Consider the following 72,089-nt stretch of genomic DNA (forward strand, 5'->3'; position numbering starts at 1 on the left):
GTGTGTGCTTTACAAATCTCTATGTCATCTCCTAGATGCAGCTACCACGCTCTATTTGGAGCTATTCCAAACAACTGTTCTACTTGGAGCTATTCTAAATTATTGCTCCATTATATGTATCCGGTCTCTCTACTCAGAGCTATCCGGATAGGTGTCAAGCTTGCATCGTCGTAACCTTTACGACGAACTCTTTTACCACCTCCATAATCGAGAAAATTCCTTAGTCCACTAGTTACTAAGGATAACTTTGACCGCTGTCCTGTGAGCCATTCTTGGATCACTCTTGTACCCCTTGACTGACTCATGGCAAGGCACACTTCAGGTGCGGTACACAGCATAGCATACTGAAGAGCCTACGTCTTAAGCATAGGGGACGACCTTCGTCCTTTCTCTCTATTCTTCCGTGGTCGAGCTTTAAGTCTTAACTTCGTACCTTACAACTCAGGCAAGAACTCCTTCTTTGACTGGTCCATCTTGAACACCTTCAAGATCATGTCAAGGTATGTGCTCATTTGAAAGTATTATTAAGCATTTTGATCTATCCTTATAGATCTTGATGCTCAATGTTCAAGTAGCTTAATCCAGGCTTTCCATTGAAAAACACTTTAAAAATAACCCTATATGCTTTCCAGAAATTCTACGTCATTTCTGATCAACAATATGTCAACAACATATACTCATCAGAAATTCTATAGTGCTCCCACTCACTTCTTTGGAAATACAAGTTTCTCATAAACTCTGTACAAACCCAAAATTTTTGATCATCATCAAAGCATACATTCCAACTCCGAGATGCTCACTCCAGTCCTTAGAAGGATTGCTGGAGCTTTGCATACTTATTAGCATCTTTCGGGATTGACAAAACCTTCCGGTTGTATCACATACAACCTTTCCTCATTAAAATCGTCGAGGAAACAATGTTTTGACATCCTATCTGCAAGATTTCATAAATAATGCAGTAATCGCTAATATAATTCCAACAGACTCTTAGCATCGCTACGAGTGAGAAAATCTCATCGTAGTCAACTCCTTGAACTTGTCGGAAAACATCTTAACGACAAGTCGAGCTTTCTTAATGGTGACATTTACCATCATTGTCTGTCTTCCTTTTGAAATCCATCTGTACTCATTAGCCTTACGACCATCGAGCCGTTCTGCCAAAGTCTACACTTTGTTTTCATACATGGATCCTCTCTCGGATTTTATGGCCTCAAGCCATTTATCGGAATCCGGGCCCACCATCGCTTCTCCATAGCTCGTAGGTTCATTGTTGTCTAGCAACATGACCTTCAAGACAGGATTACGTACCACTCTGAAGTAGTACGCATCCTTGTCATCCTACGAGGTTTGGGAGTGACTTGATCCGAAGTTTCATGATCAATATCATAAGCTTCCACTTCAATTGGTGTAGGTGCCACAGGAACAACTCCCTGTGCCCTGTCACACACTAGTTGAAGAGACGGTTCAATAACCTCATCAAGTCTCCACCATCCTCCCACTCAATTCTTTCGAGAGAAACTTTTCCTCGAGAAAGGACTAGAAACAATCCATATTGCTTTCGGATCTGAATTAGGAGGTATACCCAACTGTTTTGGGTTTCCTATGAAGATGCATTTTATCCGCTTTGGGTTCGAGCTTATCAACCTGAAACTTTTTCATATAAGCGTCGCAGCCCCAAACTTTTAAGAAACGACAACTTAGGTTTCTCTAAACCATAATTCATACGGTGTCATCTCATCGGAATTACGTGGTGCCCTATTTAAAGTGAATGTGGTTGTCTCTAATGCCTAACCCATGAACGATAGTGGTAATTCGATAAGAGACATCATGGTACGCACCATATCCAATAGGGTGCAACTATGATGTTCGGACACACCATCACATTATGGTGTTCCAGGCGGTATTAATTGCGAAACAATTTCCACAATGTCTTAATTGTGTGCCAAAACTCGTAACTCAGATATTCATCTCTATGATCATATCATAGACATTTTATCCTCTTGTCACAATGATCTGCTACTTCACTCTGAAATTACTTGAATCATTCAATAATTCAGACTTGTGTTTCATCAAGTAAATATACTCAACATTTACTCGAATCATCTGTGAAGTAAGAACATAATGATATTCACTGCATGCCTCAGCACTCATTCGACTGCACACATCAAAATGTGTTACTTCCAACAAGTTGCTATCTTGTTCCATCTTACTGAAAATGAGGCTTTTCAGTCATCTTGCCCATGTGGTATGATTTGCATATCTCAAGTGATTCAAAATCAAGTGAGTCCGAACGATCCATTTGCATGGAGTTTCTTCATGCATATACACCAATAGACATGGTTCGCATGTCTCAAACTTTTCAAAAACGAGTGAGTCCAAAGATCCATCAACATGGAGCTTCTTCATGCGTTTTATACCATTATGACTTACATGGCAGTGCCACAAGTAAGTGGTACTATCATTACTATCTTATATCTTTTGGCATGAAAATGTGTATCACTACGACGGAGATTCAATAAACCATTCCTTTAGGTGCAAGACCATTGAAGGTATTATTCAAAAATAGAGTAACCATTATTCTCCTTAAATGAATAACCATATTGCGATAGACATGATCCAATCATGTCTATGCTCAACGCAAACACCAATCTCGGTGGTAGAGGGAGCGTGCGATGCTTGATCATATCAACCTTGGAAACACTTCCAACATATATCGTCAGCTCACCTTTAGCTAGTCTCCGTTTATTCCGTAGCTTTTATTTCGAGTTACTAACACTTAGCAACCGAACCGGTATCCAATACCCTGGTGCTACTAGGAGTACTAGTAAAGTACACATTAACATAATGTATATCCAATATACTTCTATCGACCTTGCCAGCCTTCTCATCTACCAAGTATCTAGGGTAATGCTGCTCCAGTGGTTGTTCCCCTTATTACAGAAGCACTTAGTCTCGGGTTTGGGTTCAACCTTGGGTTTCTTCACTAGAGCAGCAGCTGAATTGCCGTTTCATGAAGTATCCCTTTGTTCCCTTGCCCTTCTTGAAACTAGTGGTTTCACCAACCATCAACAATTGATGCTCCTTCTTGATTTCTACTTTCGCGGTGTCAAACATCATGAATATTTCAAGGATCATCATATCTATCCCTGATATATTATAGTTAATCACGAAGCTCTAGCAGCTTGGTGGCAATGACTTTGGGGAAACATCACTATCTCATCTGGAGGATCAACTCCCACTCGATTCAAGTGATTGTTGTGCTCAGACAATCTGAGCACAAGCTCAACGATTGAGCTTTTCTCCCTTAGTTTGCAGGCTAAGAAAATCGTCGGAGGTCTTATACCTCTTGACGTGGGCACGAGCCTGAAATCCCAATTTCAGCCCTCGAAACATCTCATATGTTCCGCGACGTTTCGAAAACGTCTTTGGTGCCTCTACTTAAACCATTTAATTGAACTATCACGTAGTTATCAAAATGTGTATGTCCGATGTTCGCAACATCGACAAACGACGTTGGGGTTCAGCACACTGAGCGGTGCATTAAGGACATAAGCTTTCTACTAATCGCATAATCGCTACTATCAACTTTCAACTATATTTTCTCTAGGAACATATCTAAACAGTGGAACTAAAGCGCGAGCTTACGACATAATTTGCAAAAGGTCTTTTGACTATGTTCAGGATAATTAAGTTCATCTTATGAACTCCCACTTAGATAGACATCCCTCTGGTCATCTAAGTGATCATATGATCCGAGTCAACTAGGCCGTGTCCGATCATCACGTGAGATGGACTAGTCATCATCGGTGAACATCTTCATGTTGATCGTATCTACCATACGACTCATGCTCGACCTTTCGGTCTCCGTGTTCCGAGGCCATGTCTGCACATGCTAGGCTCGTCAAGTTAACCCTAAGTGTTTTCGCTGTGTAAAACTGTCTTACACCCGTTGTATGTGAACGTAAGAATCCATCACACCCGATCATCACGTGGTGCTTAGAAGCGACGAACTGTAGCAACGGTGCACAGTTAGGGGAGAACACTTCTTGAAATTTTGTAAGGGATCATCTTATTTACTACCGTCGTCCTAAGCAAACAAGATGCATAAACATGATAAACATCACATGCAATCAAATAGTGACATGATATGGCCAATATCATTTTGCTCCTTTTGATCTTCATCTTCGGGGCTCCATGATCATCATCGTCACCGGCATGACACCATGATCTCCATCATCGTGTCTTCATGAAGTTGTCACGCCAACGACTACTTCTACTTCTATGACTAACGCGTTTAGCAATAAAGTAAAGTAGTTTACATGGCGTTCTTCAATGACACGCATGTCATACAATAAATAAAGACAACTCCTATGGCTCCTGCCGGTTGTCATACTCATCGACATGCAAGTTGTGAATCCTATTACAAGAACATGATCAATCTCATACATCACATATCATTCATCACATTCTTCTTGGCCATATCACATCACATAGCATACCCTGCAAAAACAAGTTAGACGTCCTCTAATTGTTGTTGCATGTTTTACGTGGCTGCTATGGGTTTCTAGCAAGAACGTTTCTTACCTACGCAAGACCACAACGTGATATGCCAATTGCTATTTACCCTTCATAAGGACCCTTTCCATCGAATCCGTTCCGACTAAAGTGGGAGAGACTGGCACCCGCTAGCCACCTTATGCACCAAGTGCATGTCAATCGGTGGAACCTGTCTCACGTAAGAGTACGTGTAAGGTCGGTCCGGGCCGCTTCATCCCACAATACCGTCGAAACAAGAATGGACTAGTAACGGTAAGCATATTGAACAACATCAACGCCCACAACTACTTTGTGTTCTACTCGTGCAAAGAATCTACGCAATAGACCTAGCTCATGATGCCACTATTGGGGAACGTAGCAGAAATTCCAAATTTTCCTACGTGTCACCAAGATCTATCTATGGAGAGACCAGCAACGAGTAGAAAGAGAGTGCATCTACATACCCTTGTAGATCGCTAAGCGGAAGCGTTCAAGTGAACGGGGTTGATGGAGTCGTACTCGTCGTGATTCAAATCACCGATGATCCTAGTGCCGAACGGACGGCACCTCCGCGTTCAACACACGTACAGCCCGGTGACGTCTCCCACGCCTTGATCCAGCAAGGAGAGAGGGAGAGGTTGAGGAAGACTCCATCCAACAGCAGCACAACGGCGTGGTGGTGGTGGAGGAGCGTGGCAATCCAGCAGGGCTTCGCCAAGCACCATGGGAGAGGAGGAGTACTTGTGAGAGGGGGAGGGCTGCACCAGAACTTCGTCTATAGCTCCCATGCGCCTCCCCACTATATATAGGGGTGGAGGGGCTGGTTTCTTGCCCTCCAAGTCCATTGGGGCGTTGGCCAAGGTGGGAGGAAAGAAATCTCATTATTTCCTTCCCCACCGATTGTTATCCCCCCTTTTTAGGGATCTTGATCTTATCCCTTCGGGATATGATCTTATTCCTTCTAAGGGGGGATCTTGGTGCGCCTTGACCAGGGGTGTGGGGCCTTGCCCCCACTACCCACGTCCATGTGGGTCCCCCCATGCAGGTGGGCCCCACTCCGGAACCTTCTAGAACCTTCCCGGTACAATACCGAAAAATCCCGAACATTTTCCGGTGGCCAAAATAGGACTTCCCATATATAAATCTTTACCTCCGGACCATTCCGGAACTCCTCGTGACGTCCGGGATCTCATCCGGGACTCCGAACAACATTCGGTAACCACATACAAACTTCCTTTATAACCCTAGCGTCATCGAACCTTAAGTGTGTAGACCCTACGGGTTCAGGAGACATGTAGACATGACCGAGATGTTCTCCGGTCAATAACCAACAGCGGGATCTGGATACCCATGATGGCTCCCACATGTTCCACGATGATCTCATCGGATGAACCACGATGTCAAGGACTTAATCAATCCCGTATTCAATTCCCTTTGTCTATCAGTATGTTACTTGCCCGAGATTCGATGGTCGGTATCCAATACCTTGTTCAATCTCGTTACCGGCAAGTCACTTTACTCGTTCCGTAACACATCATCCCGTGATCAACTCCTTGGTCACATTGCGCATATGATGATGTCCTACCGAGTGGGCCCAGAGATACCTCTCCGTTTACACGGAGTGACAAATCCCAGTCTCGATCCGCATAAAACAATAGATACTTTCGGAGATACCTGTAGTGCACCTTTATAGTCACCCAGTTACGTTGTGACGTTTGATACACCCAAAGCACTCCTACGGTATCCAGGAGTTACACGCTCTCATGGTCGAAGGAAGAGATACTTGACATTGGCAAAGCTCTAGCAAATGAACTACACGATCTTTTGTGCTAGTCTTAGGATTGGGTCTTGTCCATCACATCATTCTCCTAATGATGTGATCCCGTTATCAACGACATCCAATGCCCATAGCCAGGAAACCATGACTATCTGTTGATCACAACGAGCTAGTCAACTAGAGGCTCACTAGGGACATATTGTGGTCTATGTATTCACACGTGTATTACGATTTCCGGATAATACAGTTATAGCATGAATAAAAGACAATTATCATGAACAAGGAAATATAATAATAATACTTTTATTATTGCCTCTAGGGCATATTTCCAACAATTAAGTCCGCCCGGATTACCATTAAATCCTGAACCGGAACTTCCTCCACCGTAACCCGGCCCGGATCCTGAGCCACCGCCAGATTCATGATCATACCGGAAATTATTAGAATTCTTGAACTCCTGCATAATAAAGCAATCTTTCCAAAGGTGGTTTGCTGGCGCCTCCTTCGTCCCATGTCTTGGACAGGGCTGGCTTAGCAGATAGTTTAGGCGGTCTTGGTTAGGGTTGGGCGCCCCATTACGATTTTTCGGTTTACCCTTGCGTCGCTGGTCATTGCCCTGTGCGTTTGTATTAGCCACAAAGTCCATCTTACCATCCGCTTTACGCTTGCCTCCACCACCATTGCCTGCCCAGTGATGCTGCTGACCTTTGGATTTGCTGTTCCTCCTTCCCTTCCCTGTCTTGTCATCATCAGATTCGGGATCCTTGGTACTATCAGAATCAGCATATTTCATCAAAGCGGCCATGAGGGTCCCCATGTCAGTGCAATGACGCTTCATCCGTCCCAACTTCAGCTTCAGGGGCCCAAACCGGCAGTTGCCTTGTAGGGTTAATACTGCGGTGTCAGCGTTGATGCGGTCTGATGAGTGCAACACTTGTGAAACCCGGCGCACCCAATGAGTCATTGATTCTCCTTCCTCCTGGACGCATGCAGCTAAGTCCACTATCGACATAGGCTGTTTACATGTATCCTTGAAATTGTTGATAAACCGGGTTCGTAATTGGGCCCATGAACTGATGGAATTAGCCGGCAAGCTTTTTACCCAAGTACGGGCCGTTCCTTCAAGCATCATGGTGAAGTATTTCGCACACGCCGTGTCATCCACATCAAGCATCTCCATGGCCATCTCATAGCTCTCCACCCATGTCTCTGGAGGCTGATCCTCCGTGTAATTTGGTACCTTGCGCGGGCCCTTGAAATCCTTGGGCAGGCGCACATTGCGTAAAGCGGGGATAAGGCAAGGCACCCCCAAAGAACTAGAAGTAACACCAGGTTCGATCGAGATGGTTGGACGAACCGGTGTGAGCTGCCGAGCCTGATGCTGTGTGGCTAACTCGGCCTCCCTGCGCGCTCGGGCCCGGTTCACCACTTCCTGAGCGTTATCAGCACCACCCGTCGGGTTGTTGCCAAGGGGTGCTCCACGTCGTTCGTTACTCGACACTGCCTGTTCATCCATATGTCTGCTATAGCTCCGGCTTGGACGGGGGGTCGAGTGGATCCGGTCGCGGCTGTACGAGTATGCTTCCTGTTGGACCAAAGCTGTCCTCAGAAGCTCCTTAACCCGTCGCGTCTCTACTGCCTGCGGTGAATCACCTTCAATTGGGATGGCCTCCAGCCGTGCAGCAGCGGCAACGAGATTGTCCATCGGGTTGGAGTAGTGACCCGGAGGTGTTAAAACAGCCTGAGGGATAATGGTGTTTTGACGAGGCGGGTCCATCTGATGAGGCTGAACCGGTGCACCGGTCCCGGGAGCTTCCGCCCGATTTCCCTCCAGCGGATTGCCGGTTCCTACTCCTGGAGTGTTGAAAAGGTCTCTGGCCTCAAAAATCGGAGGCAAACGGGATCGGTACTTCCTCCTCATGACTTCATGCGACTCACTCTGGTCCAACATGAGCCTGTAGGCTTGTGCGTCTAAAGCGGCTCGCTCCGTGGCCATCCTGGTGTCCTCAGCTGCCAGATCTGCCTTGGCCTGGGTGATCTGTTCCTTCACTTTTGCAATCTCGGTGTTGTGAACACCCGGATCCGCCGGATTAGCCTCCGCCATAAGCACAGCCAATGCATCAAATAGCTCTGATAGAACTTGAGCCGGCGGGCGCACAGGGCCTCCTGCCCCGGCAGCCGTCACTGCTGCTGAACCGGAGGTTGTTGCCGCAGCGGTCGAAGAATGAAGCGCTGCTTGTGTGCCAGTCATGAATATTCCAACCCGGTTGGGCAGATCAGAGGGGTCCGGAATACTGTCGCCATTGGAACAGCCCCCAATCCGGCCGTCTTGTAGCTGATAAAGAGATTCGGTTTCTCCAGTCGATGACTCGTCATCGGAACAAATGACAGTATCACCGCGAGATTCCGATCCATCCTCATAACTTCCTCCATGGATGACTCCCACGAAGGCACGCTTCATGGCCGGTTTAACCCGGGCGGATCGCGCATGCTGAGCCGTCTCGACGAGTTCGGTGCAGATGTCCGGCTCAGGGCCCGGTTCACCGATCTTGCCAATGAAAACATGAATGCCACCAAAGGGGCCCGGTACCCGTACTCAATTGAGCCGGCCTCGGGGCCCCAGCCTGCATCGTCGATGTAGAACTTGCCGCGATGACTCTTAGTCATCCGGCCTACAACGTAGCCCTCAAGTCCTTCAAAGCGGCCCCTCCAAGAACCGGAAACCATCGTGCGATAGCCCCATGGTGGGCGCCAACTGTCTTGGCTTTGTCACGGCAGATGTCCTAGAGAAAGGACTTAGTCGTGGAGCCATCGCGACGGGTTAGCTTGAAGGGGTTAAAGCGGACACAGGGACGCAAGAGAGTTTATACTAGTTCGGCCCCTTCAATGAAGGTAAAAGCCTACGTCTAGTTGTGATGGAATTGATGGGGTTTCGATGACTAGGGAGCAAACAAGCTTCGCCTATGTCTCGAGTTGTTGTCTGTTGTCCTTGAACCGCCGCCGGGTCGTCCCCTTATATACACGGGTGACTCCCGTCGGTTTACAGAGTCCCAATACCGGCTCAGATATGTGTCCGGTTTGGTCTCTACTTATTCCTAACTCACAATACAAGTTAACTACTAACGCCGGTTTACGGCTACAGGCCTTAAACCGACCATGGGCCTTGAGCCCTCATCTGCCTTCTTGGGCTTTAATATACTTAACTACTGACGAAGTTAACCCGGCCCAGATAGGCCGGTTTACGCCCAGTAGTAATATCCCCAACATTAGGCCCCAGATTGATTTGAACGGGTTCATGTCAATCCTTTAACAAAAGCTTCATCTTTAACATCTTCTCATAAATTGGTAAATCACCATGATGTCATCTTCTCTGATTGCTGTAAACCGGAGTGACGTCACCTGCCATAACGAAGCTATCCATTATGCTTCTTTGTTTAATAGATCTGCGGAAATTGAGGCGACAACTCCGTTTCGTGGCCCCTTGATTGTCGCGCCCGACACCTGTTCTTTCGCCTTAAATAGGACCGAAGGGTCATTTCTTTTCTCCCCTTCGTGCCTTTCTTCTTCGTCTTCCTCGCGTCGCCAGCCTCGGAGCTCTGCCACCGCCGTCGACCTCTGCCTCGACCTTGGCCATTGCATCAACCTGGGCGCACTAGAGCATCGCGGCAACCTTCCGCATCTTCCTCAGCTCCGGTAAATCTTCTATCCTTTCCCGTACAGATCTGACCTAGGGTTTCACAGTTCTTCAGTGTTCATCGTCCGCCTCTTGCTCATACGATAGATTTTTTAGATGACTTCGCAAATCTTTATTCTGTGCAATGGTAGCTGTTTACCCTTCGCCTTCACTTACACATCTCAAAACCATAGATCTGTATGTACGTCTTGCTCATTGATTCGGTACTGCTCCTTTTGGACCTCTGAATATTTATCTTTTTTCTGAACTTGCTTTAGATCCATCGCTGTAGAGAAATCTTACGAAATCTGTTTCTATAAACTTACTCATCTGCTTCAATGTTTAAACCAGGCGGTTTAACCTTGTAGGAAAAAATTGCTAAACCTGTATACACCATTAGTCCCCTTGTTGAACCGCCAGATATTGTTGCTTCATAAAACTCCGGTTCAGATAGTTCTGTCTCCGGTTTAACATTGCACATACCAATGTACCTTGATCAAATGCATTTTTGAACCGGGATCTTCTACCTTGTAGATTCCATCATGGCCAAGCAAATATATGAGTGCAATTGGGTTCCTTCTCGCGTCACAGAGGCTCAGCTGGACGATCTAGTCCTGATTGGCGCTTTAGGCAGCAAAGATACCATCCATTGGAGGGCTCCTGGCAAAGAATGCCCTCCCACTCCTCAAGAAGGAGAGGTTGTTGTTTTCGTAGACCACTTAGCTCGGGGCTTTAAGCCGCCCGGTTCTAAATTTTACCGGGATGTTTTGGCCTATTTCCAACTCCATCCACAAGACACTGGCCCTAATTTTGTTACAAATATGTGTCACTTCCAAGTGCTCTGTGAGGCGTTCTTTCAAGAGGAGCCCACAGTGGAATTGTTCAGAGACCTTTTCCATCTAAACCGCCGTACTGAATTTACTGACGGCTCCAATACGGAGTTGGGTGGCGTGGCGATCCAGAAAAGGAAAGAGGTCACATACCCTCACGCCAAACTGCACAGCCACCCCAAAGAGTGGAATCAGACATGGTTCTATTGCAAAGATACCTCCCCTGCTGGTGAGAATCCCTTGCCTGGCTTTCGTCCGGAGCGGCACAGCAATACACACCCTTTTCCGCAAAGATTGACTGCCCAGGAGAGAAGCAAATATGCTCCTCAACTGTCGAAGCTCAGAGCCTTTATGGCCAACGGTTTGACAGGGGTTGATCTCGCTCGCTGTTGGATATCATGGAGCATACTGCCCCTTAGTCAGCGCTCCAGTTTGATGTGCGAGTATACCGGCAGTGTTGATGACCCACTGCGACATTCCAAAATCCAGCTCACCGATGAAGAAATTACAGAGGCTGTGAACAAGATGCTGAATGAACCGGAACATGTCTGTGCTAAAAACGGCCTGCTTCCCTTCTGTGCCATCAACAAACCGCCAGCTGTAAGACCTTGATTTTTCCTTTTGCTGAATCTGTTATTGACATATCTGGTCATTGTTTAATATCAGTGTCTGTGTAATCAGGGCAATGATCCGTTTTGGAGCAAGAAATTGCCGCAGGAGAAACCAGAAAAACCAGACAAACCGGAAAGAGCAACCCGGCAAAAGACTAAAGCTGTAAAGAAGACTGCCCATAGGAAAAGAACTACTGCATCTTCTAATCCGGCCCCTGATGATGATGCGGATAATCCGGACCTTGAGGTAGAGCTTGACTCACTTGGCTTATTTTTCATGTGTCTTATTGATGATGATATTTGTCAGGATGATGCCGAAGCCAGCCACGCTGATGCTGCAGAGGTAATTATTCTCTCTTCCGATTCAGAACCTTTGCCTTCGCTAAAAATCCGTTAGGCAAACCGGAAAGTTAAATTTTCTCATCCTCTTGCTTATTTGGATCCCAAATTTCTTATGAAGACCCAACAGCACGAAGCTCGTCGCACAACCCGGCACAGCGGCCAGGTAGTTACCTCCGCCGGTTTACCGAACAGTCTGGTTCGGAAACGCCGTTCAGAGGTCTCTAATTTGCTTGTCAGTGATTGTCCTAAAGCGGGCTGCTTTCGTCAACCTCTTAATCCATCTGACTCCGATTACCAGGTTACTTCCCACTCATCTTCTGGCGAGTCATCGGCTACTCAGCTGCCACCGCTCAAAATGGTGCTTGGGTAAGCTATACTTATTATGATATTTGCAGCACATCACCTTGGAACATATGCTGTATTTGATTTTGTTATTCTTTTCAGGGCCAAACCTAGGCAAAGCAAGAAGGCCCGCCTGGACAAAGCGGCTGAAGAAGATGCCGTTCTTGAGCCAGGCAAGACACCCGATCTTAAAGCGGCTATTCCTGAGGATATGCCCAACGATCCACCGCAGCAAGACGACGATCTTATTGCTGAAGAGAGACCTACTGATGCCTCAGGTCCTGTCAATCAGCCCACGGGCTCCATACGGATTGAGAGATCCACCGGTCCAGCAAAACCTACTAACAAGCCAACAGCCCCAGTGCATACCGACGATACTCAGGAGGATGAGGTTGTCATTACTGGCACTGGCCATACCGAGCCAAGCAATCCTGTTGCTTTGTCCAAACATTCTGCCAAGGAAGAATTTGTTGCTTTTGGTAAAGGCAAGTGGAATGCTGATCTGGCAACCTACGCTGCTCTGAACGCACAAGATATCCATTCCGGCTACCTGAACCGGCTGTATACCAGCCGTGACTATGAAGCCGGTCTGGTTAATATGATGAAGGATAAATACGAGGTAACTTCCATATGCTCTTTCCTGCTTGTATGCTTCAATGCTTGCTGACTCTCCTAGCCCCCAAGGGTCGGTTTGTAATTCTCTTTCAAACCGGGACTTACTAATATAAATCTTAATATTTTGAAATTCGCCGATGTAGCCCCCAAGGGCCGGTTCAACTTAGCATAGTTAAACCGGTACTTTAAGTAATTGAGATTGCCGCATCAAAATATATATACGAGCAAATAGCCATTAGCCCCCAAGTGCCAAGTTGAATACTTGTATTGATCTTGGGACTTTGCAAGCAATTGAAAGACGAAGATCAAATATGCATTAGCCCCCAAGTGCTAAGTGCATAACTTGTTATGTGGTTGGTACTTCAATCCTTGTCCCGTTTTGTTGAAGCATATAACTGTCTGCATGCAGGCGGAGCTGAAGACGAAAGAAAGCCAAGTCGCTGATCTCCAAGAAAACCTGAAAACCCAACAAGCCGAAACCTCCAAAGCAAAAGAGGAATTAACCAACGCTTTAAGCGCCATGGAACAGCTTAAGGAGAGCTTCAAGAAGAAGTGGGCGGATTGGGGCACTGAAAAGTCCGCTTTAATCAAACGAGCAGAGGATGCCGAGGCTGCACTAAAACCAGTGGCGGATGAACTGACCAGCATAAAGCGGCATGTGCATGCCATGACTACTGCTATCTTTGGTTAGTCAGTTTGACTTCTGAATTGGCTCTGCCTTCTTACAGAATTGCCGGTTTATTAACCCTTTATGGTATTCCAGGGACACGTATTGGTCACTTGGTGTCAGATGTGCGGAAGAAACTGAAAGCCGCCTATACATTGGTTGAACAATTGTATACTGGTGCCCAACGGATCATCTATACCGCATCCCATAACAAACCGACGCCCACTTTGATTCAAGACACTCTGATGAAACTGTCGGTGCTTCCTGCCCGGGTTGAAGAGCTGAAGAAATCTGCTGCTCGAACCGGTGCGATCAATGCCTTAATCCGGGCAAAAGCCTGGGTTCCGGATTTTGATCCTATTGAAGCGGCTCAGGGCTATCCCAGCTTGAAGGAAGACGGGTCAGAGTTTGGTGAAGCGGATCCGCGAGCAATAAATTGGGAGGTACGTCCGCTAGCTTGTCAATTGGCTGAAGAAGCAGACTTGTCTCATTATCAAGCCCAATATGACAATCAGAACAAGCGAATAGCTGCACCAATCCATGAATCGGAAAATCTGATCCCTCCAATCCGTAAGCATACTTACGCTCCCGATATTGACCCGTCATTGCTGATCCATGATGAAGCTGTTTTTCAAGCATTAATGGGAATCGACTGGACAACTGTTGATTTCCAGCCACTGGGTAGAGAAACGGAGGCCGAAGCGGCGCAGGATGACCCACAACCATCAGGCCAGGCTGGTGACCAAGCTTGAACCGGAAGCCGGTTTTAAAACTGCCTCTCCTTTGTGAAAAACAATGATATTATTATGGGCACCGTGTTGCTTTGTAATAAGCTAGCTGATACTTTTGATGTTGATATGCCTTCGTGCATAATTTGTTCTTCCTATGGTGATGAACTTTCCAAAGCACTTTCTGCAATAAGAAACTCTTCAAGTGCCACCGCGGTTGTACCGTCAGGCGGAATATGATGTCTGCATATATGAAGTCAAAACATCCAATTTTTTTAAGTATATGACCAAAATTTTGAGATACATAATACCTGCCATCGTTGAGCGTGAAGTTGGCTTGGCCAATCTTGAAGCGGAGTTTTGCAAACCCACACTGTTGGAGGAGATAACAGCTCCTGTATATATATGACGCTGGTTTACCATGTAAACCGTGCCGGGTTATAATAAACACCGTGTTACTCCATAAGAGGATGTTAACAACAAGGATCAAACCGGGCAAATAGTCTCCGGATTGATGTGAACTGTGTTCCATCAATTGATTGGTTGAAAACTTTGTCGGTTTAAAAAAGAAACACAATAAAAAAGAAAAAAGTATCTTGCAAAGAAAAGTTCAAAGCAAAAGCAATGACAAAACCGTTTGCAAAAAAGGTTTATTTGAGCTGATCAAATGGCGTTACCATGGCCGAACACGACCAAGCTCCCGTTAGGTGTAACTATGGTTCTAGTCAGCCAGGTCCCCAAATGAAACCGTGGCATTTATGCCGACCAAGTGGCATGGCGATGGTTCGGGTTCGACCAAGCCCCCAAGTGATTCTGTGGCCTTAGGCCGATCAAGAGGCATGACTGGTTCAGACGTGACCAAGTCCCCAAGTGATCTGGTGTCTCTCACCTATCAAGAGGTATGGTATTGGTTTGGACACGACCAAACCTCCAAGTGATATAACATGATGCTTTTAAAAAGCAAACTCAAGGGGTAAACCGGAGGCCGCTTTAGAACAACTCCGTGTAACCACACATGATGTGAAAGAACAGATACCCCGCTTTAGCTGAGGTTCCGGTTTATTATATTTAATCATAATATATACATTGTTGTAATGTGTACATAAGTAGAACCAATGGCTCAGGTATAATAAGGCCGAAGATGAGCTATGTTCCATGGCCTGTTGGTCTCCTCCTCTGATGTACGTGAGTCCTTATGCTCTCGAATATCGATCAGATAGTATGACCCGTTGTGCAGATTCTTGCTGACCACAAAAGGCCCCTCCCAAGGTGGGGATAACTTATGCATATCAGTCTGATCTTGGATGAGCCGAAGCACCAAATCTCCTTCCGGGAAGGTTCTGGTTCTGACTCGGCGACTGTGATAACGACGAAGATCCTGTTGGTAAATCGCCGATCGGGCGAGCTATGTCACGCTCTTCATCCAACCGGTCCAAGGCATCTTGCCGTGCTGTCTCGTTGTCCGCTTCAATATAAGCCGTCACACGAGGTGAATCATGACGGATATCACTGGGGAGAACCGTCTCCGCTGCATAAACCATGAAGAATGGTGTGTATCCTGTTGACCTGTTGGGTGTTGTATTAATGCGCCATAACACAGATGGTAATTCTTCTACCCAGCAACCCGGCGTTCTCTGCAAAGGAACCATGAGTCGGGGCTTGATGCCTCTCAATATCTCTTGGTTAGCTCTTTCTGCTTGACCATTGGACTGTGGGTGTGCCACTGATGAAATGTCGAGCCAGATGTGCTCCCGTTCGCAGAACTCCTTCATGGCACCTTTGGACAAATTGGTACCATTATCTGTGATGATACTGTGTGCAAAGCCAAACCTGAAAATCACTTTTTTAATGAACTGAACCGCCGTGGCCGCATCACACTTGCTAACAGGTTCTGCCTCCACCCGCTTTGTAAACTTGTCAACCGCCACCAGGAGGTGGGTCTTCTAATCTTTGGACCTTTTGAAAGGCCCAACCATATCCAGCCCCCAAGTCACAAACGGCCAAGTAATTGGAATCATTCTCAACTCCTGAGCTGGTACATGAGCACGTCTTGAGAACTTTTGGCAACCATCACATCGTCTGACCAGATCCTCTGCATCAGCATGAGCAGTTAACCAATAGAAGCCATGGCGAAACGCTTTAGCCACCAGAGATTTTGAGCCGGCGTGGTGACCACAATCTCCTGTGTGGATCTCACACAAAATTTCATGGCCTTCTTCAGGAGACACACAGCGTTGAAATACTCCTGACACGCTACAATGATGCAACTCGCCATTGATAATAGTCATGGACTTGGATCGCCGGATTATCTGTCTGGCCAGAGTCTCATCCTTTGGTAACTCGCCCCGGTTCTTGTACGCCAGGTAGGGAAGCGTCTAATTCGGAATAACATGAAGAGCTGCTACCAATTGAGCCTCCAGATCAGGAATAGCCAAATCCACTTCACCAGGGATCTTGACCGACGGGTTGTGCAGCACATCCAGAAAAACATTGGGCGGAACCGGTTTACGCTGAGAGCCCAGCCGGCTTAAAGCATCCGCCGCTTCATTTTTCCGCCGGTCCACGTGGTCCACCTGATAGCCTTTGAAATTACCTGCAACAATATCCACCTCACAATGATATGCTTCCATGAGTGGATCCTTGAAGTCCCAAGTGCCAGAAACTTGCTGAGCCACGAGGTCCGATTCACCGAAGCACTTAACCCGACTTAGATTCATATCCTTAGCCATCCAAAGACCATGGAGCAAGGCTTCATACTCAGCTGCATTGTTAGTACAAGGGAACATTAAGCGGAGAACATAAAAAAACTTATCACCTCGTGGGGAAGTTAATACGACTCCAGCCCCCGAACCTTCCAATTGCCTGGATCCGTCAAAATGGATGGTCCAATATGTGTGATCCGGCTTTTCTTCAGGTGCCTGCATTTCCGTCCAATCATTGATAAAATCAACCAGTGCTTGAGACTTAATCGCCGTCTGAGGCACATACTTCAAATCGTGCGGCCCAAGCTCTATAGCCCACTTGGCAATCCGGCCAGTTGCTTCTTGGTTCTGGATGATATCCCCCAAAGGAGCAGAACTGACCACCGTAATTGGATGCCCTTGGAAGTATTGTTTAAGCTTCTGGCTTGCCATAAAAACTCCATATACCAGCTTCTGCCAATGCGGATACCTTTGCTTGGACTCAATGAGCACCTCGCTGATATAATAGACCGAACGTTGAACCGGATGCTCCTTACCTGCCTCCTTTCGCTCCACCACAATAGCCACGCTGACCGCCCGAGCATTAGCAGCAACATATAGCAGTAATGGCTCCTTGTCAATGGGAGCGGCGAGCACAGGCGGATTGGCCAATTGCCGCTTTAAGTCCTCAAATGCTTCATCAGCAGCAGAACTCCAGACAAACTGATCCGTCTTCTTCAACATCTGATACAAAGGGTTTGCCTTCTCACCAAGACAAATCTGTTGCTCGCTCCATTGTTCCGGAGAACGGAGTCTTAGTCATCTTGCCCATGAGGCATGGTTCGCAAGCATCAACTGATTCATAATCAAGTGATTCCAAAAGCCCATCAACATGGATTTTTTTCATGCGCTTTACACCAATATAACCTAAACGGCAGTGCCACAAATAAGTTGCACTATCATTATTAACTTTGCATCTTTTGGCTTCAATATTATGAAAATGTGTATCACCACGATCGAGATCCAACAAACCATTTTCATTGGGTGTATGACCATAGAAGGTTTTATTCATGTAAACAGAACAACAATTATTCCCTAACTTACATGAATAATTGTATTGCAATAAACATGATCCAATCATATTCATGCTCAATGCAAACACTAAATAACATTTATTTTAGGTTTAACACTAATCCCGAAAGTATAGGGAGTGTGCGATGATGATCATATCAATCTTGGAACCATTTCCAATACACATCGTCACTTCACCCTTAACTAGTCTCTGTTCATTCTGCAACTCCCGTTTTGAGTTACTATCCTTAGCAACTGAACTAGTATCAAATATTGAGGGGTTGCTATAAACACTAGTAAAGTACACATCAATAACATGTATATCAGATATACCTATGTTCACTTTGCCATCCTTCTTATCCGCCAATTACTTGGGGTAGTTCCGCTTCCAGTGACCAGTTCCTTTGCAGTAGAAGCACTCAGTTTCAGGCTTAGGTCCAGACTTGGTTTTTTTTCACTTGAGCAGAAACTTGCTTGTTGTTCTTCTTGAAGTTCCCCTTTCTTCCCTTTGTCCCTTTACTTGAAACTAGTGGTTTTGTTTACCATCAACACTTGATGCTTTTCTTGATTTCTACCTTCGTCGATTTCAGCATCACGAAGAGCTTGGGAATCGTTTCCGTTATCCCTTGCATATTATAGTTCATCACGAAGTTCTACTAACTTGGTGATGGTGACTAGAGAATTCTATCAATCACTATTTTATCTGGAAGATTAAATCCCACTTGATTCAAGCGATTGTAGTACCCAGACAACCTGAGCACATGCTCACTGCTTGAGCTATTCTCCTCCATCTTTTAGCTATAGAACTTCTTGGAGACTTCATATCTCTCAACTCAGGTATTTTCTTGAAATATTAACTTCAACTCCTGGAACATCTCATATGGTCCATGACGTTCAAAACGTCTTTGAAGTCCCGATTCTAAGCCGTTTAAGCATGGTGCACTAAACTATCAAGTAGTCATCATATTGAGCTAGCCAATCATTCATAACATCTGCATCTGCTCCTGCAATAGGTTTGTCACCTAGTGGTGCCTCAAGGACATAATTCTTCTGTGTAGCAATGAGGATAAACCTCAGATCACGGACCCAATCCGCATTATTGCTACTAACATTTTTCAACTTAGTTTTCTCTAAGACCATATAAAATTAAACGAGGAGCAACATCGCGAGCTATTGATCTACAACATAGATATATGCTAATACTATCAGGACTAAGTTCATGATAAATTAAAGTTCAATTAATCATATTACTTAAGAACTCCCACTTAGATAGACATCCCTCTAATCATCTAAGTGATCACGTGATCCAAATCAACTAAACCATAACCGATCATCACGTGAAATGGAGTAGCTTTCAATGGTGAACATCATTATGTTGATCATATCTACTATATGATTCACACTCGAACTTTCGGTCTCAGTGTTCCGAGGCCATATCTGCATATGCTAGGCTCGTCAAGTTTAACCCGAGTATTCTGCGTGTGCAAAACTGGCTTGCACCCATTGTAGATGGACGTAGAGCTTATCACACCCGATAATCACGTGGTGTCTGGGCACGACGAACTTTGACAACGGTGCATACTCAGGAGAACACTTTTATCTTGAAATTTAGTGAGAGATCATCTTATAATGCTACCGCCAAACTAAGCAAAATAAGATGTATAAAAGATAAACATCACATGCAATCAAAATATGTGATATGATATGGCCATCATCATCTTGTGCGTTTGATCTCCATCTCCAAAGCATCGTCATTATTTCCGTCGTCACCGGCATGACACCATGATCTCCATCATCTTGATCTGTATCAATGTGTCGTCACATGGTCGTCTCACCAACTATTGCTCTTGCAACTATTGCTATCACATAGCGATAAAGTAAAGCAATTATTTGGCTCTTGCATCTTATGCAATAAAGAAACAACCATAAGGCTTTTGCCAGTTGCCGATAACTTCAACAAAACATGATCATCTGATACAACAACTTATATCTCATCATGTCTTGACCATATCACATCACAACATGCCCTGCAAAAACAAGTTAGACGTCCTCTACTTTGTTGTTGCAAGTTTTACATGGCTGCTATGGGCTGAGCAAGAACCGTTCTTACCTACGCATCAAAACCACAACGATAGTTTGTCAAGTTGGTGATGTTTTAACCTTTGCAAGGACCGGGCGTAGCCACACTCGGTTCAACTAAAGTTGGAGAAACTGACACCCGCCAACCACCTGTGTGCAAAGCATGTTGGTAGAACCAGTCTCGCGTAAGCGTACGCGTAATGTCGGTCCGGGTCGCTTCATCCAACAATACTGCCAAACCAAAGTATGACATGCTGGTAAGCAGTATGACTTGTATCGCCCACAACTCACTTGTGTTCTACTCGTGCATATTACATCAACGCATAAAACCTGGCTCGGATGCCACTGTTGGGGAACGTAGTAATTTCAAAATTTTCCTACGCACACGCAAGATCATGGTGATGCATAGCAACGAGAGGGGAGAGTGTTGTCCATGTACCCTCGTAGACCGAAAGCGGAAGCGTTAGCACAACACAGTTGATGTAGTCGTACGTCTTCACGATCCGATCGATCAAGTACCAAACTCACGGCACCTCCGAGTCCTGGACACGTTCAACTTGATGACATCCCTCGAACTCCGATCCAGCCGAGTGTTGAGGGAGAGTTTCGTCAGCATGACAGCATGGTGACGATGATGATGTTCTACCAACGCAGGGCTTCGCCTAAGCACCGGTACGATATGATCGAGGTGGATTATGGTGGAGGGGGGCACCGCACACGGCTAAGAGATCAAGAGATCAATTGTTGTGTCTATGGGATGCCTCCTAGCCACGTATATAAAGGAGTGGAGGAGGGGAGGGGCCGGCCCTCTCTATGGCGCGCCCTAGGGGAGTCCTACTCCCACCGGGAGTAGGATTCCCCCTTTCCTAGTAGAACTAGGAGCCCTTCCAAGTAGTAGGAGTAGGAGGGAAGGAAAGTGAAAGGAAAAGGAGAAGGAAGGAAGGGGGCGCCCCCCTCCCTAGTCCAATTCGGACCAGACCATGGGGAGGGGTGTGGCCACCCTTTGAGGCCTTTCTCTCCTTTCCCGTATGGCCCATTAAGGCCCAATACGAATTCCCGTAACTCCCCGGTACTCCCGAAAATACCCGAATCACTCGGAACCTTTCCGATGTCCGAATATAGTCGTCCAATATATCGATCTTTACGTCTCGACCATTTCGAGACTCCTCGTCATGTCCCCGATATCATCCGGGACTCCGAACTCCTTAAGTACATAAAAACACATAAACTCATAATATATCTGTCATCAAACTTTAAGCGTGAAGACCCTACGGGTTCGAGAACTATGTAGACATGACCGAGACACGTCTCCGGTCAATAACCAATAGCGGAACCTGGATGCTCATATTGGCTCCTACATATTCTACGAAGATCTTTATCGGTCAAACCGCATAACAACATATGTTGTTCCCTTTGTCATCGGTATGTTACTTGCCCGAGATTCGATCGTCGGTATCTCAATACCTAGTTCAATATCGTTACCGATAAGTCTCTTTACTCGTTCCATAATACATCATCCCGCGACTAACTCATTAGTTGCAATGCTTGCAAGGCTTATAGTGATGTGCATTACCGAGTGGGCCCAGAGATACCTCTCCGACAATCGGAGTGACAAATCCTAATCTCGAAATACGCCAACCCAACAAGTACCTTCGGAGACACCTGTAGAGCACCTTTATAATCACCCAGTTACATTGTGATGTTTGGTAGCACACAAAGTGTTCCTCCGGTAAACGGGAGTTGCATAATCTCATAGTCATAGGAACATGTATAAGTCATGAAGAAAGCAATAGCAACAAACTAAACGATCAAGTGCTAAGCTAACGGAATGGGTCAAGTCAATCACATCATTCTCCTAATGATGTGATCCCGTTAATCAAATGACAACTCATGTCTATAGTTAGGAAACATAACCATCTTTGATCAACGAGCTAGTCTAGTAGAGGCATACTAGTGACACTCTGTTTGTCTATATATTCACACATGTATTATGTTTCCGGTTAATACAATTCTAGCATGAAAGATAAACATTTATCATGATATAGGGAAATAAATAATAACTTTATTATTGCCTCTAGGGAATATTTCCTTCACTGATACAGCTGAACTTATAGATATAGCTGAACTTCAGAGACTGTCTACCCGCACTGCCATCATAGTGGAGAGAGAAGGGAGGTGGTGCTCGGTAGATGCATCGACGGAGCAGAGTGCGGGCGAGCTAGAGGAGGGCTCGTTGTAGCAGAGGGCAGGTCGCATTAGAGGGAAGGGCAGGCCGCACCGAAGCAAAGGGAAGGTCGCGCTGAATCGGTGAACTCTCTCACATAGTGGCGGAGGGGAGCGAAGACCACGAACGGTGGACTGCCCTCTGCTACGGCGGGCGGAGGTGGTTTGTGTCGCCAGAGAGTGGACGGGGAGGTGCCCATGGCCGGGGCAGAGCAGCGAGGAGGCGCGCGTGGCCGGGGGGTCATCGCCGGAGGAGGAGTTGGGCGACGTCGGGGAGCCTAGGTGGCAAGGGAGGCGCGATGATGTACCAGACGAGGTGCAAGAAGGCTCGGGAGAGCAGAGGTTGTGGTTGGGGAAGGAGCCGGCCCCGGCAGCGGTTGGGGGAGGAGGCGGCCCCGGCGACGGTTTGGGGAGGAGGCGGCGGTGAGATCTGGCATTCGGGGGGAGTGGATTGAGGGAGGAGGTGGGGATCAGGGCAGCAGCGGGTGAGGTGTGGTGTTTTTTTAATCGGTCCGGTGGGTTTCAGGATCTCAGGAACGTCTGATCGCCCTATATAGGGGGCGCCGTGATCCAAATAGTTATTTTGATCCTGGGATCATAATAGTGCTATTCTCTCTATATATATATTGTCATATGATCTCTTATGCTAAAGTAACAATTCAATCACAATTTCAAGTATGAATCATAAACTTCATTGAGAACCAACAAACTCTAATCTTAGTCATTGAGGCAATTGCAATTTATCATAACATAGGAAAGAGTCAATATAAGAGCTTTTCAGCAAATCCACATACTCAACCATCTTTTAGTCTTTCATAATTGCTAACACTCACGCGATATTTATGGTTATGAAGTTTTAACCGGACACAGAGAAAGATAGGGGCTTATAGTTTTGCGTCCCAACGTTTTACCTCAAGGGTAATGTCAACAATAATAGTTCATGAAAACTCACATCCAATTAGCTATATATATCAAGATCTTTCCAACACATTGTGCTTGCTAAAGGATAAAATGTAAAAAGGAAAGGTGAATATCACCATGACTCTTTGCATGAAGTATAAGACAAGAATAAAAGATAGGCCCTTCGCAGAGGGAAGCAGAGGTTGCCATGCGCTTTTATGGTTGGATGCATGAAATCTTAATGCGAAAGAATGTCACTTTATATTGCCACTTGTGATATGTACCTTTATTATGCAGTCCGTTGCTTTTATTTCTTCCACATTACAAGATCGTATAAAGCTTATTTTCTCCACATTAATAAGTCATACATATTTAGAAGGCAATTTTTATTGCATGCACCGATGACAACTTACTTGAAGGATCTTACTCAATCCATAGGTAGATATGGTGGACGCTCACGGCAAAACTGGGTTTAGGGATATTTGGAAGCACAAGTAGTATCTCTACTTGGTGCCAAGAAATTAGCTAGCATGAGAGGGAAAGGGAAGCTCAACATGTTGGATGATCCATGACAATATAATTTATCTTAGATGTAATGGAACATAACCCATTACGTTGTCTTCCTTGTCCAACATCAACTCTTTAGCATGTCATATTTTAAGAAGTGCTCACAATCATAAAAGATGTCCAAGATAGTATATTTATATGTGAACCTATCTTTCTTTATTACTTCCTATTAATTGCAACAATGACCAAAACTATGTTTGTCAACTCTCAACAACTTTTATTCATCATACTCTTTATATGTGAGCTCATTACTCTCCATAAGATCCATATGATCTCTTTATTTCTTTTTCTTTCTTCTCTTTTATTTTATTCCCTCAAGATCATAGCAAGGTAATCAAGCCCTTGACTCAACACTAATCTTTATTATATATAGCTCACAGACTCGATTACATAGAAGGATCATAAAGCAAAACTCACAACTAGATCATACTAAAACTTTATTCTACTAGATCAAGATATTATCAAAAGGATCGAACTAAGAAAAAGGGTAAAGATAAAGGTGATGGTGATACGATACCGGGGCACTCCCCCAAGCTTGGCAGTTGCCAAGGGGAGTGCCCATACCCATGTGTTTATGTTTCCTTCCTCGGAGGTGGTGATGAAGGAGTTGTTGATGATGTAGGCTTGTCGTCCATCTTCCAAGGCATAGGCCCACCATCATAGAAGGATGATCGAGTCTCCGAGATCCTCAAATCTGCAGCCAAACTCATCCTCTTGAATCTATATTCATACTCACAGTTTTAGTTTTGCAGGTCATAGATCTGGGCTTGGAGGCGCTCGATTTTCTCGTGAAGCTTGAAGATGGCCTCCCCAATGTCCTTGGCGTCCAGCTTGTGGTTGTTGGTGAACTCCATGATCATTATGTGATTGGAGTCGAGTCCACACTCCACCATCTCCTGACACTTGAAAACTTGTTGCTCCAATGCCTCGAGCCTTGTCTTCGTGCTTCCGGTCCTCCTTGGTCCGTCAACATCGCGGATGTGCAACAACCCCTCACGCATCTCAATGGTTTGAGGGTGTTGCAGCACCTCCGCGAGGTAGGGATTGCTGACCTTCTCGAAGAACTTGTCCTTGGGGGCACTTGAAGACGACATGACGACCTAGATCTGTCAGAAAAAAAGCTCGAAACAAAGACATGAGATATTTGCGTGATACGGTGGTCAAAACCTTCGGGAGATTATATAATGCATTTTTATCGACCAAAAGAATTATAGTGCAAGAAAACGGAGTCCGGAGAGCACACGAGGTGCCCACGAGGCAGGGGGAGCGCGCCCAGGGGGGTAGGGTGCGCCCTCCACCCTCGTGGAAGCCTCTTGTCCTTTCCGGTCTGCTTCTTATTTTCCTATTTTCTTACATATTCCAAAACGGAGAAAAATTTCCATTAGAACTGTTTTGGAGTCGGTTTACTTATCGCACCACGTACCTATTCCTTTTCGGAGTCTAAAACGTTCCGGAAAGTGTCCCTTATGTATTCCTCCGGGGTTACAGTATCAATAACATTAGTTTCAACATTTATAGGATTACCTAAGATATAACGTTTGATTCTTTGACCGTTCACCACCTTCGGATTTGTGGCTTTGAAGTTGTTGATTTTTATGGCACCGGAACGATAGACCTCCTCGATAACGTAAGGACCTTCCCATTTAGAGAGAAATTTTCCTGCAAAAAATCTTTAACGAGAGTTGTATAACAATACATAATCACCTACATTAAACTCATGCTTTTGTATCCTTTTATTATGCCATCTTTTAACTTTTTCTTTAAATAGTTTGGCATTCTCGTAGGCCTAGGTTCTCCATTCATCAAGTGAGCTAATGTCAAATAGCCTCTTTTCACCGGCAAGTTTGAAGTTATAGTTGAGCTCTTTGATAGCCCAGTATGCCTTATGTTCTAGTTCGAGAGGTAAGTGACATGCTTTACCACAAACCATTTTATACGGAGACATACCCATAGGGTTTTTATATGCAGTTGTATAGGCCCATAATGCATCATCAAGTTTCTTGGACCAATTCTTTCTAGATCTATTAGCAGTATTTTGCAAAATTAATTTGAGCTCTCTGTTACTCAATTCTACTTGACCACTAGACTGTGGGTAATATGGAGATGCAATTCTATGATTAACATCATACTTAGCAAGCATTTTACGAAAGGCACCATGAATAAAATGTGAACCACCATCAGTCATTAAATATCTAGGGACTCCAAACCTCGGAAAAATAACTTCTTTAAGCATCTTAATAGAGGTGTTATGATCAGCACTACTAGTTGGAATAGCTTCTACCCACTTAGTAACGTAATCAACAGCAACTAAAATGTGTGTATACCCATTAGAGGAAGGGAAAGGTCCCATATAATCAAAGCCCCAAACATCAAATGGTTCAATAACAAGTGAATAATTCATAGGCATTTCTTGACGTCTACTAATATTACCGATTCTTTGACATTCATCACAGGATAAGACAAACTTACAGGCATCCTTGAAGAGAGTAGGCCAATAAAAACTGGATTGCAATACCTTGTGTGCAGTTCTATCTCCAGCATGGTGTCCTCCATAAGCCTCAGAGTGACACTTACATAGGATCTGTTCCTATTCATGCTCAGGTACACAACGTCTAATAATACCATCCACTCCTTTATAAAGATGTGGGTCATCCCAAAAGTAATGTCTTAAATCATAAAAGAACTTTTTGTTTTGCTGGTATGTGAAACTAGGTGGTATAAATTTAGCAACAATGTAATTAGCATAATCATCATACCATGGAGCAGTACGAGAAGCATTTATGACATTTAATTGTTCATCAGGAAAGCTATCATCAATAGGTAGTGGGTCATCAAGCACATTCTCTAACCTAGACAAGTTGTCTGCAACGGGGTTCTCAGCTTCCTTTCTATCAATAATATGCAAATCAAATTCTTGTAGCAAGAGAGCCCATCTAATAAGTCTAGGTTTAGCATCTTTCTTTTCCATAAGATATTTAATAGCAGCATGATCAGTGTGAATAGTTACTTTAGAATCAACAATATAAGGTCTGAACTTATCACAAGCAAATACAACCACTAAGAATTCCTTTTCAGTAGTAGCATAATTTCTCTAGGAACTATCTAGAGTTTTACTAGCATATTGGATAACATTCAGCTTCTTATCAACTCTTTGTCCTAGAACATCACCTACAGCATAATAGCTAGCATCACACATAATTTCAACGGGTAAATTCCAATCAGGTGGCTGAACAATAGGTGCAGATATCAAAGCTTTTTTAAGTATTTCAAATGCTTCTACACAATCATCATCAAAGACAAAAGGAATATCTTTTTGTAATAGGTTAGTCAAAGGCCGGGAAATTTTTTAGAAGTCCTTAATGAACCTCCTATAAAAACCGGCATGACCAAGGAAACTTCTTATACCTTTGATGTCCTTGGGACATGGCATCTTTTCAATAGCATCAACTTTAGCTTTATCAAATTCAATGCCTCTTTCAGAAATTCTATGCTCCAAGACAATACCTTCATTAACCATAAAGTGGCACTTCTCCCAATTCAAGACAAGGTTAGTTTCTTCACATCTCGGCAAAACTCGATCAAGGTTGCTCAAGCAATCATCAAAAGAGGATCCATAAACGAAGAAATCGTCCATGAAAACCTCACAAATCTTTTCACAAAAGTCAGAGAATATAGCCATCATGCATCTTTGAAAGGTAGCAGGTGCATTACATAAACCAAAAGGCATACGTCTATAAGCAAAAGTACTGAAAGGGCAAGTAAAACTAGTATTTGCTTGATCATCAGCTGACACAAGTATTTGAGAGAAGCCAGAGTAACCATCTAGAAAGCAAAAATGTGTATGTTTGGATAATCTTTCAAGCATTTGATCAATGAAAGGCAAAGGGTAATGATCTTTTTAGTAGCTTTATTTAATTTGTGAAAATCAATTACCATCCTATAACCTGTAATAATTCTTTATGGAATCAATTCATCTTTATCATTAGGAACGACAGTAGTGCCTCCCTTCTTAGGGACACAATGGACAGGACTTAACCACTTACTATCAGCAACGGGATAAATTATACCTGCCTCAAGGAGCTTTTATATTTCCTTTCTTGCCACTTCTTTCATCTTAGGATTTAGCCGTCGTTGGTGACCAATAACTAGTTTGGCGTATTTCTCCAAATTTATTTTGTGTTGACATAGAGTGGGACTAATGCCCTTAAGATCATCAAGAGTATATCCAATAGCAGCACGGTGCTTCTTCAGAGTTTTCAATAATCTCTCTTCTTCATGCTCTGAAAGGTTAGCACTAATAATAACAAGATATATCTTCTTTTCATCAAGATAAGCATATTTAAGAGTATCAGGCAATGGTCTAAGCTCAAACACGGGATCACCCTTGGGTGGAGGAGGATCCCCTAGGATTTCAACAGGCAAGTTGTGTTCCAGAATAGGTCCCTGTTTAAAGAATACCTCATCTATTTCCCTTCTTTCATTCATGAACAGATCATTTTCATGGTCTAGTAAATATTGTTCTAAAGGATCAGTAGGAGGCACGACAATAGAAGCAAGACCAATAATTTCATCTTTACTAAGCAATTCCTCATCACGGGGTTGTCTATGAAACTTAGCAAAATTAAACTCATGAGACATATCCCCTAAACCAACATAAAAAATACCTTATTGCAGTCTATCTTAGCATTAACAGTATTCAAGAAGGGTCTACCAAATATAATGGGACAAAAGCTATCTTGTGTGGAACCAAGAACAAGAAAATCAGCAGAATATTTAACCTTCCCACACAAGATTTCAACATGTCTAACAATCCCAATTGGTGAAATAGTATCTCTATTGGCAAGCTTAATGGTAACATCGATATCTTCTATCTCAGCAGGTGCAATATCATGCATAATTTCTTTGTATAAGGAATGAGGTATTGCACTTGCACTAGCACCCATATCACATAAGCCATGATAGCAATGATCTCCTATTTTAACAGAAATAACAGGCATGCCTACAATAGGTCTATGTTTATTTTTAGTATCAGGTCTAGCAATTCTAGCAGTCTCATCACAGAAGTAAATAACATGCCCATCAATATTATCGGCCAAGAGATCTTTAACCATAGAAATATTAGGTTCAACTTTAACTTGCTCAGGGGGTTTGTGTGTCCTAATATTACTTTTGTTGACTACAGTTGAAACTTTAGCATGATCCTTTATTCTAACAGGGAAAGGTGGTTTCTCAACATAAGCAGTAGGAACAACAGGATCATTATAAGTGATAGTCTTTTCTTCAATTTTAATAGGTGCAACTACTTTTACTTCAATGGGAGGATTATATTTAAACCACTTCTCCTTAGGGGGATCAACATGAGTAGCAAAGGATTCACAAAAGGAAGCTACTATCTCAGAGTCAAGTCCATATTTAGTGCTAAATTCACGGAAAGCATCGGTATCCATAAAATATTTAACACAATCAAACTTAAGTGTTATACCTGACTCCTTACCTTCATCGAGGTCCCAATCTTCAGAGTTGCGTTTAATTCTCTCCAATAAATCCCATTTGAATTCAGTAGTCTTCATCATAAAAGATCCAGTACAAGAAGTATCGAGCATGGAACGATTACTGAGAGAAAGCCGAGCATAAATTTTTTGAATAATCATTTCTCTTGAGAGCTCATGATTGGTGCATGAATATAACATTGAATTAAGCCTCCCCAAGCTTGAGCGATGCTTTCTGCTTCACGAGGCCATAAATTATATATATAATTACGATCATGATGAACAAGATGCATAGGATAAAACTTCTGGTGAAATTCCAATTTCAATCGCTTATAGTCCCATGATCCCATATCATCACATAGCCTATACCATGTCAATGCATCTCCCTTTAAAGATAAATGGAAAACCTTCTTCTTGATAACATCCTCGGGCATACCCGCAAGCTTAAATAATCCACAAACTTCATCCACATAGATTAAGTGTAAATCGGGATGCAATGTTCCATCTCCTGCAAAAGGATTAGCTAGCAGTTTCTCTATCATACCCGAAGGAATTTCAAAGTAAACATTTTCAGTAGGTTCAGTAGGTTGAGGGGTAGCTAATTGTGGTTCCGGATGAGGTGAAGATACCCCGAACATGCCCCTCAAAGGATTATGTTCCATAGTAACAAGTGACAGTAAATTTCAGCACACTATATAAATTTTTCCTTACCAAATTCCACCTACCAAAGGTGCTTCACTCCCCGACAACGGCGCCAGAAAAGAGTCTTGATGACCCACAAGTGTAGGGGATCTATCATAGCCTTTTCGATAAGTAAGAATGTCGAACCCAATGAGGTGCAGAAGGAAATGATAAGCAGTTTTCAGTAAGGTATTCTCTGCAAGCACTGAAATTATCGGTAACAGATAATTTTGTGATAAGTAATTTCTAACGAGTAGCAAGTAATAAAAGTAAATAAGGTGAAGCAAGATGGCCCAATCCTTTTTGTAGCAAAGGACAAGCCTAGAAAAACTCTTATATGAAGGAAAGCGCTCCCGAGGACACATGGGAATTATCGTCAAGCTAGTTTTCATCACGCTCATATGATTCGCGTTCCGTAATTTGATAATTTGATATGTGGGTGGACTGGTGCTTGGGTGCTATCCTTACTTGGACAAGCATCCCACTTATGATTAACTCCAATTGCAAGCATCCACAACTACAACAGAAGTATTAAGGTAAACCTAACCATAGCATGAAACATATGGATCCAAATCAGCCCCTTACGAAGCAACGCATAAACTAGGGTTTAAGCTTCTGTCACTCTAGCAACCCATCATCTACTTATTACTTCCCAATGCCTCCCTCTAGGCCCAAACAATGGTGAAGTGTCATGTAGTCGACGTTCACATGACACCACTAGAGGGATGACAACATACATCTCATCAAAATGTTGAACGAATACCAAATTCACATGACTACTTATAGCAAGACTTCTCCCATTTCCTCAGGAACAAATGTAACTACTCACAAAGCATATTCATGTTCATAATCAGAGGGGTCTTAATATGCATAATGGATCTGAACATATGATCTTTCACCAAATAAACCAACTAGCATCAACTACAAGGAGTAATCAACACTACTAGCAACCCACAGGTACCAATCTGAGGTTTGGATACAAAGATTGGATACAAGAGATGAACTAGGGTTTGAGATGAGATGGTGCTGGTGAAGATGTTGATGGAGATTGACCCCCTCCCGAAGAGAGGATCGTTGGTGATGACGATGGTGATGATTTCCCCCTCCCGGAGGGAAGTTTCCCCGGCAGAACAGCTCCGCCAGAGCCCTAGATTGGTTCCACCAAGGTTCCTCCTCGTGGCGGCGGAGTTTCATCCCGTAAGCTTGCTTATGATTTTTTCTCAGATGAAAGACCTCATATAGTAGAAGATGGGCATCGGAGGGCCACCAGGGGGCCCACGAGGCAGGGGCGCGCCCCCACCCTCGTGGCCAGGGTGTGGCCCCCCTTTGGAACTTTCTTCACTCAGTATTTTTTATATATTCTGGAAATAACTTCCGTGAAGTTTCAAGACTTTTGGAGCTGTGCAGAATAGGTATCTAATATTTGCTCCTTTTCCAGCCCAGAATCCCCGCTGCCGGCATTCTCCCTCTTCATGTAAACCTTGTAAAATAAGAGAGAATATGCATAAGTATTGTGACATAATGTGTAATAACAGCCCATAATGCAATAAATATCGATGTATAAGCATGATGCAAAATGGACGTATCAACGACAATGAGCTCTTTATTGGCAGTGTGGCACCGCTTGATGTGGGGCAAGATGTGCTCGTCGAGCACATCGAACCCGCTCCACATGTCTCGCCCGTCGCTCCAGGAGAGACGGGTCGGTCCCGGCCTTGCCTCGACCTCCACCCATGTCGCCCCTTGTCCTCGTCGTTGCTCGAGATCGAGAGTGTTACCATGGCATGACTGGAGCTCCTGGCCTCTGCATCGTGACGGGCACATGGACATGCCACCATTGTTTCCACCCGCGTAGGCATGACCGCCATGGCTAGATCCACCGACCATGGATCTCCTGTCGATGGAGAAAAAGTAGAGGAGAAGCGTGAAAAATTGCTTGCTGATAACCCACAAATATAGGGGACTGCAACAGTTTTCGAGGGTAGAGTATTCAACCCAAATTTATTGATTCGACACAGGGGGAGCCAAAGAATATTCTCAAGTATTAGCAGCTGAGTTGTCAGTTCAACCACACCTGGAAACTTAATATCTGCAGCAAAATATTTAGTAGCAAAGTAATATGATAGTAGTGGTAACAATAGCAATATGTAATGATAGCAAATGTAATGTTTTTGGTATTTTGTAGTGATGATAGCAATAGCAACGGAAAAGTAAATAAGCGAAGAACAATATATGGAAAGCTCCTAGGCAATGGATTGATGATAGAGAATTATGCCGGGTGCGGTTCATCATGTAACAGTCATAACCTAGGATGACACAGAACTAGCTCCAATTCATCAATGTAATGTAGGCATGTATTCCGAATATAGTCATACGTGCTTATGGAAAAGAACTTGCATGACATCTTTTGTCCTACCCTCCCGTGGAAGCGGGGTCCTAGCGGAAACTAAGGGATATTAAGGCCTCCTTTTAATAGAGTACCGGACCAAAGCATTAACACATAGTGAATACATGAACTCCTCAAACTACGGTCATCACCGGGAGTGGTCCTGACTATTTTCACTTCGGGGTTGCCGGATCATAACACATAGTAGGTGACTATAGACTTGCAAGATAGGATCAAGAACTCTCATATATTGATAAAACGTAATAGGTTCAGATCTGAAATCATGGCACTCGGGCCCTGGTGACAAGCATTAAGCATAGCAAAGTCATAGCAACATCAATCTCAGAACATAGTGGATACTAGGGATCAAACCCTAACAAAACTAACTCGATTACATGATAAATCTCATCCAACCCATCACCGTCCAGCAAGCCTACGATGGAATTCCTCACGCACGGCGGTGAGCATCATGAAATTGGTGATGGAGGATGGTTGATGATGACGATGACGATGGATTCCCCTCTCCGGAGCCCCGAACGGACTCCAAATCAGCCCTCCCGAGAGGTTTTAGGGCTTGGTGGCGGCTCCGTATCGTAAAACACGATGAATCCTTCTCCTTTACTTTTTTTCTCCCTGAAAGTGAATATATAGAGTTGGATTTGAGGTCGGAGGAGCTCCAGGGGGCCCACGAGGTAGGGGGCGCGCCCCCCACCCTCGTGGCTAGGGTGTGGGCCCCCTAGTCTTGATCTTTTGCCAGTATTTTTTATTATTTTCAAAAAGACGCTCCGTGGAGTTTCAGGTCATTCTGAGAATTTTTGTTTCTGCACATAAATAACACCATGGCAATTCTGTTAAAAACAACGTCAGTCCGGGTTAGTTCCATTCAAATCATGCAAGTTAGAGTCCAAAACAAGGGGAAAAGTGTTTGAGAAGTAGATACGACGGAGACGTATCACTTGCCGAAGTTGTCTAAGCCTAGGAGCGGAGAAAGTGAATCGTGGCGAAGGGGATCCGGGGGCCTGACCCTAAATACTCCTCGGTACATTTGATATAGTGTAGGAGGGGGCAGATATGAGTGTCCCCTCATATTTTTTATGGATCGGATCAGGCCGGTATGCTGTGCCTACTCGGGCCGTAAAAAGGGCAAAACCCGCATATTGGTCGGAATTTTCCGGGCCAACAAGCTTTTAGTGGATCTGCTAGAGATGCTCTTAGGGCACTTCCAACGCCAACCAGCAAACCTACCGCATGCGTTTGGAGCATGCTGTCCAAACAGAGGAAGCCATCGAATGTGGGTCTGTATCGGTCCGCGGTGTGGTCCGACCGCGATTTCTCCCGCAAACCGGAGACAAACATGTGGGGAATTTGTGGGAGCCCGGACCGATCCCACACTCGCTTCTGACCGCCTTGGCCCACCAAAAACCCATCACCCGCACCTCCCACGCTTTCCTTCCAATGCACGCGCTGCTTACCACGCCGCATTCATGCCGTCCCAGAGCACTCGGAGGCCGGCATTGATGCCGATCATATCATTTGAAATCATCTGTTATAACACATAGTGTTAGCATGTGTACTTTAGTTCCTCATACCATGAGAGTGTCTCGGTTACATCTTACCAGACGGTGGACTTTGGGGTTACTCAAATGTCATCTGTAACAAGGTGATCATAACGACAACTTTCAGGTTCACCGGAAAGTTTGACAAGTGAACGAACAACTCGAGAGTGGGATTTGCTCCTCCGACGATGGAGAGATATTCTTAGGGCCCTCTTGATGTGATGGCATCCATCATCATCTGGCCAAACACAGGTGACTACGTCATAGGGATGCTGGAACACGTCAACGAGAAAGAACAAAACCAGTAATAGAAGCAATGGTATAGTGGGCCTGGTGATGACCCAGGAGGATACCGAAGAACACCGGGTTTTGTAAAGTATTTCGAAGCAAAGGGAACGTCACATGATAACCAAAGGTTCACTCGAATATCATTTGTGTAATCATAGGGATCGATATGGATGTCCACAGTTCCGCTATCGGCCATTGAATGAAGGAGTTTCGTTCATGTCTATGCTTTACCGAACCTACGGGGTCACAAGCTTAAGGTAATCATGATCTGATGAGTGTTAGTGAAATGGGAGTGATGAGAATATATTTATGAAATAGTTTCATTAATATCCGGAATAGTTCCAAGAGGTTCTAGAAGCGTTTCGGGGTCACCGAAAGGGTTTCGGTGAATATCGGGTAATACCGGGTATTACCGATTAATTATATATATGTGGAAATTTTTTCCGGAGATGTTAAATTATATATATAATGCTCTGAAAATGTTTAAAGTATTTTATATACTAATTAAATATCAACGGGCTTAAAAGGCCAAGAGGGGATAGGAGACTTGCGCCATAAAGGCCCAAGTGGAGGTGGCGCCCCCTTCCTTGGGGGGGGGGAGGCGAATCCTATTAGGGGTGGGAGTTGGACTCCCTCCCTAGGCCGGCGCACCCCTCCCTTGGTGGCTGCCCTCTCCCCCCTAAACCTATATATACTCGATGTTTTCCACCCTTTTGTACTACAAGTTTTGGGGTGCCTCTTCTAGTTGATCTAGTTCTAGTTCTAGTTGGCCCTTGACTAATTAGAGCTAGCCCTAGCCATGTCTAACCCTCATAATTAGAAGCCCAGTGTGGTTCTAATCTCATCCCTCTAATTCTCGGGCGACGATTAGCTCTGGAAGGCGAAGCGCTGCCGAATCATGAAGACCGTACACTTGCAACCAAGTAGATAGGCCGTGCTTTAGGTCTTCAGTTCGAGGGCGGTTTGCGGGATGGTCATCAATGTTCGAGGGACTTTGAGCACGATCTACACCGACTCTTCTTCTTTCGCTGCACTCCGAAGTTGGTAATGATCGTTGATCCCAACCCGTTATGCATCTTCATATTGATCTTGGTGATCGTAGGTGTGATTTTTTTGTTTTCTACTACGTTTCCCAATAATAAGCCGAGCCCTGGCATCGTCCCATCACATCCTCCTCCTCCTGCATCTCCTCCCCTCTCCTGCCCAACTCCCTCCACATCTCCGGTGATGGGCAAGTCCTGGGCGTCGGCGCCGACATGTGGTTCCGGGGCGGGATCTGGCGGGTCGTGGCGACGCCGCCCTCGAACTCCAGGGCATTCATCCTCATCGGCGGGCGGCTCCTCAACGAAGGCGGAGATTGTGATCTCCTCCGGTGACGAGGAGGACCAACAGCCGCCGCCACAGTAGTTCGCACATGCGGTGCCAGGCTAGGTCGACACCGCCACCGACGCGGAGTTTGAGGAGCAAATGGAGCTGATGCTCCGTCCCTCCGTCGTCCACATCAACGGCCCGGCTCCACCACTGGGGACGCTCCTTCCCGTGAAGTTGGAGCCGGCATCCCCTCCACGCCCGGGCCCTGGAATGCTCTGTGACGACGTCGAGACAACCAAACGCCGTCTCCGCCGCCTCTACGGGGAGATGGTCAGTTATGGCGTGGAATGGTCCCCCGCAGAGATCGACGCCGCCAACGACCCCTCCTCCAACGACTGCCGCCCTCTCCCGCAGCCCACGTCCTTGATCGGTGGCCACGGTCGAACTGTGCATGGCGCAAGAGGAAGCGGAGAGGATCATCCGCGAGCGTCGGGCGGCCGCCGGAAAGCCCTGCCGCGACCTTCCACCTCCCGAAGCCCGACTCTGACGACTCCGACGCCGGGTTCGGCCATGATGACGGAGGAGGAGCAGCCGGCCAGCCCGGCATGGCCTACGAAGTCACCATCAAGTATAGGATAGTTGAAGGTTTTATTTCTAGGTTTTAGTTCACCCGGCAAAATATCTTCCATTTTTATGTACAAATTATCCTAGTTTCAATGAAATCCACCGTGTTTATAGCAAAATTCACCTGTTTTGATCGGATTTCTTCCAATTGATTCGAGTTGTTATGAAAATGTATGCGGCTACGATTGGGTTGCTGCCTGCGCATCAGTGTCCGTGGACTGATCCCCTCCTATCCATGGACAGATGCGAAAGAAAATTTATGGGTTGTCGTTGGAGATGCCCTTAGACTGTATCATATGCAAGGAGCACTCAATAGAATTTTCCCTATCTAGGTTCATCGGTTTTGAGTCAAGTGACCAAATCAAATGATAAAAAGATACATTTTTGCCGCGAGATAAAAAGAAAATACTTGCTTCACTCATAATTTGTTTTTTCTTTTTGAATGAAGGGGTTATTCCCCAATCATTAAGTATTACAATAATGTTTTTGTATTTTCTTTCAAAAAAAATAATGTTTCGTATTATAATCAATGATAGAGGCATAGAGCTACGGAGCATGAAACCGACTAATCTGGACCAAGTCCTAAATCTCATTAGAATTATTTATATCCATTCGGCAATATTTTCGACCAAACACCCCAATTTGTTGAGAGTATTTCGGCCAATTGTTTGTGGAAGGTCAAACGTCTCTCCGTACGTCTATTTCAAAGTGATCGATGGATGACGGAATCGATCCTCGCATCCCTACTTCTTTTTTGTCCTTAGACATATCATCATTTAAAAAAAGGTACCACGCTGACTCACCGAGGCAATGCCGTTCATGCACGGCCTGAACAGATCCGAAGACGCGATGCCGATCCCGGAGCCGAGTCCGGTGGAGTCGTCGGTGCGGTCCAACGTAGCAACGAGCAAGCGCGCATGGCTTGAACGCGTCTCCACTCCGCCTCGCCACACATCACCCTATACGTACGTACACACCAGACTTGAAGTCCGCATGTCCCAATGGCCGGACGCCCACATCTCCTCCGTCACCGAACGCTACCTCACATCTAGTATTGCTTATCTTGGCTTTTTTATCATTATATCAATTTATAATTGCCGGTCAAAGGTTGATAACCTTGCATTCCTTTCCTGCTGGGATAGAATAAACATGGTCTCTACGTCTACAGCCCAACAACTCCCTCGGATGGAGACGATCAGACGACCTTTACCAGCATCAGTTGCTGCTCCTTTGTCCTCCTGCGATTCCGATGCCAAACCCACACACGCAACGCAAGCACATATGCATTGACTGCTCCCAACCCCAGCTCCAGCTCCAGCTCCTCCCATCCGTCTAGACGGTCATATATAGCTCAATAGCTGCTCCGGCCGCGCGGACCGGCAGGTACAAAGGTCACAACTCACAAGCCGATCCCAGAGAAAGGAGGAGGGTGTTAGCCTAGCTAGCTGGAGATCCACCACAGAGCGAGCATCGATCAAGCGGGCTACCCAGAGAAAGGAGGAGGGTGTTAACCAGGCGGGCATGGCGGGGCTGCAGCGGTCGAGCGAGACGTTCCGGCGGTCGGGGTCGTCGGGGATGGTGTGGGAGGACAAGCAGCAGCTGTCGGCGTCGGGCAAGGAGGCGGCGGCCCCGGCGCGGATGCAGCGGAGCGGCTCCAGCGGGGGGCACGGCGGGTACAGGGCGGGCCACGTCCAGCCGGCGCTCGACCCACCCTCCCCGCGCGTCGCCGCCTGCGGCTTCTGCAGCCTCTTCGGCAAGCAGGCGCCCCAGCCGCAGCACCGCGCGGGCGGCGGCAGCGCCAAGGGGAAGCGCCGGTGAGCGAGGGACCAGCTTGCCGCTTGCGTTACTTGTGCCTTGTGCGCGCAGCTATGTACATGTATGCCAGCCAGACTTGTGCCTCTGATTCTGTTGGACACGGCACCTTCTTGCGCTAGACTTAGTACGAATGATGTGGGGGCGTTGGTGTTGATTTCAACGCGTAACTTATGTATTGATGCTCGTATATATCCATGTAGGACATGTCGTCTTGTTCTTGTAATATTCTCCGTCATAGTAAAATTGTGCCTTCACGCATATGTGGTTTTTCTCCGCATGGGTTTTCCACGTATGTGTCCCATTCTTGTTTTGTGTGCCACAGTTTAAACTCACAAGAATTCTATGGTGAGAAATTGGGTCAATGCATTAGGGCAACTCCAACATACACCGACCCAAACGGACATGGATTTTGTACGTTCTTTGTCTATTCAGCAGACCTACCACAGTTCAGCAGAGCAGTAAGGCTCAGATGGCTCTGCCACTTCTGGAAAAACCCAGAGAGACCATGGGTGGGCACACAGTTGCCGAGCGATGTCGGCGACAGAGCCCTCTTCAGTGCATCCACCACGGTGAACTTGGGCGACGGCGCAACGGCCACCTTCTGGAACTGCTACTGGAGTGGCTCCGGCACTTTGAAAATGGACTACCCTGGGGTATTCAAGCATTCCAGAAGAAAGAACAGGACAGTAAAGGCAGCACTGACAAATCACACTTGTCGCGAATCTCGCCCATGGCAAGGAGATCAGACAGCAGCGATGGCTGCTCTCAAGAAATCTGCAGCTCAACGAGCAGCGCTGGGACACAATCAAATGCAACCATGAAGCTTTAGGCACCTTGTCCACAAGCTCGGCTTACAAATTCCAATTTCATGGTCTGATCAAGCGAAGTTTCAGAAAACTGTTCTGGCAGGCATGGGCACCTGCTCGCCTCAAAGTTTTTGTTTCGCTGTTGCACAAGCCACAAGAACAAACTCTTGCAATGATCAACTTCAGAGAAGAGATTGGCCAAATGAGTATTTCTACTAAACGTGTTTGAGAAATTTAGAAAGCTCCGAACACCTATTTTGGAAGTGCAACATTTCACTGGCAGTTTGGTCAAAAGCGGCTGAGGGTTTTGGATATAGCTCACTTCATCCAAACTCCTGGCAGAGCAAGACAAAGGCAACCGAGATCACAAAAGCAATGATCAACAGAGCAAGACCGGATCACAAAAAGGCTGTAAGATCAATGATTATATTACAGCAAGCAAGGTCGCCCGCTCAGTGGATATTACAACAAGCATCAGAAGAGCCATAGAGCTTTGGTGACAGGTAGGGGCAACCCTCTTAGAGCACCCCTTTGAAAACCCGTCGTAAGAAATTATGTTTTTACATCGCCTGAGGGCTGTATTTTTTCCTGTTCTTCTTTTTATCTCCTTGATCACTGAATCGAACACGACCTTTTTGTATTCCCCTATGCTCTTTGCTAAAGATCAATATAGGCCAGCCATCAGCGCTGGATCTTTCAAAAAAAAAAACAAGCGCTTGCGGCATGGCAAGGAGCCAAGGACACCTTCAGGAAATCTCGAGTGTCCTACATTTTTAAGCTCTAGTACTACTTCAAGCTGTGCGAATCACTTCAGCCATGGGATATAGGCATGTAGGAAGGTGGAGCTGGAAATGGATGCATCAAAGCTGAAGTTACAACAAAGGAATTAAAGCCTTGTGTGTTGCTTATGATGGTTGTATTCTCTTTGTGCAGCGGAGGTCCTGTAGCTATGTAGCGCATGAGTTAGAAGGGCATGGTGCTCTGTTAATCGACCTATGTGCTGGCGATCTGTCCAACATATCTGCCTAATGGAATGCAGAGTAGCGCTCCTTTCAAAACAAATCTTTAGCTGGATGAAGATTTCGAACATTACCAAGGCCAATTACTAGTAGTTTACAACAAAGCGTGTACATCAGGTTGTATTTATTTTTTTGGAAAACTTCTGATCTCATCTTCAATCATTGGTCATGGCAGTATAATGAACATCAGAAATAATAAAAATTACATCTAGACCCATAGACCACCTAGTAACGACTACAAGCACTAAAGCGAGCCGAAGGCGCGCCGCCGTCATCGCCCCTCCATCACCATAGTCGGGCACAACTTGTTGTAATAGATAGTCAGGAAGTCGCCGTGCTAAGACTTCATAGAATCAGCGCACCATAACAGCAACCGCCATCGATGAAGAATAATATAGATCGGAAAAATCAAAACAGAAAACACATGAACGTAGACGACAACGACGAGATCCGAGCAAATCGATCAAAGATAGATCCGCCGGAGCCACACCTCCACATGTCCACTAACGATGCTAGACGCACCGCAAAACGAGGACTAGGCGGCGAGACCTTTATTCCATTGACAGAGAGCCACCGCCGTCTTGCCTTCCTGAGCAAAACAAAAACCCTAACAAAACTTAAGAAAATAACTAGAAACGGAGCCCTCCCGCCGGCCCTTGCCAGGATCCATTGTGTCCCATGGCCTTTGGACCAACGGAGACGAGGTGGACCTACGGCGACGCCGGCGAGAGATAGGAACCCTACCTTTTGTTTTGGAGAAGGAGGAGGACTCAGAACCAGGTTGTAATTTGTCATATCCACATAACAACGAAACTATCGTTTCTTCTTATAATATAGGAGTACTGTACATGTCACTTTATATATTACAAAAAGTACTATTAATTTATTGGAAAAATGGAGGTGCTGCAACGCGCACCATCGTGATCGAGTATTTATTGATGACCCTTTGACAACCAGATGCAACAAGCACTATCTGAATATAGATCATTTGCGAAAGCAAGACATAGGTCTAGCAGCCGTGGTTGCATGTGGTGGACATGATGGACGGCGCGGCGAACGGGCCGTCGAGCATCCCGCGGGCCATGAGCTTGTACGCCGCCTCCGTCATGTGCAGGCCGTCGAAATTCACGTGCTTGGACGGGTCCACGCACGGAACCGCCGCCGACCCAGAAATGAAGACGGGGTAGCACGCCTCCAGCACCGTTTCCTTGTCGAACCCTGCATCCACAGCACGAAAATAATACAGTAAATCAAAGCCGTTCTGGACATGATGTGTTGCCATGGTAGGATTCTTGCTAGCGCTTGCCGTTTTGGGTGGGCGCTGTGATGAGGCCGAGGACGTTGTCGTAGGAGTTGACGTAGGTGATGGACACGCCGGGGTGGTCACGGCGGAGCTCCTCAAGCTTGGTTTCCAGCATGTGGTTGTGGGCGAGGATGAGGTCGTTGACCCCCCGGAGGCAGCCCGTGGCAGGGTCGCGGTCGTCGCCGGGGAAGAGGGAGAGGTACAGCGGGGTGCACCCCAGCGGGAAGATGCCCGGCACATACATGGTCTTGGCGCCTAGCTCGATCAGAGCCTCGATGGACAGAACGATGGAGCTGATGACCTGGGGCACGAGGGGCCTGACCCATTCCAGGGTCTTGTTCTGCAAGAAGGGGTGGTTGTAGTCGTTGAGGCCGATCTCCCCCACCAGGAACAGCGAGCTCGACATCACCTCCTTCCTCTCTGCATGGCCGTGATGCGGTGATGATATGGTAGGAGATAGTGTATGGTCAGCGCGTTTGCGTAGCCATGGCGCCATCCGTGCACTTAATTGCTCTGGTTTTGCTCTATTTATGTGGTACACGTTACCTTGGTCCGTGGAGGCGAGCATGGCGAGCACTTTCTTGAACAAGTCGATCTGGACGCCGAGGGAGTAAGGGGGGATCGGGCTCGGGGTAAGCAGGTCCACCCTGAGGTTCTTTTCCAGGAAGAAATCCTGGCTCAGCGCCGTGGCGGCCGCAACCGCAAAATTGGTGCCGTACCGGAATTCCTCCGCCGGCGACTTCCCGGCCGCCCCCTTCAGGTACGCCGGCCAGTACTGGAACCCCAGCCTCTCCACTGCACGAAACAATTGTCATGCATCATGCATGTAAGTACTAAGCAGATGTCGACGTGTCGTCCATACACTTACCGATGAAGTCGATGATGAGGCGGCCGTCGGACCATCGGCCGGTAGGGCGGCCGAAGAAGGTCTCGCCGTATGGCAGCGCTAGGACCGGCCCTGACGCGTTCGAGTAGTGGATGATGTAGTTGCCGGTGTCGGTCAGAGAGTCGCCGAAGCTGAATAGACGCTTGTAGCAGCTGCTCCGGTTCGCCGGCGCAGGCGACGAGGACGCTGTCGTGGACAGGGACAGCGCAAGAAGCGCGGCTATGACAAGCTGCAGAGGCGGAGTCGACGCCACCGCCATTGTGGTGGATGTGGATAGAAAGTAATGGTTTCGACCTCGAGCTAGACTCAATCAGTTCTGCCCTGCTGCCCGGCCAGACTTCCGCTGGAAGGCTATTTGTAATGTCCTACGTAGTGCCTGGCCAACTTCCGTTAGCCACATGTATTTCATCACGATGAGAGCTCTAACATTTTGAAATCGTCCGTACCCATCGGCCGGATACGACGAGTTCGATCGATCGGTGTTGTCAAAGTTCTGTGTTGCTTGCAAAACGGAGCTCGTGGAAAAAAGAGAGGGATACCCTTAGCCTCTGCATCGAGTGACGCACACATTTTTTATTAAATATTTAAGTTCAACATCCAATAACAATAAATTTCAACAAAAGCTATCACACATGGCTGCTGCCCCAAAGGTAAATTAGGAAAATAAAATAAAATCATGGAGACATGAGTCTCATGCATCACAATTCTTATTAGTAGGCCGCCAACCAAATTGATTGAATAAATTCCGAACGACCATCTTTCATCGGCTTTATCAAAGATGACGCCCGATCCTCATCCTTGTGTAGTAACAATCACGTATGGATCCAGCTGATGGCCTTGAAGATAACCTATAAAAAAACCTTCAGTTCTATTAAAAATACAATCATTACGAATGTTCCAAATGACACAAAGTAAAGTGCAAATTCCCATACGAATCAGACACTTCAACTTCGGATGCACCCCACTAACCAATTTTCGAACATATTCTTACTATTCGTGGGCGGTGGTAGATTAAAAGCTATATGTACATATCACTATATATAATAGCTTGGCAAGTGGACAGCGAAGGAATAGATGTTGAATCGACTCCTCATCACTACAAAAGCAATACTTAGTATATCCTTGTCAATTTTTTTCCAGATTATGTTTTTTCAGGATGACCTTGCGATCAAAATCATTAATTAGTGAGTGGTGTGTGAATAATTAAATTGGAATTAATCGATCAATCGCCGAGCGTGCAATTGACTTGTACAATGCGATCCATGTATGGGATTGATCGAAGGCATCTTGTTCGTGCGCTAGGATTAACTAGAGATGACCCGCGTGTTGCTGTGGAAATCGATTACAATGATTTCAATGTGATTTGGTTGTATGCAATATTAGTATTTACATTAACAATATGAGAATAAAAACTAAAATAAATAATTGCATAGTTCACTAGTAGAAAACAGGGCTTTGGTTCGGGCATGGCAAACCCATTAGTCCCGGTCCAGTCACAAATCAGGACAATGGGGGTATTCGTCCCGGTTCGTGAGCCCAGGGGGCCGGCCGGGGCCTCGTGGGCATTGGTCTCGGTTCGTATGGACCCATTTGTCCCGGTTCTAGGCACGAACAGGGACCAATGGGCCTCACTCCTGGCCCACAACCATTGGTCCCGGTTCTTGGCTTGAACGGGGACAGAAGGCTGGGCTTTAGTCCCGGTTCCTGCCACGAACCGGGACAAATGAGTTGCCTATATATACCCCATCGCCGCAGCAGAGCACTCCACAGTGTTGTTTTTTCTGACCGGCGAGGAGAGGGCATTTGGGCGCTCTAGCTCACCTCCTATGCACATGAGGTGTTTGATGAAATGCCCGAGCCGCACTAGTTAAGCTTTCTCATCCCAAAACTCGACCTCCAAACTCCATTTTCCCCGAGATTTGCATAGGTTTAGCGGTCCGTCACGTCCCGTCCCCGTCTTCACCGCTGTCGATCGCCCGCGCCGATCTCGTCGCCGGCACCACCGTGGTGAGCCTCTTGTTCTTATCTTCTTTCTGAAAGACAAAATAATTCTTACTTTAAATAGATATTTGTCTAATTTCCTAAATTTTATTATTGCTTGTTATTATATAGTGCGATGGTTTTGGTATATATTATTGCACTAAATAACAACAAGCAATAATAAATTCAGATGTGGTATATATTATTTTTTATAACTATTTGGTTCATTTATTTTTTATGACAATTATGCCGACCAATGTGACATAGATTTTATTTATGTAGGAGGTAGTTGAACCGGAAATTCCAACCGACCCTATTGTCGAGAGGTTAAATTTAGTTGAAGAAGAAAACGATTACTTAAAAGAAAAAATAAAAAAATTGAGGAGGAGAAGATGATATTGGAGTTGCATGTTGTGGATGTCGTGGATGATCACAAGATCAAGATGGATGCAATGCGGTTGAAGATTAGAAACATTAGAAAATATGCCATTCATACTGAGGCTTGGTATCATTATGCCGTTGGATCAATTTTTACCTTGGTTGTGATTATGATCGCATTTGTTGCATTGAAAGGTTTTACATAGTTTCAATGTATGGTTTAAGTAGATGCTCGGGAGAGCTATATGTTGTTCAATGAGAACTATGTATGTAATTTGTTTTTAATGTAACCCTCTCTACTTTCTTGCACATGCTATGTGGATGAAATGATGATATCATGCCAACTTTCAACCTTTTCATAGTTCATTTGAAATGCTTTTCAATTTTGGGGTCTTATAGTTCAAAATAATCAGTAAATGCATGAAAAATAACAAATGAAGTCAGAAAGGTTTGAAAACTGATGATGTGGCTTTCAATGGTGCATTTTGAACATAGAAAAACTATGAAGTTCAAATAAGTTAAAAATGAAATCCCTTTGTAACAGACGAGTTTCCGTATGAAACCCTGATACTTCGAAAGAGATTGACCGTTGTGTACACGAAGTGCATCCAGTTTTTGTCGTAACCCTCTCTACTTTTTTGCACATGCTATGTGGATGAAATGATGATACCATGCCAACTTTCAACCTTTTCAGAGTTCATTTGAAATGCTTTTCAATTTCAGGGTCTTATAGCTCAAACTAATCAGTAAATGCACGAAAAATAACAAATGAAGTCAGAAAGGGTTGAAAATTGATGATGTGGCTTTGAATGGTGCATTTTGAACACAGAAAAACTATGGAGTTTAAATAAGTTAAAAAAATGAAATCCCTTTGTAACAGACGAGTTTCCCTATGAAACCCAGATACTTCAAAAGAGATTGTCTGTTTTGTAGATGAAGTGCATCAAGTTTTTGCCGTAACCCTCTCTACTTTCTTGCACATGCTTTGTGGATGAAATGATGATACCATGCCAACTTTCAACATTTTCAGAGTTCATTTGAAATGCTTTTTAATTTTAGGGTCTTATAGCTCAAAATAATCAGTAAATACATGAAAAATAACAAATGAAGTCAAAAAGTGTTGAAAATTGATGACGTGGCTTTGAATGGTGCATTTTGAACACAGAAAAACTATGAAGTTCAAATAAGTTAAAAAATGAAAAATTATGAAGTGCAAAAATAAAATAATAAAAATAAGTAAAAACAAAACTATAATATTCTTTAATAGCAAAAATAAAATTAACTAAAAACTTTTATAAAACTCTAATAAACTTTAATATTCTTTAATAGCAAAAAGGAAATTAACAAAATAAAATAAATAAAAAATTAATAAAAAAATAAGTAGAAACAAAATTAAATAAAATAAACTTTAATAAAATAAATAAGTAGAAACAAAATAAACTTTAATAAAGTAAATTAAATAAACTTTAATAAATAAGTAGAAACAAAATAAATTTAAATTCAATACAATAAATAAGTAGAAACAAAATAAAATAAACTTGAATAAAATAAAGAAGTGGAAATAAAATAAACTTTATAAAGTAAAATAAATAAACTTTAATAAAATAAATAAAAATAGCAACAATACGTTTTTTGTTGTAAGTAGAAGCAAAATAAAATAAATAAAGCAACAAAAAAGGTGCCAACTACTGGGCCACCACGGCCTGAATACGACTGGAAACCCTACCATGGGCCAGGATTCAGGCCCGCAGAAGGTCCAGTAGGCCCATCAGGCATATCAGTGACAATTAGGCCCGTAAGCCTGCAATCGAGAGGAGCTCGAGAGGGGTGCGGTAGTGGGGCTTCGGGCATCTCCAGCCGCGCCCCCAGGAAGGCCTCCCCAGACGATTTTTTCGCGCCGGCGCCAAAAAAACGGCACAGTCGCGCCCCCAGGAGCCCGATTTTCGCCGGCCTGGGCCGAAAACAGCGTCGGCGGACCTAGGCCGAACCCGGCGCGCTCGGGGGCGCCCGGGGGCGCCGGGGCGAACTATTTTGGCGCGAAACAGCCGCGGGCCCGCCGCGTCTGCGACACGGCGCCTCGTCTTCCCCCAACGGCCTCGGTTCCCGCGGGAAATCAATGCCAAGGCTGCCGCCGGTCAGCCTTGCCATTGATTCCTCACGGGCGACGCGTCACGGGACGGCGCGCCGACGCCTCCCCTCCCTCGCACGCGTACACACGGGTGCGGCGCGCTATATAGCCGGTGGCATGTACTCGCCTGTGCCCACACCAGCCCCGCCCCTCGCCGCCGCCCAGCTCCTCCCTCTCCCTACCTCTCCCGAGCGCCGCTGCCCAGCCCTTTCCTCTATCTCTCTACCTCTCCCGAGCCCGTCTCCATGGCGGAACGCTACCCCGGAGACGAGGCGGCGGCCAACGGCTTCGGCCGCCGTTCGCTCCGCGAACAGCAGTCCTGGCTCCTGTTCCAGGCGAATATCCCGGCGCCGCCGGACATGCGCGCCGGGCTGACGGGGTGGAGGCTCAGCGCCGGGGGAGTGCCCATTCCCCTGTTGCCCGACGCCGTGGCGAAGCCGAAGTACTTCGCCGAGGAAGTCGAGGTCGTGCGCGCCTCCCTCACCGACGCCCAACTCTCCCTCCCCCAGTACGCCGCCGACAACCACGCGGCTTGGGCGACGTATTTCGAGCACCGCCAGCAGCAGCGCTTGGCGTCCATCAATGGCGCGCCGGTGGTTGGCGGCCGACAGAACAGCGAGGGGCGCCACCTGTGGTGGGGCGTCCCCGGCCGCACACTCGAGGGCGTGCTGACGTACCTCGAGGGCGGCAACGACCCGCCGTTGGTGTACCCGGCGAGGGCGGCCGCCCCGGCGCAGCACCTACGCGTCAGGCCATGGGCGGCAAGGAGGTTCGGGTCCTCCTCCTCTTCTTACTCCCCCCGATCTTCATCGCACTCCTCCGGCTCTCTGGCCCTGCTCGGCGTCAAGGCCGAGCCCGCGGCGGAGACGCCGCTCGGCCGGCGCACTCGCAGCGCCGGCATCGTTATCAACGAGGGCGGCCGGCGCGCCTACTCGTCAGCTCCTCCTCCGTGCTTCGTCAAGCCAAAGACGGAGCCGGGGCTCGCGCCGGTGAAGACGGAGCCGGGGCTCGCGCCGGTGAAGAAGGAGCTGGCCGCGCCGGTGACGACGGAGCTCGAAGACGACGACGACGCGGCCCTGAAATGGGCACGCAGGGACTCCATAACGATGGAGAAGGAGCGCCTGGAGAAGGCGAAGGAGCGCCAGCGCGCCGCCCTGCTTCGCTTCATGGAGCGTCGACGCGGCCGCGACGAAGGCGGAGTCGTCGTCATCTGCGACAGCGACAACGACGACGATGATGTGCCGCCACCAGTCCGCCATGGCGACGCTGGGCAGGGGTCCAGCAGGGGCGTCCGCGTTAAGGAGGAGAAGGCCGACGACGACGATTGGTGGCGACGGCGGCGACTTCAGCCAGTTTTTCCTTTAGATTAGTTTATGTATATGTGTTATGTAATGCAAATCCGCGAACTTCGCCGAAATGTGCCGAAATTTATCGTGTTTGGCCGAAATTTATCGTGTTTGGCCGAATTTTATCGTGTTTAAGCCGAACTTCGCCGAACTTCTTTTATTTTAAAACGTGCCTGGGGGCGGCCCTGGGGCCGGCGGCTGGGGACCAACTCGCCCCCAGGCCCAATTTTTGCGCCGGCTCACCCCAGGCGGCGATTTTAGTCGCCCCCTGGGGGGGCAACGGCTGGAGATGCCCTTATAAACCACTACGCGCCCCTCTCAACTAGCGAGGTGGGACTAAAGTTTTGGCCACGGGCAGCACGAGCCTTTGGTTCTGGTTGATGGCACCAACCGGGACCAAAAGGCAGTTGCTTCCCGCCCTTTGGGCTGCTGAAAAGAGACATTTGGTCCCGGTTGGTGGCACGAATCGGGACCAAAGGGGAGTATTGGTCTCGGTTAGTGCTACGAACCGGGATGAAATGTGTGACTATATAAGCCAACACTTAGAAAATTTGCTCAACTGCTCCCATTCTCCCCCGACGCCGCCAGGCCGCTCCTCTTGTCGCCGTCGCCGACGCCGCACCCTGCCCCGACGCCGCCCGACGCCCGTCCTCCGCCCCGACGCCGCCTGACGCCACCCGGCGCCGCCCAACTTTGCCGCCGCCGACGCCCTCGACGCCAACTGCCCCGACGCCGGCCGCCGTGCCCTGCCACCCCCTATGAGCACACCTGTAGCTCCCCGCGCCCTTGTGTGCGCCCGCCCCGACGCCGGCGCCGCTCCTCGCGCACGTGCGCTCCTGCCCTGCCCCGCCGGCGCCGCAGCCGCCATGCCCCTCTGTCCGGCCGGCCACTATCTTTCCTTTATATTTTTTTGTTATATATATATGCTATTTTTTAGATGTTCTTATATGCTGTTTTCAGATGTTTTTAGTTGTTCATTAAAGAAATTTAGATGTCAAAAATGTTTTTATGTTGATATATAGAAAGTTTTTATAAAAATTTATATATGTATGTATGTTCTCTGTGTATATATGTTCATATATGCAAAAGTTAGATTTTTAGAAAAGTTTTATCTATATATGTTCTCTGATTTAGTACATTAATTTTAGGTTAGTTTCATTTTTAGAAAAAAATTATATATTTAGGAAGAAGGAAGAGAAGGAAGAAGGAAGAAGAAGAAAAAGTTTTATATATGCAAAAGTTACATTTTTAGAAAAGTTTTATATATCTAGCTAGGAAAGGAAGAAGAAGAAAAAGAATGAGAGGAAAAAGGAAAATAAGAAGAGGAAGAAAGGGGAAGAAGAGGAGAGGAAGAGGAGATGAAGAAGAGGAGAAATAAATAAGAAGAGGAAAAATAAGAAAAAGAAGAGGAGAAGAAGAAAGGAATAGAGGAGAAGAAGAGAAAATAGAATGAGAAGAAGAAAGGATATACCCTGTCCCGATAACTTCGTTTAGTTTTAGGATTATTTTAGTTTATGTTTAGTTTAGGAAGAAGGAAAAGAAAAGGGAGAAGAAGAGGAGAGGAAGAAGAGGATAAATAAATAAGAAGAGGAAAAAAGGAAAAAAAGAGGAGAAGAAGAAAGGAATAGAGGAGAAGAAGAAAAAAAATAAGATATTTTTTTCTTCTTCTCCTCTATTCCTTTCTTCTTCTCCTCTTTTTCTTTTTCTTTTTTTCTTCGATCTTCTCTTCTTTTTATTTCTTACCCCCCGGCCCTCTCGCTCGACCAAAACTCTCGAGGACACCCAAACCCTAGAAAAAATGATGTCGGTCTCCTACCCCCTCCCGCCGCGCCCCTACCCGACAAACTCTTTCGAGGCCACCCAAATTTACCAAGTTAAAAGAGTGTTCTCGTCGAGGCCACCCCAAACCCTTGAAGCGTTGCCGAAGCCACCCCAAACCCTTGAAGAGTTGTCGAGGCCACCCCAAACCCTAGAGAAGCGTCGAGGCCACTAATATGATTTTCTTATTGTGATTAGCTAGCTAGTTCCACGTTTGCCATTAATATATCCATCTGTCATGTTTGAATAATAATTGCCATGCTGTAAATATTTGCAGAAACTACAGAGCACCCCCGAGACGAAGCAACATAAGCGGTGTTGGGGGACATAATCGCATCCGGAAGTGATGCCATCATAACCGATGGTATGGAAGGACATGGTGAAGAATCAGGCTACGGTGATCGAACAATGGAGAAGGAAGGACATGATTGTGATGGCTCTGGTTACCGAATGCCGGTGGAAGAAGGACACCTTGATGACGACTCCGGTGACCGAACAGAGTCCGGCTAGGTATATATACTCCCTCCGGTCCTTTTTACTCTGCATATTAGAATTCTCTGAAGTCAAACTTCATAAAGTTTGACCGTATTTATATGAAAAAATATCAACATCTGCCATGCTAAAGTTATATAATATGAAACTTTAAGTCATGACACATCTAGTGGTATTGATTTCAGATTGTGAATGTTGACACTTTTTTCTACAAAGCCGGTCAAACTTTACGAGGCTTGACTTCAGTCAAATCTTATATGCGAACTAAAAAGGACCGGAGGGAGTATTAATTAAGCATGTGCTGATTATAGCTAATTGATGCATTAATTGTTTTGGTATGTACACATGTTAATTAATAACTCTCCTCTTTCTTCTTTTTTCTATCCCTCCGGATCGAGCACAACTTCGGTAAAGAAATGAGGCCCGAAGAAAAAGTTGCGCTCGGATGAAAGGTTTGAGATCACAGCAATCATGCGTGATGGCCGACCGATTGAACCCATCCGGACAAAGGAAGCATTTGCTGCTCAATGCGGGGTTGTTGTTAGGGACAAGATCTCGATCAACATCCACCAATGGTATAAGTCAGCTAAAGATGACCCTGAGGTGTCTTATGTCAACGATATGCAGAAAGATGATCTTTGGACCGCGCTGAAGAAAAATTCACCCTACCGCCAGAGGAGGATTCAGAGAAGCCAGTTCTAGAGCAATTGATCAAGTCTCATGCTCTTAGGAAGATGGCAAAACTATTCAGGAGGTGGAATAATGAGCTGAAAACAACGTTTGTCGACAAAGAAGAGACACTAGAATTCATCGGCCGGTATGAGAAGATAAAAGATCAGTGGGACGACTTTGTGGCCCACAAGACATTGGACAAGAGTAAGGAGATGTCAGTGACAAACAAGAAAAATGATGTGAAGAAGAAGCTTCACCATCACACGGGGTCAGGTGGCTACCTCAAAGCCCGGCCGTTGTGGGCCAAGGCTGAGAATGACCTGCAAGATAAAGGGGTCGAACTAGAGACATTGAACTGGCCAAACCGTTGCCGGACTTGGTTCTTCGGGGTTGGCGGAACCTTGGACCCTGTATCAGGGAAGTGCCGTTGGACAAACGAGTAACTGCGAATACCCGTCATGAAGCTTCGGCAGTATATCGATGCAGCGCAGCAAGGGACGTTCGTTCCAGACAGAGAGAACGACGAGCTCACAATGGCCCTCGGGAATCCTGAGCACCCTGGACGAACACGAGGCACGCCAGGCTCCGTTTCATGGAAGGTTGGGTTTCCGGACGCAGGTGGTTACAAATGCCAGGAGATGGGGAAGAAAGTGGAGCAGATCCAAATTCAGGCGCTGCACGCAAGAGTATAAGCGATGGAGCAACGAGAAGCAGATCGCAGCAAGCGACCTGCCGAAGATTCCCCCGAAGCTACCCCGCCATCTCAGCGGAGAAGCAACGTGGCTTCCACCGAGCTGCAGCAGCTGGAGCTTGTCTTCACGGCTCCTGCTAGCTACCCCGTGGACTTAATCATGGAGTCTCAAAATTTCCACCTTATGACGCAATGGAAGAAATTTAAAGTCAAGGCGGCTGTTGGCTCTATTGCACCTCCTGAACCTGGCGCAACTTTTCACTGCTAGCCGATTCCAGAAGGATATGCTAGGGTGATGGTGGATGAAATAATGGACGGATTTGAGGACCTCGATCTTAACCACCCTACGGGTGAAGGGGAGACTCAACTGGGTTCTTGTCTGTTGACTCCATGCCTATGGCGGAAGGAGCTCATCAACCTTCCGAACTGGACACCTCCGCCTCCTCCTCCTCCGGCGGCGAGTCAGGGCACTCCGCGTCCTCCTCCTCCGGCGAGTCAGGGCACTCCGCCTCCTCCTCTGCTTCCTTCTCCGGCGAGTGATCAGGGCACTCAGCCTCCTTCTCCGGCGCGTGGCGCCACTCTGCCTCCTTCTCCGCCTATGTCGGCGCGCCCGAGCAGCCAGCCTCCTTCTTCGGTGCGTGGCGGCACTCCGCCTCGTCAGCAAGGACGGAAGAGACCCGCCGCCGCTCCGGCTGCTCCGGCGCGTCGTAGTCCTCCTCCTCCGCCTCGTAAGCAAGGAAAGAAGACAGCCATAGCCGCTCCGTCTGCTCCGGCGTCTAGCAGTACAACCAGAGGCGGGAGGCAATACAGAATCGGTCCTTCTCTGAAGACTCCAGAGAAGTTACCATATGAGAGGACCCTGGAGGAAAATGAGAAGATCATGCGAGACAAAGTGACGAACTTCTTTGAAGGGGTGAAAGCAAAGAAACATCCACCTCCGGAGGAGAAGATAGATCCGGTGAAAGCGAAGCGCACTGTGGAAGCCCTGAAGAAACCACCAAAGTCTCAGCCGAAAGGCAACTATGAGCGCATTATTGAAAGGTCATTTACCGAAGTGGAGCGGTCGGGAAGTACTGTCAGTGATCAAAGGTTAGCGGAACGACGAGCTGGGAAAAAATTGCCCAGCTCGGCGAACAAGTGAACCAATCATGCCCACCGCTCAAGGTGTCTAGTGATATCGTCGCTAATGATTCAAGGATGGTGCCCGGTTATAACAATCTTGGAGATTACCTGCCCGACGATGTACATTATGAATTCTTGGAGGTGGATGAACACAGATACGAGTACGGGAAGCCTCTCGTCAAAGATGAAAGATCTCTAACAACGATGATGCGAAGATTCCATGATTGGTACATAAAAACCTGTAGAGAGTCTGGAGGGAGGAATATTTTGACGCTGAGAGTTAAAGAGGAGCATGACCTCATTGGAACTGATCTGTTGAATGTTCCATTTAAGGAGTTCTTCCAGTTTTCCAATCAGAAGGCCCTCGATAAATTAACGGTCACTTGCTACTGTCTGTAAGTACTACTTCTGTCATTAAGTCTCTATATATAGGTCAGCTCTTTCATTGCATGTATTTATAATTATCCTCACTATATTATGCAAATTGAAGATCACCAAGTTGAAGAAAAGACAAATCGGTGATATTGGGTTCATTAACCCAAATATCATAGATGCATATTCGGTTGAAAGTCGCGAAAATTATACCGAGGCCAACTTGCTACGATCGTTGGTATTAAATCAAAACAAAGCTATAATACTCTTTCCTTACAACTTCAAGTGAGTGTTACTTTCTTCTGCATATTCGGTTTCCCTTATTAGTCGAGGTTATAGTAATGTAATTGATGAGTTATGCATGCGTGCGCAGGTTCCACTATATTCTCCTAGATATTAAGCTTGAGCAGGGACTAGTAACCGTCTTAGACTTGAGACGAAAAGATCCTCAGGAGTATGCGGACATGACTCAAATGCTCGAGAAGTAAATTAAATCGATCATTATCGCACCATATCGACAACTTTGTTCACTTCTTGATATCAAGTAATTGTTTTCTTTGTCTGGCGGGGTTTGGAAAAAATTCACCTCAAAAGCTCCGGGACTGCCGAAGAAGCTGCAATTTAAACACCCGAAAGTAAGTACTACTAGCATGTTCCCCGCATCTCCTAGTGATTCAAGTGCTAGTTTCATCAATACCATTTAGCATGCTTGCTTATTAGTTTGGTTGACCTCTATTTCTTGTAAAGTGGTTGTGGTAGGAAGCCGGGAATAATTACTGTGGATACTACATTTGCGAGTCCATCCGCCACACGACCTGTGAGCGGGGTTACACTAAAAAATAATATGAAGTGCGTAAGCAATACTATTCAAAATTTTATTTTATTACCATCATTTGTGTTGAGTTTCATTCATTCATATGTATGTATTGGCCCCCTTCTTCAAATTAGATGTTTTGGATGCGAGATGAACTCCTAGCACCAGATCGCATGCGAGCAATTCAAGAGGAATTGGCGGCATTCTTTCTTGACCACATGATCGATAAAGACGGAGAATACCATGTGGACCCTGAGTTGATATATAATTAGGGGATTATATTGTAAGAGATCTTATATTGTATATATGTAGCCAGTAGCGTCGGATAGATATACGGAAACTTGTTGTTCGACCAATCTCTCGGAGAAGGAGAGGCCGATATCACTTCTCTCTGTATGCATATGTTCATGACGATCTTCTGTTTCCTTCATTTTTGCTTACTAGCTAGCGTGTAGAGTCCTCTCTATACGTACAGTATATAGCGTCGACCAAGCACGGAGATAAGAGAGGACACTTCTCTCTATTAATTAGCTAACTAACACAATATATGAAACACCTAAATTAACCCCCCAAAACCCACCCCTTAAAAAAAACAAAAACCTCAGGTCCTGCGACCTGCTGACGCGTGGATGCCTATTGGTCCCGGTTGGTGCCACCAACCGGGACCAAAGGGCCTCCTGCCTGGGCTCGCCTCACTGGCCACGTGGAGGCCCATCTGTCCCGGTTCGTGCAAGAAGCGGGACTAAAGGTGTAGGGCTTTAGTAACGACCCTTTAGTCCCGTTTCAGCAACCGGGACAAATGGCCCTTACGAACCGGGTCAAATGGCCCTTTTTCTACTAATGGTTATAAAATATTTATTGGATATGAGTAGCATGCATGGTGCATTTTAAAGGTGGATCCTTTTCATGCATGTTCGCATGGTGAGTTGATATAGTTGTACTAAAATTGTGTTATTCCATGCATGACAGCATGCCGAGTTGGCAAAGTTGCATGTTGAGAGAATTAGAATTAGTGAGAATCAACTATTTAGTTATATATAGGATGGGGGACAATGCGCATGAAGATTCTAATGATATTTGGCAAATTTTGGGATGAATCATGCATATTTCACATTTTAGCAAGAAAATGTAAACAAATCTTAAAATGTTCAAGAATGAGAAATTTGGCATATTTAGCATGCGTGACATTGATGAAAATATCTGACATGAGGCCCAAGCTTAAATAATGGTGTAGATTTCAATATAAGAGGTCTGCAATGAACAGTTCGATCAAATTGAACACTTGTGTAGATTTCAAGATTTGATTTTTTTTAACATATAGTTAATTGCCACGTTACATATGTATCATTGCGTTGCAAGGCTTTTATCTCTAGAAGTTGTTAGGAAGAATTCTTTTACCTTTCTATCTCTTCTAAAAAGGGACCATATTGCTAAAAATTGTCTCTGGCGCTATGTCGAGGACAATGCACGCAAACGAAAAGTTGCAGCTGCCGTAGACACATCATACGGGGTAGACACAAGTTGGTACATGGACTTTGTTTCCATGGATCACATCACTGGCAAGATCGAGAAAATCACTATGCATGAAAGATACCACGGTTAACAATAAGTTCACAACGCAGATGGTGCAGGTATGAGGATAGATCACGTTGATCATTCAATTATTAAAATCCCTCGTCGTGAAATTCATCTAAACAATGTCCTACATGTTCCTAGTACCTCCAAAAATCTTCTTTCAGTCCACGCGTATTGCCCTTAACAATCATGTGTTTCTAGAATTTCACCTGTTTTTCATTTTGATCAAGGATCAGGTCATGTAGAAAATCATTTATCACGGCAAATGTGTGGATGGACTCTATCCATTGATTCCCAAGTTTAGGAGGTTCAATAAACAAGTCCTCGCTGTCATCAAACTGTTATTGGATAGATGGCATCATCGCCTTGCTTGCTGCCGCATCCATGCCACTAAAATTTTGGGATGAAGCTTTCCTTACTGCCGTGCATCTCACTAATATCTTGCCTAGTCGTGTCTTGAGAAAAGAGCAAGCCAACGCGAGTAGGTATAATATGTGCATACTTACTTTTCTCACAAATTTAATTAAGTCTATACTTTTATTCGGTTGGTTGCACTTAACCTTCGTTCCCCGCGTTAGTTGAATATCAGTTAGTTCTAACTCCCATTCTGAGTCTTGCAAGTGAAACTTTGATGTTAAGCATTGTCTTAATTTTTTTGAAATTGGGAAGAAATATTTTTTTAAAGAAACTTGGGGGGGGGGGGTCATAATTTGAAGAGAACTAGCACTTAATACACTCAACTCCATAAGACTTAATTTGATTGACTTGATAGTACCTACTAATAGAGTTGCCTAGAGGAATGTAAATTTGAGGTGATCGAGATTATGCCAAAAAATAGTTTAGCAATGCATGGTATATAGCTTTATGAGTGTTCATGGCATGTCACTATATGTTGCTTGATGTCATCACCCCGCTCGAGTTTATGCTGACGACTCCATTGGCCAATGAACGATCTGCCAGAGTTTTCGCTTGGATCTCAGCTATGAGTTGGTTAATGTTCGCAATGGCAACACTTGAGCGAATATTATTCGGCTTTCTCTTGAGAGTGTGTGTATGCGGTAATACCGAATATTGATCGATGCGCTTGAAAGAGACAATCTTTGGTCCATAGTATTCAACTTAAGCCATAGCGAAAACCCTCAATATGCATGTATCATCTGTTTGGCATAATCCCATCACCAAAGATAGAAGTTCTAACGGATAATAATTGAAGGAAGTACTTGAGAGACATGATTAATTGGTACTAGTGTGTGTTAATGACATACTTTAGTACTATGTTTTCTTCTACCAAAACCCCTAGCTCATGTTTATGTTTTGAAAAAGAGCCAAGATGCAAAAATCCAGTCTTGTGAGAGAATATCTTTTCGCTTGCTACACCTATTTATCTATCAAGGTTTATTTTGTGAGCTAGAACTAGTGCTATGAAACTATTTGTGGCTAGGCAGCAAGTTTAAGTGCAACAATTCAAATGAAAGTATTCTCTTAATTAATATTGCAGGATTTGTGAGAATGGATATACTACACCTTCACAAGCCGGTAAACCATTTTACTCATTTGTCAATCTTCCTTTCGTTCTTCTTACTTCTTGGTTGCTTGAGGATGGGCAAGACTTAAGCTTGGGGAAGTTGATGGCTTGATATTTGGTTGCTTTTACAGGGGTATTTGATGGGGTTTTCAAAAGATTTTCGTCAATTCTCATATTTTTCTAACGCTAATCTTTCAAGAAAGAAGAAAATTTTGTTTTCTTAGTGATGTGCGTAATTATATGATGTTGGAAGGAAACCAATCAAGATCCCAACAAATGAAGTTAAATGGCGCAACTTCCCTTTTGGGAGCATATTCATCAAAGGCACCAGATCAAAAGACGGTGTCTAGTACGAGTGTGCCCGCTCGTACCACACGGCGCCACCTCCCCTTGGACTATACAAGTAACTGTTGTGAAGGGGAGGCAGAGGGATACCGGGAGGAGCTGTCGCCACAACCACTAGAATAAAAGAAGGGATCTGGAGAAAGAAGACTCGCGAAGATCCATTGCGTCTCCTCTGCTACAACCCCACTTCATTCGATGCAAACATCACCATAGAGAGAGATATTCCAAGTTGTAAGATTAAGGTTTGTAACTCTATTTGTATTCACTTTGAGTTCAAGACTTGTTTAATCATTCATCTTATTGCGGATCTTTGTCATATTCCAGAGTTGAGTTTCTTTTGTTTGATCTTCGAGTTATTAGGTTATTTTCCTCTCAGGCGTGAGAAATCCCCCATATGCATGGGAGATGTAGGGGATTGGTGAGATTCATTTTTTGTCTATTGTGTATGTCATCATTTGGGATAATAGTTAATGAGTGATCAATAAGTTGTTTATTTGGTGAGTGCAATGTGTGTTGTCCAATTTAAGGATTCGGGCAATATGATCCAAAGACCTACATAGGTAACAGATATTGTTTCACAAATCTGTGACCTCCAGGTGTCAGGTCTTGGTATCTACGAGGAGCGAAGACAATGTGAGGATAACGGAGATCCACCGCACTTAATGTGTTGGACCAGCCTTATGCCCTTAATTGCAGAGACAACCATGCTATGACAACGTTGACGCAAAACAATAAAAGAGAACAATGTCAACATGGAGGAGTTCGACCACTAAAGAGTGAACCGCCTACAAAACAAACAACATATTCATTACAACTACAATACAAGGTAACTGATATTACTGTCGCACTGGTAATGTACACCATGGTCGAAGTTTCTTCGTGCCTAACCTCTCCATTACATACAACAAAATGTATATTTTCAGTCAAGTGCGGCGTTTCGGTGCCCAGGCTCATCTGCACCCGGACAAGAAAAAAATCAAAACAAATACTAGAAAAATTCAACAAATTTCAATTTTTTGTGTAGTAGATAATTTGATGCGTGAGGTTCGCTCCAATTTTCAGATCATTTGAACATCTGAGTAACTCTCAACAAAAAAGACAAATCAGGTCAGAATAGTGCTTGAACAGTAAACTTTTTTACAGACCCCGAATTTGTCTTTTTTGACGAGAGCTGTTCGGATGTCTAAATGATTTGAAAATTGGAGCGAACCTCACACATCAAATTATCTACCACACACAAAAAATTGAATTTTTTTGATTTTTTTAGTATTTGTTTTGATTTTTTCGTTAGCGCGGATACAAATGAGCTTGGGCTCAGAAATGAATTATCCCTTCTGGTCACTATACTTATGTTCTTTGCTTTTATGCTCCTTATTATTCTAGCTGCAATCATCAAACTGGGCTCAGAAATGAATTATCCCTTCCGGTCACTATACTTATGTTCTTTGCTTTTATGCTCCTTATTATTCTAGCTGCAATCATCAACTCTTTCACCACTCTGGTAATTTGTTTCATGGAACAGTAACAATATCATTCTCGGTAATGATTGACTAGTTTAAACTTTTATAAGTACGCCGCCACCACACAGAAAATATGTACCACGCTGACTCGCCAAGAGCCAATGCCGTTCATTGCACGGTCTGAACGGTTCCGATCGAAGACGCGATGCGGTCCAACGTACTACTAGTAACGAGCAAGCGCGCATGGCTTGAACGCGTCTCCACTCCGCCTCGCCACACATCACCCTATACGTACGTACACACCGGACTTGAAGTTGCATCGCAGGTCCGCATGTCCCAATGTAAATTATACCACCGGCCGGACGCCCGAATTTCTTCCGTCGCCGAACGCTACCTCACATCCATTGCTTGGTTTGATTTATTATAGCTTGCCTTTCTATCGTTAGCAATTTATAATTGCCGGTCAAAGTTCGATGTAACCTGCATTTCTTTACCGCTGGGCTAGAATAAACATGGTCTCTACGTCTACAGCCCAACAACTCCCTCGGAGACGACCTTTAGCAGCATCAGTTGCTACCCATTTCCGACGTTCACATAGGCACATTGTCTTTTAAAAAACACATATGTACATACACTCATCCATATAAACGCATCCACGGATTCCCCTTATGAGTATCCCCTTTGTCCTTCGATGTTTACACATACGCCCACTAAACACACATTACTGAAAGGCATGAAATTAATCCATAAAACATGATCATCAATCTTAAGTCTAGAATTTAAACTCTGATGGCTTGGTCCCACCAAAAACCCTAACCATCTGAACAACGCAAGCACGTCTGCGTTGACTGCTCCCAGACCCAGCGTGAGCTCCAGCTCCTCCCATAATCCATCTAAACAGGCCCGTATAGGATACCTTTTTTTAGTACCTGTGCCGGGCGTTCGACTGCACATGCCTCCAAATTAGCAAGGCCCTAGATTTTGCACATGATGACACTACTACTAATACTCTACTAGTGATACTAATCAATGCATTTTTTTTACGTTGACTAATCAATGCATTTTTTTTGAAACGGAGGCAAAAGATTTGTTTCATCTATTAAATAAGAGAGAGTAGATTAGAGTTTTACAGCGACCACCTCAAACACGGCATGCGAACTACTCACGAAATACAATAGGTCCTAGTTTCTTTGCACCAACAGTAACCCAAAGCTTGGCCTCCTCAAGGATCGTGTTAAGAAGAATAGGCGGCGGAGCACTTTTGTGTCGAAACACCCTAGCATTACATTCATTCCAGATGGTCCAGGAGACGAGGAGGATGAGGGAGGTCAAGGCACTCCTATTGGGGACGTGGCTCCCAGTACCGTCTTCCCGCCAATACAGGACGGAGTCATGAAGATGACATCTGGAGGTGTCAATGTGATGAAGGCCAAGCTTGGCCGCGAGAGACCTCCAAAGCCGAATAGTGAAGCGACACTTGAAGAGAAGATGAGCACCCGTTTCTTGCTCCCTAGAGCAAAGAGGGTACAGACCGCAGTTGGCCCACCCGTGCCTCTCCAGGTGGTCCGCAGTCCAGATCCTATTTTGAATAGCCAACCAAGCAAAGAATTTGATCTTCGGAGAAGCCCAAACTTTTTAAACCATGCGATCCATTGGGGACAAGGTTAACCCAAGAAATTGAGCTTCATAATCAATGCATTTGACCAAGTAAGTGCTTGGAACCAGTACCAAGAACTCCCAAGCCCACGTCACGCATGACTCCTTCCTAGAGAACTCTCTTCTCTTTCTCTTTCTGTACCACTTCCAACGGAATTGCTTAGGGCATCTCCAACATGGACCCTCAAATCACCCACAACCGTTTGAACCATGTGGTCCGAACATGTATTATCATCCAACGTGGGCTTGTATCGGTCCACGGGCCAGTCCGAATGTGCTTTTTTCCGCAAATCAAAGACAAACTAGTGGGAAGGGCTTTGCGGGCATCCGGACCGCTGCCACGCCCGTTCCTGACTACCCTGGTCCACCAAACAACCCCTCCCGCCCTCACACGTTTTCCCGCCTGAAGCCAGCTGCATGTATTAATGCCGCTCTAGAGTGGCCACTCCACAGTGAACCCGGCCCAGAACGGGCGTGCCCGCTCGCTGGCACCGGCATTGAAGTGACTCGCCGGCCGAGGGCGTCGTCCGTGCCGCGTACCCGGTCTCCGCGCCTGTTCAATGCTGGAGAGACATTTACTGGACGAGATGGGATGGATATCTACCATGCCCTTTCAATGCCCGTGCCTCTGTCTGCCGCCATTAAACAGGCTCCCGACCGAGGAACCAACTCCGGCGCCCATGCATTGACGGACCCGGACGCTTTGCCTCACCAAAAACCGCTATTTAAAGGATGGCCACACCTGGCTCACAACAAATCTGCTCCACATCCTCCTCCTGTGCACTACATCCACCATGACCGCGAGCGGTAGAGCTTTGGGGAGAGTCTGCCGATGGAGCGGAAGCATGAGGTTGCCGCCTAGCAAAGCCGACGTGCCAGGAGGATCGAGGCTGACATGCTGGCCAGCTCGCCCAAGGTCTCCGACGACACGACCCCATGTGGGGACAGTCTTTGACGACACTGCACCGGAAACCGCGCCTGTGCATGCCAGCATCACCATGGAGCAAGTGCAGGCGCACTTCACCTCTGCCATGGCAGAGGATCAGCCTGTGCCAGCTCCTATGTCGGTGTTCCAGCAGGTGCAGGTGGAGCAGCAGTACAACATATTCCTCCTCGAGCAGCACCAGCTAGCAGAGGGCCAAATCTACGGTGAACGCGTGAGCGACGAAGCCATGGACGCCATGGCCACAGCAAATCCCCCAACTTCGCCGTCGGGCAGTAGGCACTCTACGAGGCCGCACACGCTCAAGCCGCCGCTTGCACCACACATGCGGCGCAGCCGGACACGAACGCGGAGGCGGCACTGGCTATGCAGGCGATCGCGGGCCAGAACGCCGCCAGTTGCGCGGCCTACGCAGCGAACGAACTTTCGGGTGCACCGGTGGGACGACGAGAGCGTCGGCCCCTCCATTTCCATCGTGGACCTCACGTCCACCGACGACGGACAGGTCACGGACTCCTCCGAGGATGAGTAGGGCATGGGAGGCGGCAGGGCTTTTTGTGTCCCAAGTGGGCTGGTCCATCTCCCATGATCAACTCTTCCTCGGCGGAGACCGCACATTCACTTCACGGGTCTTGTCACCGCCGCTCATGGAAACGACAGATGAAGGATGCGGTCTACCCACATTCGTTCGGTTTGTTTAAACTTGGTTCGAAATGTATGTGGGTAGCATTTGATGGCTGGCTTCCACATCCGTGTCCGCGGGCTGCCCCCCTGTCTGCAGATGGATGAGGGAGGAAATTTAGGGGTCAACGTTGGAGATGCCCTTAGAGCATCTTCGACGCGGACCCTCAAATATTTGGATTGAGTGGTCCAGATGCAGTTTACCATCCAACACGGTATCCCATGGGTGTGTGGATCGGTCCGATTGTCTGTTTTTTCACAAACCAAGGGGTTTTACGGGCATCCGGACCGCAACCATGTACGCGTCCAACACCTCGGTCTCACCCTAAAAAACCTCTTTATGCAAAGTGGTTGCCGCACATTCATGTCAATCAGCGTTGCTCCAGAGCAGACGTGACTCCACGGCATTCATGCCGGTCAGAGCGAGGTGACTGGACAAGAGGGCGGCCCCATTTTAATGCCGACATAGCGACTGAGAAGCCTACTCCGGTCGTTGCACCACATTGAAGTTAGCTTCCCATCCCTTTGCTTGTTCGCTCCCATTCAAGCTTGGCTCTGACGTCATCCACACCGCATCGCGACACTCCTCTGCCTCTCCACTCCCATCCTCTGTGCTCTCGCGCCATCCATACCACAATCCACACCATGCCAAAGTCATAGTTCTTCGCGGCGACAGCTCCGGGGCGCACCCCTTTCAGTTCAATGATAAAATAGAGAAACCGGGGACATTCATATTGACCCCTAGACCCACACAAATAAATATCGAGTGAACATGTTGTTCACATGTGATATTCCCTTTGTTCCATGATACTTTACATAACCCGAGGTGAGATTTATCGGCATCCTCGTGAGCCAACAACTTGATCACTATGTTAGTTTCCTCGTAGCTAGTTTTGTTCTCTTTTCTGGTTCTGTATTTCAGGATCCCCGTGAACAAGTCACGCTATGTCTGGCCAAACAATTATGGATCCCGTCACACTGGGAGGGCCCTAAGAATATCTCTACATCGACTAAGGAGAAATCCTAGTCTCGAGTTATCTAGTCTCGCGCCATACTTTTCTGATGCACCTAAAAGTTGCCAATATAATCACCTTTTTATGTGTGACGTTTGATGAATCCCAAAGTGCTCTGTATGGCACGAAGGTAATTGGTACTCTCATGGTCTAAGGAATTATGCAAACACTAACATCTGTGTAATTGTACTTATAACTAAATGACAATGTGGTCTCGAATATCAATCGGTTGGGTCTGTTCAACACATGCGTTCTTCTAACACATTGCCCTCAAAGTTGTCGACATCCTCGTTACAATAACTTATGCCCATGATTAGGAAAACGGAACCGCCATGCAACACTTGAGCTAGTCTTAGAGTCAAGACTAGGAATCTATTTTACCGTTTATTATTCCACACATAGCTATACAGACTCGAAAACTATTGCAATTATAGCACATAACATAAACATGTGGATCTAGCTAATCCGGCCCCGTTCGCGAACACATGTCCACTTCCACAAGTGGGTGCCACTTTACCAAATCGTCAAATCCATACTAAAGCATGCAACGTAAACTTAATATTACATCCTAAAGCATGCAACATAATCTTAACATTACATAAACATCTCGATCCCACGCATATCATGCATGCCATCGGACTACCAAAAAATGGCATGCTCTACTACATCATACTAGATGATACCCCGCGTGTTGGTGCAGGAATCAGTTGCACTATATTTTGATAAAATTTGGTCGTCCTGATCTTTATGGATCCATATATGACGAACTATCCTCATCAAGTAAAAGTTATGTGCTATCTATAAAAGTTTAAGTTGTCTATAGAAGGGAGCTATGCTTAGTTAGAAACCTGAATCAATATACTAAATTAGCACAAAGCATTGTAAAATTGACTATAACTTGTTTTGGCTGTGAAGCATGACGTACCCTAAAGCATCAAAACAGATGCACTAAACACTAAGTTTGCACAAAGCATATACAACTAATCAGTGGGAGGAAAATCGCATCTTGGTTTTGGGGTCTCACAAACAAATGATGGATGATTTACTTTGCCACATCAGACATGATCAGTATCTATAGCCATTTGTGTTAATTCTAAATTGCTTGTGAAGTATTCATGGATTACAAAATAATCTTAAATTCAATTGTGAAACAATAGTGGACCAAGAAATTATAAGATGCGGAAATTAAACCATAGCATTGGTAGGAAACAAATCATTGAAAACTCAAAGCCGACCTCAACTTCTTCAAACTGTTCTTGGATAAGCAACAACCCAACGTATATATTGATCTCTATTTGTGACATTTTGCTAAGACTAAATAAGTGTAAAAAATACATCGAAGGAATAAACATGTTGCATTTCACCAATGCATGAAGCAACAAAAGAATAAAGGATCACATAGATGAAAGGTCACAAAAAATAGATGGGCGCAATAGTAATTTTCTATACCTCTTCAAAATGGACAGTGTGCAGCAGGCAAGAAAAGGCATACAAATAAAAAAATCAATATATATATATTACAACAATTAACAACGATTTGCCAAAAGACTAACAGAGAAAAATAAGGAGAAATATGCAGTGCATGAAATTACTTATTCGCTACACCGGGAAATCATTCCATGAATCAATTAATGGGCATTTAACTATGTGTGCGTCACAAACAAAATAGTATGTAAATTGTAACATATTTAAGATGTGTGCGTATATTGAATTATGATGCCTCTATACTTATAAGAAACCCCGCAAAGGCATACCAATAGATGGTTTCAAGCTGCAGCTCCTATATGACAACCTGTTATGAACAGAAATTGTACATTGACCTGTCCAGTGGAGTAAATTGCAAACTTGCAAACTGTCAGAAAAGCATAGCTCCAAATTTAGAGAGGAAAGGAATGACACCTTAGACAATATAATGCAGAATAACTGGCAACAAAGGCAGTAAAGTGAAAAGGCGTATTTGTGAAGGAAAAAATTATGTCTTGGTAAACACCCATAACACGTCAGTAATTTGCTGAAAGGCATGAGAAAAATAAAGATATATATTAGCAAACAAACACTGTGTATTCAAAAAAGATATATGCTACATGATCGTCTGTCCATGTGAAAAAGCACGATGCTCTGCTTCATATGTTGGATGTGATCACGAGGCATCTCCATACCCATGACTTTCCTACATAGAACTGCTCAGAAATCCATAGCAGTTGCAACCAACAACTGTCTGCGAGATAGGAAGAAAAACAAAAGTTTGCATGCATATGCAAATACAATCATATTGTATCACAGTGTAAAGTGTACCTGTAGGGGTTTTGGCTCCATGTCATCATTCCTTCCAAAGATCAAAGCTGTAAGCGTTGTGCTTCCTAGAGATCAGCCGATGACTGAATCCTCTGCAAGAGCAAGGTCTGCACTTAAGAAAGTTGTGTGGATTGAATTTGTGACAGATTCAGAAGGAAAAAACATATTTTTGTACTATTTCTGGGAACTCTAAATGCTCAAGAACAACCTCATGGCATGTTTATGCATTTAGGATAATGCATCAGAACCTCCATGGCCATAAAAACAAATAACACTATTAGTTCAGATCGCGTAACAGAATCTCTGTGAATTCCATGTGAGAGTACACTTCATAGGGCTGGTTGGCTTGGTGTAGGAGGAACAACATTATTTGGGCATAGAGGTGGTGACCGGAGGATACTATAGGAAGTCGCCTGCTCGCTTGCCTCGTCAAACAGACCCAAACTACCGTATTGCTTGGTTCGTTCCTATTGCGAAGGAGAAGCATCTTGACTGTCGGGGAAATTAAAAGAACAACAATGTGCAACTCCTGTACAACGGGTGTGATCGTGTTGGAATCTACCTAAACCAGACTCCCAGGGCGCTAGACTTAGATTGGCCAGAACAGAACAGACATGAGACGACAATAGGACCAAAGCCAATCAGAATTGCGGCTACCATCTCGAAATGCTCACGGCTCCAAACAATTGTTGTCGGCAAGGGAATTGCAGCCCGCAAGAATCCTAGAGACCGGTCGGAGGTGAGGCGGACCCGCGGTAGATCCTCAGCAAACACTGACCCGTGGAAAGGCGCGTCGCGCACGGGGGTGGCAGAAGGATGTGAGAGCGGACGTGGGATGCACCGCCATGCAGCCGGAAGCCTGAGCAACGCAGAGAGACAGATGGGGGGATCAAGAGAGACGGAGCTCCACGAGAGAAGAGAGTTGAGGGAGTAATAACCGGGGAAGAGGAAATCACTTGATTGATTCGTTAGTTATGGGAGGCGGAAGAGGAAGCAGCCACTCGCTTCGGTGACTATGGGATCACATGCGTTGAGCAGAGAGAGGAAACGCATGGATGAGAATAGATCAAATGGCTGTAGATGGCCAAGATAACGGCAAGAAAAATTAAGATGATATGGATACAGGGTCACAAGATAATGTGAAACAATTAAACTTGGGTGGAAGGTTGTCCCTCGGCTGCATGCAGATTGCATGAACATGATGAGAATTGCTGATGTGGCAAGACGGTGATGTGGATGGGCTGCATGTTTAGATAATTGTGGTAGTGGGGATAAATCTCTTAGGTATATAGGATATGCTATCGGACTACCAAAATTTGCCACGTTCTACATAATAAAGCTATGGAGAAAGTTCATCCACAACTGTCCTTGCCCTTTTCCTCGCTCTTGTCGTCTTCATCACAGAAGTAGCGGTCAAAGATACAAAGTGGATCAAGCCAGATCTGTTCATTGCCATAGTTGTCCAACTCATCACTGGCCTCCTGCTCCTCCTCTTTGGGGGTCAGGCCGGTCATGACACATACTTCCCAGTTTTGCTCCCGGGCGAGGGCGTGTGTCGTCCTCCTTTGCCGCTTCTCAATGATGCGGGCACGAATCGCTTTCTCGTCCAAGGAGGTTACGACTGCGCCTCTGCCACTTCGGCCTCGAGGGTTGTCACGACCTCCCGTGCCCCCTGCATCAAATGGCAGTCACGCCGCACCATAGCATCGGACGGCCTATGACCCATTTCGGGGTTTACCTTCGACTATGAGCCCGATTCTGTGGGGATGAGGCACCATTGAAGGGGTTGCGCCGCCACCCCAGAGTTGAGGCGCAGACGGTGATCACTGTGTTCGATAGGCCACGGTCACACGCCTCGAGCCACCAGCCCTAGCAAATCCAAGTGTCATTTAAGTCGACACAAATGGATTCCCACCTGATCGAGCCCGGTCGCAGTCGGGCGCACTCCTCCCTGGAGCAGCGGAGAGCCATGTGTATGCCATCTCCTCCTCATCCACGCATGGGATGAGGTCCCAATCGATGGATTGGGAGAGCTCCGAGTCAGTCCGCTACTCGTCATGCTGGAGAAGGTTGAAGATCGCCAGAACAAAGCTTGGAGCGGAGGTGAGTCTAGGGACTCGTCCAGGATGCAGATATGGACAGATGTATGTGGGGTCGAGGTAGACCAGTGTGGTTGGTTCTGATGTGGCAAACGTTCCCGGGCGCGTCTGCACCTCCCCATATATGCCCAGATATGGGATGGATATAAGGGGTGCTGGTCAGCAGTGCCGGTATGAGGGGTGCGGCTAGGTTAAGATTTCATGACCGGCCACTAACCGGGCAATCCGCATGAACGTGTTGGAAGCATTTGAGGACTACGAATGTAGATGCTCTTAGCTTAGCTAGCTAGAGACCACAGAGCAAGCATCGAGCAGGCATGAATAATTAACCAGATGGGCAGGGTGGGGCTATAGTTGGTGTTTTGGCGGCCGGCATCATCGCGGATGGTGTGGGAGGACCACCACCAGTTGTCAGCATCGGCCAAGGAGATGGTGGCTGACACTTCTCCAACGTATCTATAATTTATGAAGTATTCATGCTGTTATTTTATCATTCTTGGATGCTTTACAATCATTTTATAGCAACTTTAAATCAATTTTTTGGACTAACCTATTGACCCAGTGCCCAGTGCCAGTTGTTGTTTTTTGCTTGTTTTTTACATCACAGAAAATTAATATCAAACAAAGTCCAAACACCGCGAAACTTTTTGTGGATTTTTACGGGCCAGAAGACTCCCAATGGGCCAAAGCAGCACCTGGGGGTGCCCCGAGGGGGGCACAACCCACCTGGGCGTGCTAGGGGGGCCCCTAGCGCGCCCAGGTGGGTTGTGCCCACCTCGGTGGCCTCCAGTACCCCTTTTTTGCACTATAAATTCCCAAATATTCCGAAACCCTTTGGGGTTAACCTAGATCAGAAGTTTCGCCGCCGCAGGGCTCCAAAGCCACCGAAAACCAATCTAGACCCGTTCCGGCACCCTGCCGGAGGAAGAAATCATCTCTGGTGGCCATCTTCATCATCCCGACGGCCACCACGATGAGGAGGGAGTAGTCCACCCTCGGGGCTGAGGGTTTGTACCAGTAGCTATGTGTTTAATCACACGCTCTCTCTCTCTCTCTCTCGTGTTCTTGAGATGTCACGATCTTGATGTATCGCAGGCTTTGTTAATATAGTCGGATCATATGGTGTTTTCCCCTCTCTATCTTGTTGAGATGAATTGAGTTTTTCCCTTTGAGATCTCTGATATGTCTCCATCGTATCTACTTTTCCAAACACTTTTGACCTTGTTTTGGAATCTAACTTGCAATATTTGAATGGAACTAACCCGGACTGACGCTGTTTTCAGCATAATTGCCATGGTGTTATTTTTGTGCAGAAATAAAAGTTCTCAGAATGACCTGAAACTTCACGGAGAATATTTTTGGAATTTATAAAAAAATACGGGCGAAAGAATCAACACCAGGGGGGCCACACTCTGTCCACGAGGGTGGGGGGCACGCCCACCCCCCTGGGGCGCGCCCCCTGTCTCGTGGGCCCCCTGAGGCTCCACCGACCTCGACTCCAACTCTATATATTCATGTTTGGGGAGAAAAAAAATCAGAGAGAAGGATTCATCACGTTTTACGATACGGAGCCGCCACCAAGCCCTAATCTCTCTTGGGAGGGCTGATCTGGAGTTCGTTCGGGGCTCCGAAGAGGGGGAATCCATCGCCATCATCATCATCAACCTTCCTCCATCACCAATTTCATGATGCTCACCACCGTGCGTGAATAATTCCATCATAGGCTTGCTGGACGGTGATGGGTTGGATGAGACTTATCATGTAATCGAGTTAGTTTTGTTAGGGTTTGATCCCTAGTATCCATTATGTTCTGAGATTGATGTTGCTATCACTTTGTTATGCTTAATGCTTGTGACTAGGGCCTGAGTGCCATGATTTCAGATCTGAACCTGTTATGCTTTCATGAATATATGTGAGTTCTTGATCCTATTTTGCAAGTTAATAGTCACCTACTATCTGTTATGATCCGGTAACCCCGAAGTGATAGTAATCAGGACCACTCCTGGTCATGACCGTATGCTACCTCTTGAGCACTTTGTTGGTTTTCCCTTGAAGAGGAAAGGGTGATGTAGCAAAGTAGCGTAAGTATTTCCCCCAGTTTTTGAGAACCAAGGTATCAATCCAGTAGGAGGCTACGCGCGAGTCCCTCGCACCTATACAAAACAAATAAATCCTCGCAACCAACATGATAAGGGGTTGTCAATCCCTACATGGTCACTTACGAGAGTAAGATCTGATAGATATGATAAGATAATATTTTTGGTATTTTTATGATAAAGATGCAAAGTAAAATAAAAGGCAATGAAAATAAATAAGTGTTGGAAGATTAATATGATGGAAGATAGACCCGGGGGCCATAGGTTTCACTAGTGGCTTCTCTCAAGAGCATACGTATTTTACGGTGGGTGAACAAATTGCTGTTGAGCAATTGACAGAATTGAGCATAATTATGAGAATATCTAGGTATGATCATGTATATAGGCATCACGTCCGAGACAAGTAGACCGACTCCTGCCTGCATCTACTACTATTACTCCACACATCGACCGCTATCCAGCATGCATCTAGAGTATTAAGTTCATAAGAATAGAGTAACGCTTTAAGCAAGATGACATGATGTAGTGGGATAAATTCATGCAATATGATAAAAAAACATATTTTTATCCTCGATGGCAACAATACAATACGTGCCTTGCTGCCCCTACTGTCACTGGGAAAGGACACTGCAAGATTGAACCCAAAGCTAAGCACTACTCCCATTGCAAGAAAGATCAATCTAGTAGGCCAAACCAAACTGATAGTTTGAAGAGACTTGCAAAGATAACCAATCATACATAAAAGAATTCAGAAAATCCAAATATTGTTTCATAGATAAACTTGATTATAAACCCACAATTCATCGGTCTCAACAAACACACCGCAAAAGAAGATTACATCGAATAGATCTCCACGAGAGAGGGGGAGAACATTGTATTGAGATCCAAAAAGAGAGAAGAAGCCATCTAACTAATAACTATGGACCCGAAGGTCTAAGGTAAACTACACACACATTATCGGAGAGGCTATGGTTTTGATGGAGAAGCCCTCCGTGATCGATGCCCCCTCCGGCGGAGCTCCGGAATAGGCCCCAAGATGGGATCTCGTGGATACAGAAAGTTACAGCGGTGTAATTAGGGTTTTGGCTCCGTATCTAGTAGTTTGGGGGTATGTAGGTATATATAGGAGGAAGGAGTACATCGGTGGAGCAACAGGGGGCCACGAGGGTGGAGGGCGCGCCTGGGGGGGTGTAGGCGCGCCCCCTACCTCATGGCTTCCCTGTTGGTTGCTTGACGTAGGGTCCAAGTCTCCTGGATCATGTTCATTCCGAAAATCACGTCCCCGAAGGTTTCATTCCGTTTGGACTCCGTTTGATATTCTTTCTCTGCGAAACTCTGAAATAGGCAAAAAACATCAATTCTGGGCTGGGCCTCCGGTTAATAGGTTAGTCCCAAAAATAATATAGAAGTGAATAATAAAGCCCAATAATGTCCAAAACAAAAGATAATATAGCATGGAGCAATCAAAAATTATAGATACGTTGGAGACGTATCAAGCATCCCCAAGCTTAATTCCTGCTCGTCCTCGAGTAGGTAAATTATAAAAACAGAATTTTTGATGTGGAATGCTACTAGGCATAATTTCAATGTGATTCTTCTTAATTATGGCATGAATATTCAGATCCGAAATATTCAAGATAAACGTTTAATATTGAAATAGAAATAATAATACTTCAAGCATACTAACTAAGCAATTATGTCTTCTCAAAATAACATGGCCAAAGAAAGTTCATCCCTATAAAATCATATAGTTTAGTCATGCTCCATTTTCGTCACACAAGAATGCTCTCATCATGCACAACCCGATGACAAGCCAAGCAATTGTTTCATACTTTAGTAATATCAAACTTTATAAACCTTCACGCAATACATGAGCGTGAGCCATGGATATAGCACTATGGGTGGAATAGAGTATAATGATGGGGGTTATGTGGAGAATACAAAAAAGGAGAAAGTCTCACATCAACGAGGCTAATCAATGAGCTATGGAGATGCTCATCGATTGATGTTAATGCAAGGAGTAGGGATTGCCATGCAATGGATGCACTAGAGCTATAAATGTATGAAAGCTCAACAAAAGAAACTAGTGGGTGTGCATCCAACTTGCTTGCTCACGAAGACCTAGGGCACTTGAGGAGGCCCATTGTTGGAATATACAAGCAAAGTTCTATAATGAAAAATTCCCACTAGTATATGAAAGTCACAAAATAAGAGACTCTCTATCATGAAGATCATGGTGCTACTTTGAAGCACAAGTGTGGAAAAGGATAGTAGCATTGTCCCTTTTCATTTCTATTTTTTTGGGCATTTTTTTATTTGGCCTTTCTCTTTTTTTATTGGTACAATGCTCTATTAAATGATGATCATCACACTTCTATTTATTTACAACTCAATGATTACAACTCGATACTAGAACAAGGTATGACTCTATATGAATGCCTCCGGCAGTGTACCGGGATATGTAATGAACCAAGAGTGACATGCATGAAAGAATTATGAACAGTGGCTTTGCCACTAATACTATGTCAACTACATGATCATGCTAAACAATATGACAATGATGAACGTGTCATGATAAACGGGATGGTGGAAAGTTGCATGGCAATATATCTTGGAATGGCTATGGAAATGTCATAATAGGTAGGTATGGTGGCTGTTTTGAGGAAGATATAAGGAGGTTTATGTGTGAAAGAGCGTATCATATCACGGGGTTTGGATGCACCAACGAAGTTTGCACCAACTCTCAATGTGAGAAAGGTCAATGCACGGTACTGAAGAGGCT

General features: G+C 45.5%; 2 protein-coding genes across 3 annotated transcripts; one reads left to right on the forward strand and one right to left on the reverse strand.

Annotated features, from left to right (window-relative positions):
* The first annotated feature begins 37,179 nt into the window (after positions 1 to 37,179).
* Positions 37,180 to 38,050, forward strand: LOC119271661 (MAPK kinase substrate protein At1g80180-like). Its single transcript, XM_037553400.1, has one exon. The coding sequence runs from the start codon at positions 37,499 to 37,501 to the stop codon at positions 37,793 to 37,795; it is 297 nt and encodes a 98-aa protein (XP_037409297.1). The 5' UTR covers positions 37,180 to 37,498; the 3' UTR covers positions 37,796 to 38,050.
* A 2,385-nt stretch (positions 38,051 to 40,435) lies between these two features.
* On the reverse strand, positions 40,436 to 42,114 carry LOC119271662 (sinapine esterase-like). 2 transcript variants are annotated; one of them, XM_037553401.1, is made up of 4 exons: positions 41,789 to 42,114; positions 41,467 to 41,715; positions 40,924 to 41,340; positions 40,436 to 40,835 (listed from the first exon to the last, which is right to left on the reverse strand). In XM_037553401.1, exons 1-4 carry the CDS (start codon positions 42,063 to 42,065, stop codon positions 40,627 to 40,629), a joined length of 1,152 nt encoding a protein of 383 aa, XP_037409298.1. In that variant the 5' UTR covers positions 42,066 to 42,114; the 3' UTR covers positions 40,436 to 40,626. The 2 variants fall into 2 exon arrangements, with proteins under 2 accessions (XP_037409298.1, XP_037409299.1); XM_037553402.1 differs by lacking the exon at positions 40,436 to 40,835 and having other exon boundaries at positions 40,913 to 41,340.
* Between the last annotated feature and the right edge of the window lie 29,975 nt (positions 42,115 to 72,089).

Source organism: Triticum dicoccoides, chromosome 3A, assembly GCF_002162155.2.
Source record: "Triticum dicoccoides isolate Atlit2015 ecotype Zavitan chromosome 3A, WEW_v2.0, whole genome shotgun sequence".
NCBI classification, from domain to species: Eukaryota; Viridiplantae; Streptophyta; class Magnoliopsida; order Poales; family Poaceae; genus Triticum; species Triticum dicoccoides.

Coding starts and splice junctions, on each gene's coding strand:
- LOC119271661 (XM_037553400.1), top strand. CDS start 37,499: ATGGCGGGGCTGCAGCGGTCGAGCGAGACGTTCCGGCGGTCGGGGTCG.
- LOC119271662 (XM_037553401.1), bottom strand. CDS start 42,065: ATGGCGGTGGCGTCGACTCCGCCTCTGCAGCTTGTCATAGCCGCGCTT. Junction 41,716..41,788: donor CCTCATCATCGACTTCATCG/GTAAGTGTATGG, acceptor TGTTTCGTGCAG/TGGAGAGGCTGGGGTTCCAG. Junction 41,341..41,466: donor GCTCGCCTCCACGGACCAAG/GTAACGTGTACC, acceptor ACGGCCATGCAG/AGAGGAAGGAGGTGATGTCG.